At 40.5% G+C, this 72,089-nt stretch overlaps 1 protein-coding gene across 1 annotated transcript; it reads right to left on the reverse strand.

Annotated features, from left to right (window-relative positions):
* Positions 1-2,300: 2,300 nt before the first annotated feature.
* On the reverse strand, positions 2,301-53,530 carry ATP6V0D2 (ATPase H+ transporting V0 subunit d2; the record flags this gene model as incomplete). Its single annotated transcript, XM_080938548.1, has 8 exons — positions 2,301-2,462; positions 3,688-3,762; positions 4,969-5,145; positions 15,574-15,651; positions 16,990-17,069; positions 19,042-19,220; positions 40,540-40,711; positions 53,401-53,530. The coding sequence occupies 8 exons, from the start codon at positions 53,528-53,530 to the stop codon at positions 2,301-2,303; spliced, it is 1,053 nt and encodes a 350-aa protein (XP_080794674.1).
* Between the last annotated feature and the right edge of the window lie 18,559 nt (positions 53,531-72,089).

A 72,089-nucleotide genomic window follows, 5' to 3' on the forward strand; every position in this document is an offset into this window, starting at 1 on the left:
ACAGTTGTCTCACAGAACCTTGTTGTGAGGAATGTAGCCCTTCCTAGAACTGCTTAGTCTCAGCAGGTTTCTAGATTCAAGACTCCCCGAATCCATCACTCTTACATCTTCAATGCATACAAACTATTTTCTGCCAGCTGAAGAAGTGTCCTGTCTCCCAACCCCTCATCCATGGTTGCAACAGCCTCTCTCTACCTTTGAGGCCAAATATATTCCAGTTTTCCTTGAAATTGGTTTTCAGCATAAAGCTCCTTCAACTCTCCTGGCATTCTCAGATCAAACATGCTCTTTTTAAACTAACTTTCATTTTCATTTTGGATCTTTGAACAGTTGCGTCTTGCCCTAGGGGCAACCTTTCTAGTAGTCCCAGTGCTGAACAATTGGGTTGTCTTTGATCATACTAATCGTTTTTTTTTTTTTTTTTTTAGCAAATATAGCTGCTTTGTCTACACCTACCTTGTTTGCAATTTCAAACTTGTTTATTCTCTTTTTTTATTTCTAAATGCATATTTGAATGTTTTTATAGTCTTGTTGGGTGCTCTCATTGTGAACCTCGATAAAAGCAATGAGCAGTAACTATGGCACAGTCTGAATGCTATCCTGTCCTAAAATATCTTCTATCAAGCAGGCAGCCAATTTCCTTTGAATTCAGCTACTGTGAAGTTTTAATTTCACAGGCAGAATAGTGTGGTTCTTTGCCAGAATATCACATGAGTGGCCTCTCGCTGAGTGCTTACTAGAGTGCTTCAGAAACCTCAAGATGGGTTTCCACTGTCTGGACTTCTCTGCGCAGTCTGCTTTTCTCATATCAGAATGGCCTACTGATCATTGCTTACAACGTTCTAGCACCTTTTGAACCCATACCTCCAAATCTTCCATATTTCTCACACAAACCAACTCTCAAGGCCATCACATAATCAAGTTTATCATAGCTATTTCGGTATCAGTTTTCTCTATTAGTTACTTGGTTGTGTTGCTGCCTCAAAACACCTAATGCAACAGTTTTTAAAAAGGAAGAGTTTCTTTTGGCTCATGGTTTGAGAGGACAGTCAATCATGGTTGAGGTGTGTTGGTGTATGGGCAGGAGGCAGCTGGGTCCACTCCATCTGCAGTCAGGGAGTAGGCACTTGGCTTTCTTCGTAGTTCAACAAATCATTATTTTTCTTTATACTAATAAAGGATTATTCTACAAATGTACTCTGAAGTTTATTCTAGACAGTGTGTTTATATAGACAGCTTATAATAAAAATGTTCGAATTATTTCTGCATGTATCCTTAATATTGTTTACAAGTGTGTTTAAGTGGCAGGGTGCATAGGTAAAGGTTAAAGTGCTGAAGGCAATCTTGTAGTCCCTTGTAGTTTCCTCCTACTTGTGAACTCACAGGAATTGAACTCACAGATTTAGAGTTGACAGCAAGCTCTCTTACCTGCTGAGTCATCATGTGTTTAATTCTTGAAGCATAGCAAGTACAGACTATATTTAAGGACACTCTTTCTATTTAAAGACAAGATTGGAAATGTTTCTTGCTGTTTTCTTTTCCTGAGCAGGCTCTGCATTGGTTTCACCTTTATGAAGCAACCATTCTACCCCTAGGACTCTTCTTCTGAAGGAACAAAGTACAGATAGTGGGATTTTCTTCTTGAATGAATTGTGACAGAACCAGTGATATGAATATTTGTATAATTTGTTCATCTTTTTGTGTCTCTCTCGATCTGCATGTGTGTATGTGTGTGTGTGTGTGTGTGTGTTTTTGTGAGCATCTAATTTAGTAACAAATTTAATAATGCTTGCTTTTTGGGAATTTATCGTTCTCAGGATTACATATCACTTAGGGGAAGAGAAGGCAACATGTTTTCGGCAAACATGGTATTAGTTAGCTACCCACAGCTTGGCATTTTTTGTGAACACATGGAAGGACCAAGCACTTACAAGGCAAAACAGGCACTCTGTGTTTGAGCTCAAGGAGAATGGAAAAGGAGTGAAGTACCTGTTTAGGTATGATTTTAGCATGACTAAATAAAAAGTAAGAAAAATGCTACAGGGTGGATCAAAATGAATGTGTGAGGCCAGCAAGCAATAAGACACAAATGTGAAAAAGTGACTGAGGTTTGCTGAAAACAAGAAAGAAATACTTTTTCAACTTCTGTTTACTGGGCTTCCAGTGGACATGCAGTTCAGGGAAAGGTGATATGATTTACTTTTCTATAATCTACATACTGTAACACAATCCTCTTTCTTTTGCTCAATAACTTCCTGTCAACATGTATGGTCTTTTGCACTTGAGGCCCCCACATTGGCTTATAAAATTGGAATGTAGCTGTTGATTTTAGTTCGATGTCTCTGTGAGATGCATTCTGCTATCCACACGATATTTCTCATCTCTTGCTCCTTCAGCTTTACATATGCATAAAACACACCATAGTGGAATTGTCTGTTGAAGGCCAGCACATTCATTTGTACCTATGGGAGGAAAAAGATGACACGGACCATCAGTTTGTCTATAACATACTACAATTATGAAGTAATAAAACATGCTAGAAATCGTTTCTACTTCAGGAGTGCTTATTCTTAAGTAGTGGGCAAGCTGGACCAATAGTGAAATCAGAGGCAACTTAGCACATCTTAAGGGAGTGTCACATGAACAAATGTAGAAAGTATCAATGGACAAAGTAAGTTTATGGACTCACACTGTAGGCTTCCCATCCTAACGCTGCTAGCAGACAGGTGTGTTTGGGAAATATATGGTTAGCTTTGCAGTATTATTTATTTGGCTTTCAGTTGGTGGGCTAGCCTCATTTAGATAAAGTATTCCTTCTTAGCCACAACTTCGAAACAATTGAGGTATTTAAGGCTGTCTACAGTGTACTGGAATCCAGTCTGACATTGTGAGATTTTTATAGCGCTCCATAGCTACAGTCCATGCAGTTGTGTTGCTTTGTTTTTCAAAATTAAGTAAGCAAGAGAAAATTAAACTCCTTAAAACTAGAATAAAGTTGGGAAACTGAACAGGTCTTTCACTTTGTTTCATTTTGACTTTAGGACGGAAAAGACACTGGAAAAGACACACAAAGGGTATGCTGCCCACTATGCTGCGCAGAAGAGGTGCTCAGTTCACCATGCTGCGCAGAAGAGGTGCTCAGTTCACCATGCTGCGCAGAAGAGGTGCGCAGTTCACCATGCTGCGCAGAAGAGGTGCGCAGTTCCTCATGCGGGTCCGCACACCTTAAGCAATGCAGTCAGGAGTAAAGGCTGACTCTGTATAGACACTCATTTTTCTTGAAAAGAGCAGCTTCATTGACTGTTCCTTTGTTGTGGATACAGTTATACCTGCATTTTAACTATAGATAATCTGTTCTTGCAGATTCTGTGAATTAGGGAGTGAGGGGAACCAAACTGAGAAAAGCTGTGAGGACGCCCTCCGTGACTTTCCTTTCTACTTCACTAACTATGCAAAAGCCGCATCTATGGCTCCCACTACACATATACTCTTCCCAGGACAATTTCTGTGAAGCTGTAAAGGGGCTCTGACACTGAAAGGATGTGAAAAATACAATGTTTACACAAAAGCATCAATTGTTTTAATAAAATATAAAAAGAAACTCTAAGTGAGGAAATAGTTAATGTTCACGATAACAATGACCACAGCAACAGCACATATGTGATAACATTTCCACTTCCGCCATACCTCTCGCTCATAGAAAACGTCTTCCAGCGTCTTTCCCCCACTGCCTCCTACAGCCTCAAATAAAGGCCTGTAAACCTTAAAAACAAAGACCAGAGTTTAAATGTAAAGGATTTTTCAGTTTTTACAAATACATATGAATATATTTTCTTAGCAATATCGATATTGCTAGTGTGTATGTGTGTGTGTGTGTGTGTGTGTGTGTGTGTGTGTGTGCTTTAAAGAAAATTTGTAACTAAAGGCCGGAATGCTTTGGTCAGTCAGGCCCTTGACGTTCTGACATCCTTGAACCCTGCAAAATATCCAAACAACCAAAGTGATGGTTGAAATTTTCCCTTTCTCATGTTCTCACATATTCAAGGCTACAAGTACAGGCGAAAGCTACGTTTTTCTCATTGTACACTAACATTTCCCCACATAAATGCATCGGCCTCAGTGACCTCTTCCAGGTTGACCAGTATAGATTTTCAAGTTCCTTGAGACAGCAACTAATACACCTCAATGGATTTCAAGTGCAGAAGGTGTGGAAACCGGGGAGAAAGAAGCCCAAATTTTAATATTATAGAAAAGAGTTGTCCTCAGTTACTGATAGATTTATATATATGCTATTTCTTGCATTTGTCCTAGAAGAACTCAGACACCCACAAGGAAACACCAGTGTCGTTCTTAAGCTGAGGCTATACACTTCAGGTTATATGTGTGACTGCCCACAAGGCTGAGGAGGTGGGGCATGGGTGAGAGGCATAGCCATGTGTGGAGGGCTTCACACTGTCTGAGAGCACTGAACGCAGGAGAAGCGAGAGCGAGCAAAAGGTTCTGTTCCTCTCCCAGTTTCTGCCACTAAGCAAAGGGGATGGGAAAAGCCACACACATCCCATACGCTCCTGCATTCCCTACAGTTATTCCGTCCTGACTTGTTTCCCCAGTGGGTACTTGAAAAGGAACACGGGTCAGGCTCTTTTGTATAGTTCTGACATGAACTCCCACTTCCAGAAGCTTGCCTCGGCCTCTTGGGAAAGTTGCTTTAAAAGGTACTTGAAGAAGTGCTCAGATAACCACTCCTGGGACGTTTAAACAAGGGCTTTCTTGGCAGGGTTCTGAAAAGACACCAGCTTGGACGGGAAACTCGAAGTGTTTCTCTGGGAGGCATAATTACTGCGGGAGGCTATGCTTGCTGCCATCTGGGTAAAACTTTGGATGAGGTGTCTAAATGGATGTGTGAGCTTCTAAAGGGCCTGTGCTGAAGGAATACAAGGCACTCGGGGCGCTGGCGAAGCCACTTACCCCATAATTATCTGCCACTCTCTTCATCTGCTCGAAGTCTTGAGCTTGAGCTAACAGCCGCAGCCCCTCCGGGTAGAGCTTGCCACAGGTGGGGAAGAGGGTCTCCCTGTCTTCTTTGCTCAATTCAGTGCCAAACGAGTTCAGAGTGATGATCAAAGCACGTCTGTCAGCCTCAAACTGAATGCAAAAGACATAAGGCAGCAAATCTAATCTTCTCTCACACCACAAGCCACATGCAGAAATGTATTTCTGAAGTGATGGGCTGTCCATGTCTAACTACAAGGTAGGCACGTGTTACTTTAGTCTCCTCCTGGAAGGGAGACATGCCTTTGTTGGAGGAAGCTGTGCAGCCCGTGACAGCCCGTGGCTCTTGAAACCCTACTGAAGCTTTCTTCCCCAGGTTCCTTGAAATGGGTCACTCACATGTTGGTTTCATGTATGTTACCAGAGTCATCAATGCATTTTTCATACAGGTCAGAATAACGTCAGAATCATGCAACCATGGAGGGAGTAAGGCAATGTGAGTGAATATGTCTGCTGGGGTGTGGGAACAGCAATGCTCTCCACGGTACTAACTCCTTCTTGTTGTTCCTGCCACTCTGGGTGGTATTGTTCCTGTTTTGATGCTGATACTAAGACCTTATGCATGTCACACTGGACCCATTTGTTTACTTTATATAATTAAACTTTATGCTTTAAGCCATCTGTATTTTTATGATTTGGATTTTTAAAACGACCTTTCGTCTCTGATTCTGTAGCTCAGAATCATGTGTCTTGGGGTGATTTGTCTTCCTTGCAAGGCCAGATTCCTTAGGATCCTTAAGTAGGTCAGTGTGTACTCATGACCTGTGCTGTACACCGTAGGCCACTGAGATCCTTCCCCGCCGGTCCTGCTTCTTGTAATCACGCTGTCTTCCTTAAGATTTCATTCCTATTCTTTTCTTCACGTTTCTGCTTTCTTTCCATCTTCCCCATAGCCACATTAACTATTCCATCCCCCTCCTCTTTATTGTGAAAAAGTGGTAAATTTCATATTTATACTGTATATGTGTTATTTATATTATACTATATATTGTGCATGAATAGCTATCGTATACATATATTTACCTTTTAACCCACGGAGTCCAATCTGTTGTCCTATACACAAATGGGTGAGGTAAGGTATGGGGCCATCCACTGGGGTATGGGGAACCTACTCACAGCCACGCTACATCTTACAGAAAAATAACTCTCCTCCAGTAGCTGCGTGAACTGCCAATAGTTCCTAAGCTAGACTTTGGACCTCAGGTCCTCTTCTTTACTCCAGTCTGGCACTTAAACCTGAGATGATCTTATGCAGGTCTGTCCCGCTAACTAAAAAGGCCATAAGTTCATATGTGTAGCAGCTCTGTCATGTCCAGACGAAAGCATTTCTCAGGATCCTCCCCATCCTGTGGCTCTTATGACTTTTTTACCTAGGCCCCTTTCTACTCCCTCAAGGACTCTACTTTTCATGCTGGGTATTGGCCTTTGGACTTAAGAATTCTTCAAGTTGTTGAAACAGTTTGTACTTACTATGTCATTTGAAGTCTGTTCCTGTATTTTTCCACTACCTGCTCTTAACCTGGAGTATTCTAACTATCTACTGAATCTAACAGAACAGTCTGTTTGATTTCGTCACTATTGAATTTGCTACAATATTTTCTAACGTGATGCCATCTGAAGTCACGGCTCAGGGGCTTTGATGTCAATGGGAAAAATTTGGAATCTTAAGCCTTAGTCATAGTTAAATCAATGGAACTACATTCTGCCGGTTAACAAGAATTCACGGCTGTTCACCAGCACAAGAAAGCTGAAAAGACGGGTCCTTCATTACCTTCAACACTTACCAGCTAGTGACAACGCCAGGCTTGCAAAAGCTCTAATGGAGCGATTCTGTTAGAACAGGTGTTTCTTATCATCAGGGGAGTGAGTGTTCCCACTGGTCCTTTTGATTAGTCTCATAGAAATTATGGGTGGGTCAGAAGCAGGGGAGCCTTATTTGGAAGCAAAAGCAGTTACAGTCTGGCTCCTGTATAACCAGTCTTATAAATCAGTTTGGAATTCCCAGGGGTAAGAGAAGAAACAAAAGTGGGATTGTTCATGACTGTAAGAACTCTTAAAATAAACAACATGTGGGTAGCTGTCCCAGATACTCTTTCTAGTTGTGAGATGTTAAAATTTTAAGGAGGGAAGTATGACAGGCTAAGCAGCGTTGCAGGAATCAATCAACACAGCAGAAGTGCCCAGCAGAGGAGACTGCTGCTTGAGGAAGCAAGAGGCATTTGGAGGATGGTCCCAGCTTAAACTTAGGGATAAGTAAGCCCCTGGAAAATGGAATCAACAGGTAGATGAGGAGGAATTAGGAAGCCCTTCACATGCCAGGTTAAGGGAAAGACTTTGAACATAATAGGTTACCCAAACAATCCATTCATCCTATGCTTTGCCTTTGTTTTTAGTTTATTTCTTAGCCTTTAAGCACATGTTCCACTCCATACCCCTGCATGCTGAAATCCTACCTACACTGAGGAAGAAGGCATATTCCCATAAAGAGCCTTTTTTTTTCATTTTATTTGACATATTTTATTTACATTTCAAATGTTATCCCCTTTCCCATTATTCCTTCTATAAACCCCATTACAACCCATGTCCCCCTCTCTTCCTCCCCGCCCTGACTTTCTCCTACACTGGGGCATCAAGCCTTGACAGGACCAAGGGCTTCTCTTCCCACTGATGCCTGACAAGGCCATCCTCTGCCACATATGAAGCTAGATTCATGGGTCCGTCCGCTTACACTATTTGGATAGTGGTTTAGTACCTGGAAGCACTGGTTGGTTGGTATTGTTGTGCATATGGGGTTGCAAACCCCTTCAGCTCCTTCAATTTTTTTCTCTAACTCCTCCATTAGGGACCCCTTCTCAATCCACCGCTGTATTTGTCATGATCTGACAGCCTCTCAGGAGACAGCTATATCAGACTCCTGTCAGCATGTACTTCTTGGCCTCAGCAATATTGTCTGGGTTTGGTATATGGCCTGGATCTCCAGGTGGGGGGGCAATCTCTGGATGGCCTTTGCTTCAGTCTCTGTTTCAACCTTTGTCTCCATGTTTCCTCCTGTGAATGATTTTGTTCTCCCTTCTAGGAAGGACTGAAGCATCTGCACTTAGGTCTTTCTTCTTTTGGTCTGTGAATTATATCATGGGTAATCTGAGCTTTGGGACAAATATCCACTTATCAGTGAGTACATAACATGTGGTTTTGTGTGTGTGTGTGTGTGTGTGTGTGTGTGTGTGTGAGAGAGAGAGAGAGAGAGAGAGAGAGAGAGAGAGAGAGAGAGAGAGAGAGAGAGAGAGAGAGAGAGACTGGGTTACCTCACTCAGGATAGTATTTTCTAGTTCCATCCATTTGCTAAGAATTTCATGAAGTCATTGTTTTTAATACTCCATTGTGTAGTACTCCATTGTGTAATGTATCATATTTTCTGTATCCATTCCTCTGTCTAAGGACATCTGGGTTCTTTCCAGCTTCTGGATATTATAAATAAGGCTGCTATTAACATGGTGGAGCATGTGTCCTTGTCTTATGTTGGAGCATATTTTGGGTATATGAGCAGGAGTGTTATAGCTGGGTCCTCAGGTAGTACTATGTTCAATTTTCTATAGAACCTCCAAGATTGATTTCCAGAGTGATTGTACCAGCTTGCAATAACACCAATAATGAAAGACTGTTCCTCTTTCTGCATCCTTGCCAGCATCTGCTGTTACCTGAGTGTTTGATCTTAGCCATTCTGACTGGTGTGAGGTGGAATCTCAGGGTTGTTTTGATTTACATTTTCCTGATGACTAAGGATGTAGACATTTCTATCGGTGCTTCTCAACCACTTAATATTCCTCAGTTGAGAATCCTTTGTTTATCTCTGTAACCCATTTTTAATAGGGTTATTTGATTGTCTGGAGTCTAACTTTTTGGGTTCTTTGTATATATTAGTTATTAGCCCTCCATCAGGTGTAGGATTGGCAAAGATCTTTTCCCATTCTATTGGCTGCCATTTTGTCTTAATGATAGTGTCCTTTTCTTTACAGAAGCTTTGCAATTTTATGATGTCCCACTTGTTGATTCTTGATCTTAGAGCATAAGCCATTGGTGTTCTGTTCAGAAAATTTTCCCTTATGCCTATGTTTTCTAAGCTCTTCCCCACTTTCTCTTCTATTAGTTTCAGTGTACCTGGTTTTAGGTGGAGGCCTTTGATCCACTTGGAGTTGAGCTTTGTACAGGGCAATAAGCATGGACAGATTTTCATTCTTCTGCATGCTGACTGCCAGTTACATCGGCACCATTTGTTGACAATGCTGTCTTTTTTCCACTGGATAGCCTTTGCTCCTTTTTCAAAGATCAAGTGACCATAGGTGTGTGGGTTCATTTTTGGATCTTCAGTTCTATTCCATTGATCTACCTTCCTTTCTCTGTATCATTACCATACAGTTTTTAACACTATTGCTCTGTAACATAGCTTGAGGTCATGGATGTTGATTCCCTCAGAAATTCTTTTACTGTTGAGAGTAGTTTTTGATATCCTGGGAATTTTGTTATTCTAAATGAATTTGCAAATTGGTGTTTCTAATTCTACAAAAAATTGGGTTGAAATTTTTATAGGTATTGCTTGAATATGTAGATTGGTTTTGTCAAGATAGCCATTTTTACTACGTTGATCCTTCCAATCCATGAGTATGGAAGATCTGTCTATCTTCTCAGATCTTTTTTAATTTCTTTCTTCAAAGACTTGAAGTTCTTCTCATACAGGTCTTTCACTTGCTTGGTTAGAGTCATATCAAGGTATTTTTATATTACTTGGGACTATTATGAAGGGTGTCGTTTTCTTAATTTCTTTCTCAGCTTGTTTATCCTTTGAGTATAGGAAGGCTACTGATTTGTTTGAGTTAATATTGTATCCAGCCACTTTGCTGAAGTTGTTTATCAGCTGTAGGAGTTCTCTGGTGGAATTTTTGGGGTCACTTAAGTATACTATTATATCATCTGCAAATAGTGATATTTTTAACTTCTTCCTTTTCAATTTGTATTGATTTGACCTCCTTTGTTGTCTAATTGCTTTTCCTAAAACTATGAGTACTACATTGTATAGGTAGGGAGAAAGCTGGCAGTCTTGTCTAGTCTTGTTTAATGGGATTGCTTCAAGTTTCTTTCCATTTTGATGTTGGTTACTGGTTTTTTGTATATTGCTTTTACTATGTTTAGGTATGGGTCTTGAATCCCTGATCTTTCTAAGTCTTTACCATGAAGAGGTGTTGAATTTTGTCAAATGCTTTCTCAGTTTCTAGAGAGATAATCATGTGATTATTTTTCTTTGAGTTTGTTTATATAGTGGATTTTGTTGATGGATTTCCTTATATTGAACCATCCCTGCATCCCTGGGATGAAGCCTACTTGGTCAGGATGGATGATCATTGTGATGTGTTCTTATATTCAGTTTGCAAGAATTTTATTGAGTGTTTTTCCATCGATATTCATAAGGGAAATTGGTCTGAAGTTTTGTTTTATTTGCGGGTTCTTTGTGTGGTTTGTGTATAAGCGTAATTGTGGCTTCATAGAAGTAATTTGGTAGTATTCTATTTCAATTTTGTGTAGAGTTTGGAGAGTATTGGTATTAGGTCTTCTATTAAGGTCTGACAGAATTCTCCACTAAACCCATCAAGTTCTGGGCTTTTTTTGGTTGGAAGACTTTTGATGACTGCTTTTATTACTTGAGGGGTTGTGGGAATGTTTAGATAATTCATCTGATCTTGATTTAACTTTGGTACCTGGTATCTGTCTAGAAAATTGTCCATTTCATCTAGATGATCCAGTTTTGTTGAGTATAGGCTATTGAAGTAGGATCTGATAATTTTTTGAATTTCCTCAATTTTTGTTGTTATATCTCCCTTTTCATTTCTGATTTTGTTAATTTGGATACTGTCTCTGTGCCCTCTGGTTAGTCTGGATAAGAGTTTATCTATCTTGTTGATTCAAACAAAGAACCAGCTCCTGGTTTTGTTGATTCTTTGTATATTTCTTTTTGTTTCTACTTAGTTGATTTCAGCCCTGAGTTTGATTATTTCCCTGTCATCTCTCCTCCTGGGTGCATTTGTTTCTTTTTGTTCTAGAGCTTTTATGTGTGCTGTCAATCTGCTAGTGTATGCTCTCTCCAGTTTCTTTCTGGAGGCATTGGGAGCTATGAGATTACCTCTTAGCATTGCTGTCTTTGTGTCCCACAAATTTTGGTATGTTGGGCTTTCATTTTCATTAAATTCTAAAAAGTTTTAAATTTCTTTCTTTCTTCTTTTTCTTTCTTTCTTTCTTTTCATTTATTTATTTATTTATTTATTTATTTATTTATTTATTTAATTTTATTTTTTTTTTTACCAAGTTATCATTGAGTAGAACACCATTCTTCTTCTATGTGTATGTGGACTTTCTGTCGTTTTTGTTGTTGAAGGGCAGTCTTAGTCCATGGTGGTCTGATAGGATGCATGGAATTGTTTCAGTCTTCTTGTATTTGTTAACACCTGTCTTGTGACCAATTATATGGTCAAATTTGGAGAAGATACCATGAGGTGCTGAAAGCAAGGTATATACTTCTGTTTTAGGTAAAATGTTCTATAGATATCTGTTAAATCCATTTGGTTCATAACTTCTGTTAGTTTCAATGTGTCTCTGTTTGTTTTCTGTTTTCATGATATGTCCACTGATAAGAGTGGGGTGTTGAAGTCTTCCACTATTATTGTGTGAGGTGCAATTTGTGCTTTGAGCTTTGGTTACTTTTAATAATGTAGGTGTCCTTGAATTTGGAGCATAGACATTCTGAATTGAGATTTTTATATTGCTGGGTTTTTTTCTTTGAGGAGTATACAGTGTCAGTGTCCTTTCTTATCTTTTATGATAACTTTTAGTTGAAAGCTGATTATATTCGATATTAGAATGGTTACTCCAGCTTGTTTCTTGGGACCCTTTGCTTGGAAAATTGTTTTCCAGCCTTTTACTATAAAGGTAGTGTCTGTCTTTGTCACAGAGGTGTGTTTCCTGTATGCAGTAAAATGTCAGGTCCTCTTTATGTATCCAGTCTACTAATCTGTGTCTTTTTATTGGGGAATTGAGTCCGTTGTTGTTAAGGTATATACGGGACATATAATTGCTGTTTCCTATTATTTTTGTTGTTAGAAGTGGAATTATCTTTGTGTGGCTATCTTCTTTTGGATTATTTGAAAGACTACTTTCTTGCTTTTTCTAGTGTGCGGTTTCCCTCCTTGTGTTGGAGTTTTCCATCTATTATCATATGTGGGGCTGGGTTTGTGGAAAGATATTGTGTAAATTTGGTTTTGTCATGGAATATCTTGGTTTCTACATATATGTTAATTAAGAGTTTTGCTGGATATAGTAACCTGGGCTGGAATTTGTTTCCGCTTAGGGTCTGTATGATATCTGTCCAGAATCTTCTAAAGCTTTCATAGTCCTTATTGAGAAGTCTGGTGTGATTCTGAATTTATAGGTCTGCATTTATAGGGTGCTTAACCTTTTTCCTTTACTGCTTTTAATATTTCTTCTTTGTTGTGTGCATTTGGTGTTTTGACTATTATGTAACATGAGGAATTTTTTTTCTGGTCCAATCAATTTGGAGTTGTGTAAGCATCTTGTATGTTTATGAACATCTCTTTTGTTAGGTTAGGGAAGCTTTCATCTATAACTTTTTAAAAAGATATTTACTGACCCTTAAAGTTGGGAATCTTTGTTCTCTTCTATACCTATTATTTTCAGTTTTAATCTTCTAATTGTGTTCTGAATTTTCTGTATGGTCAGAGCTTTTTGCATTTTGACGTTTTATGACTGCTGTATAAATATTTTCTATGGTATCTTTTGCCCCTGATATTCTCTCTTCCATCTCTTGTAATCTGTTGGTGATATTGTGTCTATGACTTCTGATCTCTTTCCTAGGTTTTCTATCTCTAAGGTTGTCTCCCTTTGTGATTTCTTTATTGTTTCTATTTTCATTTTTAGATCCTGGATGGTTTTGTTCTATTCCTTTACCTGTTTGATTGATTTTTATGTTTCCTCTTTAAGAGCTTCTACCTGTTTACCTGTGTTGTCCCGTATTTCTTTAAGGGAGTTATTTCTGACCTTCTTAAAGTCCTCTAACATCATTATGAATTGTGATTTTAGATCTTGCTTTTCCGGTGTTGGGGGTAATCAGGACTTGCTGTGGTGGGAAAACTGGGTTGTGATGATGCCAAGTGGCCTTGTATTCTGTTGTTTAGGTTCTTGGACTTGATTCTGGCCTTCTGCTTATATCTGGTGTTAGCTTGTCTCACTGATTCTGAGAGTGGCTTGACCCTCCTGTCCTCTCAGGTGTGTTAGCACTTCTGGGGAACCAGCTGTCTCCTAGAGAGGTCTAGGTTCTCAGTAGAGAGTGCTCTGGAATGGAGTCAGGTCTGGATGTAGGTGGAAACCAGAACAATCTAGTTTCATACTGTTTCTCAGTTCCTGTTTCCTGAGGCCTTCTGGGTGGGATCCTCATTGGCCAGGAATTTGAGTAGAGGTAGTGGTCTCACCTGTGCTCTCAGGTGTGTCAGCACTTCTGGTGGACCAGCTCTCTCCCAGCGGGGTCTGGGTACAGAGTGCTCTGGCAGAAACCTGAAGGATCCTGTTCACACTCCCAAACTAAAATCTTAAATTTCATGAATTGTGTGTAAAATTGGCCACCTTACCAAAAGCAATCTACAGATTCAATGCAATCCCCATCAAAATTTCAACCCAATTCTTCATACAGTTGGAAAGAGCAATATGCAATTTCATCTGGAATAACAAAAGACCTAGAATAGTGAAATCCATCCTCAACAACAAGAAAACATCTGTGGGAATTGGAATCAAGCTATATTACAGGGCAATTGTGCTAAAAACTTCATGGTACTGGTACAGAGATAGGCACATGGGTCAATGGAATAGAATAGAAGATCCAGAAATGAGCCCTCATGTATATGGTCACTTGATTTTTGACAAAGGAGCTGTAAACTTTCAATGGAGAAAGGACAGCCTATTCAACAAATGGTGTTGGTCCAAGTGGCACTCTGCATGCAGAAGAATGAAAATAGACCCATTCCTATCTCCTTGTACAAAGCTCAAGTGCAAGTGGATCAAAGATCTCCACATTAAACCAGATAAACTGAAACTATTAGATGAGAAAGTAGGGAAAACCTTAGAACACATAGGCACAGGAGAAAATTTCTTGAACAGAACACCAATGGCTGATGCTCTAAGGTCAAGCACGAACAAATGGGACTTAATGAGACTGCAAAGTTTTTGTAAGGCTAAGGAAAGTGTCAAGAAAACAAAATGGCAGCCAACAGAATGGGAAAAGATCTTTACCAATCCCACATCAGATAGAGGCCTATTATCCAAGGTATACAAAGAACTCAAGAAGTTAGACACCAAAGACCCAAACAACCCTATTAAGAAATGGGTACAGAGCTAAACAAAACGTTCTCAATTGAGGAATATCGAATGGCTGAGAAAAATCTAAGGAAGTGCTCGACATTATTAGCAACCAGGGATATGCAAATCAAAACAACCCTGAGATTCCACCTCATACCAGACAGAATGGCTAAGATCAAAAATTCAGATGACAGCAGATGCTGGAGAGGATGCTGAGAAAGTGGAACACTTCTCCACTCTTGGTGGGGTTGTAAATTGGTACAACCACTCTGAAAATCAGTCTGGCTGTTCCTCAGAAAATTGGACATAATACTACCTGAAGACCCAGTTATTCCACTTCTGGGCATATACCCCAGTGAATCTCCAACATACAACAAAGACCCATGCACCACAACGTTCATAGCAGCCCTATTTATAATAGCCAGAAGGTGGAAAGAATCCAGATGTCCTTCAGTAGATGAATGGATACAAAAACTGTGGTATATTTACACAATGGAGTACTACTCAGCTATCAGAAACAATGACTTTATGAAATTCTTAAGAAAATGGATGCATCTAGAGGATATCATCCTGAGTAAGGTAACCCAGTCACAAAAGAACAGACATAATATGCAGTCACTGATAATTGGATACTAACCCCAGAAAACTCTGAACACCCCAGAAACAACTCACAGACTATATGAAGTTCAAGAAAAAACAAAGGTCAAAAAAAAAAAAAAAAGAAAAGAAAAGAAAATAAAATGAAAAACCATTATGCTTAATCTTTACACACCAAGAAAACTTTGACTATTTCCAGGTTACATCTTGTTTTACATGTACTTTATGCACACTGTAACTAGTAAGATTTTAATGCACACTATCAAACCTTAAAAAAAACCCAAGTACTGACAAAAATGTATTCATATACTTTCATGCACAAATGCTTAAAATATCTACATTTATCTTTGTTTTTTAAAATAAAGTTGTTTAGTTACAAAAAAGACATCATATGACATTGCTTATTGAATTTTAGGGCGACTTCTAAAGTAAAAACAATACATTATGGTCAAAGCAAGGGCAAGTATGTAAACTCACTATGTGGTAAATTCAGAGCCGATGGGTTCTTCTTACCTCAAGAATGGGACACATAACTTCTGCTGTGACATCACCATGATCCTTGCAGAATTTGTAGAATGCCTCAAGGTAAGACTTAGAAAGAAGTAAGATTGTTAACAATGAAATGAGTAATTTTCCTTCTGCAAACTTCTAGGTCATCTTTTCATAGCTTATAAAATGCTTTACTAGAAACTGAATTGTTTCTGCCATACAATATTCTGTACTGAATTTAATAGAGATTTAATATTCCCGTGGCCAGGCTGAAAAAGAACGTCATAAAAGAACAAAATTGCACTTATCACAGCATCTAATTACTTAACAATAATTTTTGTACTATTCTTGGATTATTGTGTGTAGTTCATTCCAGCTATTCTAACAAGATTGCCAAGTTCTTCTCTGAGCTCTGTAAATGATTTAGCAACACTGATATTAAATCTCGTAAGATACATTGGCTTTGGCTGTGGCAATACATTGGAAAAGCAGAGTCTAGTTTGTAAGGTTAGACTGCCTGTGTTTGCATTCCAGCTCCAACACTTAAATAACTCAATATTAAATTGTTTCTGGCCAAAAAAGCCTTATCTCTCCATATCTCTCAGGTTGATATGAGCAAGAGGAATTGCACAAATCTTGTAGCTTTGCTACTAGATCAGGTGAATTAAGGCTCAGGAACTGTTGAGAACACTCTGTTCTGTTGGGTTTGTCTCAGGAATGCCTCCTTACAGCTCAAGTGTCTCTTTAGGAAACAAAAGGCTGCATATAATAAAATACCATTGAAAGGACCATGTATGTGAGCTTAATGTACTACTTTCATAGTAGTACGTGTTAGTTTATGGCTGTGTACACTAGCAGATTTTGTCCGGCTTATAGTACACAGTCTACTCTAGTGGAGGCAACACTATTAGGATAATCAGATCATGTGTGGTTGCATATGATATAGACTCTACCAGTTGGGAATGCTGACATAGATTTCACTATCTGTACATCTGCATGTGCAGATAATTATAAGATCCAGAGTTCTGATACAAGATCTACAGCAGAGACAGACACTATAAACAGAATGCCTACTGTGTATGCCAGTTGCCTTTGATATAGGTTTTCTCACATATTTATCTACCTATTTGCCACGATCCAACCCACATATTTTGCATTCAAGGCACTGGACACAGAACAAAGGACACAGAAGAATAGAATATGCTATTTATTCTTAAAAATAGTAACTATCTCCTCCTACCTTGCTGAATAAGAGAATCTGACGTACATACATATAACTAAAAAAATTTTTTTTAAAGCCAAAAGATTACAGGTGACATTTCAGATAGGCATTATTTAATAATTGCAGAAGTTGGCCAGCACATAAAGTAACTTTGCTAATAATGAACTCCAACTCTATTATATTATACAATCAAAAAATACATTTGGGAAATCCATTACCTTGTACAGTTTATTGCGCAGTAATTCAATATTCAGTTCATCAAGAGTATTTTCAGACATACAATCTTGAAAGAAGGGAGCTGAAAGAAAGGGGATATAAATCACAAGGCAGAGTAAAAGTCTGTTCTCCATCAAGCATTTACCGTGTGTGAGCCCTAGACACTGCTTGCTATTCCAAACAGCAGATACGCATTAGCATATTTAATCTTCACAGCACCTTGGAAACAGTCATTGAAGGCTCTATTTGAAATTCCTTATATCCTAACATAACCTTCTAGCAATATTTACCATCTGCATCCTAGTTTATACCAGGCTCCTTGTTTCACTAAAACTGTGTTTAAATTCATTTTCAAAACTGGTATACTACAATGGAAAGTACAATGGAAAGTGAGGATGTTGGGGTAAACTCAATTACCCAAGTCATTGTACAGGGACCCCACAGAGCTTTGCTTCATCTTCACAGCGTACTCATTCCAGACTCACCTTGTTTCCACCAGGTTGTACTACCTGAGCCTCAGATCATAAAGGTGACCCAGACACAAAAAGGCTCTTTAATTTTAAATTTATCTCTTTGAGGCGTAACCATTTTGACTCGGAGCACGGGTTCGTGTGTACGGCATGTTCTTAGTTGCAAAATACCTTATGTTTTAACCCTGTTCGCCAAATTACTTTATTTTGGTTTTTATATTTTTGATGTGGATGGGTATTTTGGCTGTAAAATAGACATGTGTTGTTTTGGGTATGCCCAGTGCCTGAAGAGACCGGAAGAGGTTGTTGGCTCCCCTTTAACTGCGGTGACAGATAGTCTGAGCCACTGTGTGAGCACTAGGAATTGAACCCAGGTCCTGCAGAATAGCTCCTGGTGCTGAATAATGAGACATTTCTTTAGCCCTTGTCCTCCAGATTAAAAAACAAAAAAACAAAAAAACAAAAAAAAAAAACAAAAAAAAAAAGCTACTTTGCTGGTGATCAACAATGAATTGCTACCATTCTAGATTTCCTGACAGTAATCGATAATGCATGAAAATTTCCCCTTTAACATTTTTGAACAATGACATTATTATCAGCACCAAATTGTAATGAAATTAAGTCATCTCATAACTGATCTAGATAATTTCATAGAAAGTCCCAGGCGGCTCATAACAATGACATTTCTCAACTTCTTGAAACAAAATGCTCCCTAGATATGACCCAAATTAGATAAGAGTTTAATATGAAAGGATAAAGAACTAACTCTATGAAACATACAAAGGAGGCCAATAGTTTGAGAACTCACAAGTTCATTTCATTTCTATGACCTGGTAGAAAGCATAAGAATTTGGAAGCTGGGTTATGAGCCCCATCCCCTTCCCTAATCTGAATGGTTATCAATGACAAAGATCATATCGCCTCATTAGCCTTCATCTGAGAAATGAGAATGCAAGATTACCTAACCTTGTCTGTTTTCCTTCTGGTGTGTTTATGTATATATGTATGGAATGTGCACTCGTGCACGTGTGTGTGTGTGTGTGTGTGTGTGTGTGTGTGTGTGTGTGCATACAAGTGGAAGCCGGAGGAATCTTTATGTGTCATTCCTTAAGAGCCACCCACCTTGTTTTTGAGATAGAGTCTCTTACTGGCCTGAAGCCTGCCAAGTCCAAGTGGTCCAGTAAGCCCTATGGCTCTCTGCCTCTGCAGTGCTAGGATTGGTGGGAACACTTGTGTTTTTCACAAGGGTTCTGACCCTCAAATTCAAGTCCTTCTGCCTGTAGGACAAGTGCTTTAAGAACTGAGCAATCTTCCTAGGCCTAGATGCTTCTTTTTGCTGTGTTGTGTTCTTTGTTTTCATGAAGCAGGGTCTCTCTTTGTAACCAGACTGATCTCAGACTCCCAACTTCCTGCCTTAGCCTTCCACATACGTGTGTACGCGCCACCATGTCCAGTTCAGATCTCTGTACATAGCTATGAATCTGAATAGGATAAAACTCTATTCACAAAAATGTTGCATGTTGAAGGTGCATTTTCTAATGACTGCGCATGTGCACGGGCTATTCCAGAAATACCTATTCATACCCAATGGTGTTTCAACCAGCACAGCCTTGAAGAGATCCGAGGTGGTCTCGGCAATGTTGACAGCTTCCATCTCTGTGAAGCGGCCCAGTGGGTGACACTTGGCTAGAACTTCTTTCACGGATTTCTTTTGCAACGCCCCATTCATCAGTAGAATTACGTTGTCTATCATATAGCTGCATCTGGAATAGTACTCAAGTGTTAGCAAAACAGTGCTGAAGGATGTGACGATCGGTAGCTGAACATTGAAGGTCCACAGGTTACATTCCCTGGGATGACTGTCAGGCTGAACTGTAAAGGATGAGTGGATTTTGTGACATGAAAGGACTAAGACTTGGGGAAGTGCGTGTTTCAGGGCAGAAGGAAGAATATTTGAAAAAGGATCTCTCTCTCTCTCTCTCTCTCTCTCTCTCTCACACACACACACACACACACACACACACACACACACATCTTGGCCTGGACCACTGTGGCAGGCCCAAGACTGCCTATGATGGATTATGATGGATAAAGAGAGGGGCTTTGGTGCTAAGAACAGTGGTAGATGCTGAATGTTTTTCAACTATATGGCGGATTAGCATTATAGGCTCCATGTTTAATAGTAAAATGGTAGAAGAGGTAAATACCTACCTGTAGAATGTGATGCTTTTCAAAAGTTAGTTTACTTGATCTAGATCTGTCATTATCTCCATTTTATAATGCAGAGGCCCAGATACATGCAAATGTAGCCCATGATAGCAGCTGTAGCTAACTAATGGGAAGCTGAGATCCAAACGCATGCAGTCTGTTGTAGGACACTGCTTTTTAATCCTTGTATGCTACCTTTAGTGTTTAGGACCACAGTAGACTGGGTAGCTCTTGGATGAGAAGAGACAGTGTGGGAAGAGGAATGTTTCAGTGTGTGCACATATTTTGGACAGAATGAGTTATAGCCAAGAAGATGCTAGGAAGCTTCAGAAGTATAACCTAAGGATAGCTAGAGGCAGGAAGAGGGCAAGTTAAAGCTAGAAAGCAGAGCACTGACAGGGATTAAACTCACTCCCTAGAGAGTATGTATGCTTTCCGTCCACTTGATACAATCTAGAGTCATCTGAGAGGAAGGATCCTCAACTGCAAAAAATGCATCTGTAAGACTGGGCTATAGGCAAATCTGTAGGACATTCTGTTAATTAATGATATAGAAGGACTGTCCCCGGACTGGAGGTCTTGAGTTCTGTAAAAAAGCAGGCTAAGCAAACAAGTAAATAGCATCCCTCTATGGCCTCTGCATCAGCACCTGCCTCCAGGTTCCTGCTCAGTTTGAGTTCCTACCTTAGCTTTCCTCATGAACTAACATTCAGGGTGTGGAAGACAAATAAACCCTTTCCTATCTGCATTGGTTTTGATCATGATGTTTGTCACAGCAATAGAAACTCTGGGACAGTATGTAAAGTCGTTCACTCTGTACAACTATAGGAAGAACCTCACCATTCAAAGGCTGAAGAATATGGAACAGAATGGCCAGGTGGGAAGAGAGCCAGGGCAGTGAACTCCAGAGTTATAAGGAGATGTTACAGAGTATCAGTGAGCACAGGCACCTTACAGTAGCCATGGACATACACGCCCATAGGCTGTAGCAACTAAGAGTCCATCTGAGAGAGTAAAAGCACTCAGTAGGTATGCTTGTGAGAGAGTAAAAGAAGAAAGGCAGGCAGAGCCTGATTAGTGTATGTTTAAAGAAATGGGAAAAAAAAGAAGGTCTGCTGGGGAGAGGGAGAGAGGGAGGGAGAAGAGAGAAGAGAGAAGAAAGAGGAGAGAGGAGAGAAAAGAGAGAGTTCATATAGCAACAGGAGCCTTATGATTTAAGTTAGTATTTGTTTCAGCTGAGAGTGAGGATGTGTGGTCCAAGGGGGAAGAGGCGGTGGAAAGGGTGAGGTGGCAGGATGGAGGAGGGAAGGGACAGTCCCCCGATGAATGGACAGAGGCCCTCTAGTTCAACAGTGGTGGAAGACTGCATCATTGCCACAGGATAGGTTTGATAAGTGATACCTTGCTATGGATTGCAGGGAAGCTGAACACTCGCAAATGCTCTCGCTGGAACTCTGCTGGGCTATAGGCTTACCGAGCGCTGATTCATTTCGAGTTGGAAAGCACGTCTTCTTTGCTCTGGAAAGTCTACAGTCTACTCTACCGAGAATTCTAACTAGAATTCCTGAAGCAGACAATTATCCCATCATGGAAAGCACTTGACTATGAAGTTTCTCTACCTCCCAAACAGCAGCACCAAATTTAGACCTTGTGAAATTTTAGAATCCACTTTATCTGTTGAAAATGATCCTAACATGGTATTATTCATTCAGCTGTCCTTCTAGGCTCAAAAGAAATGACCTGATCAGAAAATTTGCTACCACTTAATAGTCCTTGGTAAGCTTTGGGCACTCGGTGTTCCCCGCAGCACCTCTGACGTGTAACAACATAGGCAGAGCGGGCATTCTCCAGCTTAAGTAAGTGGTATGAAGATTTGCCCACATGTAATGTCCAGAAGATGGTGCAGACTTAGGCATATATTGCATGTGCGTGTGTTTCTGCTACCACAGAATTTGGCTTCCTATAAAAAAAGAATAAGAGTAGCACCGATTGGACTGAATTTTATTTCAACGTACTTTTTGAGTGGACTTGTTTCTCAGAAGGGACAATAACGCCAGTTCCCCTAGTGTCCGTTAGGAAATGAGTGACCGGGAGACATCATCTTCCTGTCCCCTCCCTCAGTCCTTGTTCTCGTTACACGCAAATGCCAGGTTCATCAACACCATCAAACGTTGCACACACTGATCAGATGATAGATACTTTCTCCAGCCATGCTATCTGTCAACTTTCCTGCCTGTGAAAATGGTGGCTAGCTACAAGACATCTGGGTATCTACCTAGTTCAAATTCCTGCTTTGGATAATTTTGCTCCTAGGTATTGTAATAGCCAGGCTCAGTGCTATCACTCAGGTGAAGTAATTTTTACTTCTACTCATGGTGTATGGTGATATGTTCATTTTTAGCCCCTTTCTAAATATATACCTCTGGTATTAGCACCTGGGACAATCATGAAAACACCTAAAATCATGGTATAATCATTTAATTTCAAAACTACTTTAAGTTGTGAAAAGTAGGTTTTAGGTTGGGCATGGTGGAACACACCTCTAATGTGATCAGGGTCATGAAGTGAAGAGCCACAGGTTCGAAGCCAAGCTGAGCCATTTAGTGAGACCCTACTTCAAAACTGTAAGTAAATGTTAGTCGTTGTAGAGTTTGCAGTATGTGCAAGCATTTTTGCATATTCTCCCTCAGGCCTCCTTACAGTCTACCGCAGAGACTTCACAGCTCAGGACACTGAGGCTAGGGCTGTGGAATACGTGTGTGTGTGCAGGTCACCCTGCTGGAATCTGGCAGCAACTTGTTGGCAGTAATTCCAACTTTCCTCTCTGTGAAAGCTCTTTTCCATTCCAAGTATTCACCACTTCCTCAGGTTGTGTAAAAATGCTTCCCCAGAGCTGCCTCGGGTAAAGAAACAGCCACTCTGAAAGCCAAAGCTTCAATTCCTTTATCCGGTTTAGATAAGACAACACTTCAAGCCAGGCAACGCTTCCAGCATTGGTCTCAGATTTCTTCTCTCCTTTTGGACTTTAGCTTGTTCTCTAACTTGTTTAAGAGTCTTGAAAAACATATTTCTGTACAATAATGACCAGATTCTGAACTCGCAGGGCTGTTGCTGAGAGTCAGCTCAGAGTTATTATTTACTGAGTTAGAGAAACTTTAGTTTGCAGATAAAAATTTTAATATTTCCGTGTCCTTAACACCAACTGTGGAATGGCCGCCGTTTGCTAAGTACTGTGGGTGTGGGATAGAAAGAGATGAATGTTTTCAACAAGGACTGTGAGGGGATTGTGACCGGGTCCTTGATGTGAAACTCCCAGAGAATCAATAAAAATGTTATGTGGAGAGAAAAAATGAATGCTTTCTATGGAAGACACAGTGATGGCCTCTAGTGTCTCTGACCTTGATAATCTGTGCAGTACTGACCAGGTGTGGTATAGGATGCCTCGCTGCTCGAATTTGTTTCATAAGCAGGCTCAGAATATTGGTGACCAGGCAGAAGACCCATTGCATCCTAGCCAGGGTAGATGTTAACACCATTTTACACCTTTGATGTGGACTTGATTTCTGGGCTAAGGTAGGTTTTGCCAGGTTTCTCCAACGTAAAACTGCTCCATCTTCTCTCTTCATGTTGCATTTTTGAATGTCTCTACACGCATTGTCCCTGAGAAGTAAGTGGCGATGACATTTTCGCCCTTAGTACAGAGTGTCTGCAGTAGTTCCAGAAATTTTCCTACACGGGAGATTGATTGTTTCTCCTTCACTTACTAATTAATTTAATCATTTGTTTGAACTGATATTTACCCATGGTGTTTATTTTCTACTTGGGATGATAGTTCAATGCTACTTCCTTTATTTTGGGCACAGATTGTCCCAGCTTTGGCCACTCTGAGCTCTTTCATTTGGTCTGCTGTTTACATGCCTGTGTCATTGTGGTTTGGTTTTTAGCACTTCCTCCATTTCTGGCACTACAAAGTGGTCCAGGCTAATTCTGCACACTTCCTGTCCCAGCCCTAGAATCAGCTCTTTCTATGAGAAAACATTTTGATCCTAGTTTTGAGAAAATACTGCTAGAACCAACATCTGGGTACTAGTTGGGTTTGCTAAGAGGACACTATTTCTGCTAAATCTTCTCAGCTGAGAGAATGAAGTGCCTGTGTGTTCTAACCAAAGATCCACCCCACAGTGATTTTAATTCAGTACCTGCTACCCAACAATATTAACCACATTTTTCCTTCTATTGTGGAAGCTGAATGTTCACAAATTTTCAGTTCTAGAGAAATGTTGTTTCATGAGTTTCAAATCTATGGTGCTGTGAATATGGTCTTTGCTTCTTATAAACACACATAGTTTTATTATGGATGTATAACGTAAAATAAAATAGACATTTGTTTTAAATGTATACTTTATTGTTCTGAGGATGCTTCTGAGATGCCCTAACAGTCTCCTGTCACTGAGCTATGCCCCCAGCTGTGATCTGAACTCTGGTATTTCCTTTTGGCCATATGGCTGGCTGCTCCTTTTCCCACAGGCATAAAATCACATGACCCATAGCGACGCCCAAGTGCTTCTGATATGTTTCTCTTCCCTTTGCAATCTCTATTCTTTATCAGCACTGCTGCTTTCACTCTTAAGTGACAGTGACCTCCTTCTGCTTTCAAGGTCAGGCACGTATTTCCATTCCTTGTGCACAGGCATTTTTTGAAATTGGTCTATGATTACCTCTTCAGCAGAAGATAAGATAATGTAGAAGAAAGTATCTGCTTGCCTAGTGTGTACCAAGTCTGGAATGTGACTCACAGCCCTGAATGGGGATAAACGGAACATGTTTTAGAAGAGAGACTAAGGCAGATGTCTGAAGAATGTTCTTAGGGCTGAAATGAGACCTGGTGAAATACACTGAGAAAGGTAGGAGTGCTAAAAAGAAGGCTCATCAGACTGAGTGGGGTGAGGATGGCAACTGAGTGATTGGGTATTTCGGGGGGTGGAAGGGTTATGGTGGGAAGGGCTCAGCAATACACATGGTTTTAGAGGCACAGTGGAGTAGAATACCAGACAAAATGGGGTACGTAAACAAGTGTCAAAACAGAGGGAAATAGAGCATTCTTTTATACAAAGTTGGCACCACAGGACAAGAAGAGGAAGGCTTAATAGGGTCACTGGGTAAATTAAAGTAAACCATGCATATCAAAGTGGTTTGTAAATCATAACAAGGCTGTCACATTAGAAGGAACTGAGGCTTGGGAATAGATAAACATGATTCTATGGCCTGTTCTGCCACTTAAGAGCCAGTTCACAAGCACTCCATTTCTTCTGCCTGAGAACAGAAATATTTATTCAATTTCAATGGTTAGCCTCAGGATTAGAAATAATAAGAAAACACAGAAGAGCACCTTCCATAAAGTAAGGCTAGCACTCTGAGAAGAGCTTTCCCTGTAAGTTGATCTTGGCAGGCATAGAAGTAGAAAGTCAAAAACCATATCTTTAATATGAAAAAGTTTACAATGTTTATTATATCCTTTTATTAAGCTTGAGGTTTCCTCATATGTGGCTTCACATTTACTTCTCACTAAAGAAACACTTTCAAAATTCACCCTTCCTTCTTGGTAGATGGACAGTGGGATAAGAAGCTTAGCATTCTTGTAGATGTTTATCCAAAAGACCATGAGTAGAGAGTGGGGAGATTCCAGGGACTTTTAACTGAGTTTAATCCATTCTTGGAACCCACCATGGGAGGAGGAAGCAAACTCCCCAAAGTTATCCTTTGATATGTTCATGAATGTGCCTGTAGTCACACATACTAACAATAAAGAAAATTAAAATTCAAAAAGAACATGTAACTATTATGTTTTGGGGAGATTAGCTTCAAATGTTTGATTTATAAAATATTTTGAAATACCAGTTAACACACTTTTTCTTCTTTCTCTCTTTCCCTCCCTCCCTCCCTCCCCTCCCTACCCCCCTCTATGTGTGTGTGTGTGTGTGTGTGTGTGTGTGTGTGTGTGTGTGTGTGTGTACAGTTTTGCACCTTTGAATCCTACATCTCTTTGGGTAGTCATTGTTCTAGACAATTTTTTTAAAGTAATAAGTTCAATGTTATCTATGTCTTTGGCAATACAATTGTTAACTTTGAAAATTATTATTAAAGAACATTATATATGAAAAATGTTACAATGAGCTCATTATTTTGTGTAATTAAAATATGCTAACATAAAATGCCCAAAGCAAAAAGGACAACAGTGCTTGCTAGTGGCTGCCTTCAATGACAGTCCCTTTTGTACATAAACAGACTTGGACTTATTTTTGTAAATGGAAGCAATTCAAGACTCAGACTGAACTCCCCCTTTGATCTCAAAGGAACAGTGTATACTTTGCTAATGATACTAGATATATGGTCTATAGGCATGATGTGATTTGATCCTGGAAGTCACATCTTTATGACACAGATTTATTTTGTGGTTGGGAGTGTGCATGCTATGGTGTGTGGGGGTCAGAGGACACCCCAAGAGAGCCATTCTCTTCTTCCACTGTGCAGATCCTCGGGATGGCTCTCTGGTCATCATGCCTTGTGGACTTTGCTCACTAAGATCTTGCCAACTTGAAAGTCACATATTTACATCAAGCTTGATGGCTACAGTTCCTTTCTAGCAGGCAGGCCATATGAGAATCTTTCTATCCTATCTGGAAAGTACAATGCAGAGTTATGCTCAGTGACAATAATTGTATTAGGTCGTCAGGGTTCTTAGACATGTTGGCTTGGTCATGTTTGCACCTATGAGGAATAGAGAAAGAAACAACATGTATTTTCCAATGTAACTGTTTACTAACAAAGGTTTGTTGTCTGTGTTATGTTTGATACCTTTTAAAATGTATTTCACGCCCCCAGTAAAACTCCTCAGTGAAAGTTACTGGTTCACTTATAACAGCCTGCCCCATTGCTCAGTGTGACACAGACAGGAAGGACCATGTTGTATCTTTCCAACCTGATACATTTCAAGTGAAGATTTAACTTGACAAATGTTTAATCAAGTCACAGAACTGCGCAGTGCAGCACTCACCAAATGTGCTCCATAGGGAAGCCCTGACATTTTGTATAACTTGCAAATGTGCTGCTGAGGTTCAGCACACACACAAACATTCTGCCTCCTCTGCGCTTTCTGCAACATCTTTATTTCTCTTAAGCTTCTCCTTTTTAAAATAGAGGAAGTGAAAATTAATTTTTCAGAACGACTGAATTTTTTTGTTGTCACGTTTTATTTTTCTTCTAGAAAAATAAAATACTGAAAAATCACTCTGCCTTCAGCACTGACTGTAACAGTAAACATCAAGACAAAAAGGTTGCTTAACTGTGGGCTGCCCAAATTCTAGAACCGTTAAACTCTTTAGTATGTAAGCGAGTGCCCAGTCTTGCTGAAAATTCCTCAAACGTATTTGTGTTTCTCTACATCAGTGTTGTGCTCTTTGCCTTTTCTAGAAGCATAAAGATGCTAAAAGTTCCAGTGTATCTAATCCTTTCAGGATGTAGTCAGACACATTCTCATTTTAGCTTTTTAAACCTCTCAGGGCTGGAGAAATGTTCCAATGGTTAAGAGCATTTGCTGTTCATGAAAAGATTGCAATTCAGTTCCCAGCACCCATGCTAGGTGGCTCACAACTGTCTGCCGTCCCTGTTCTAGGGAGGTCTGGCACCCTCTTCTGGGATCCTCTGGAACTGGGCATGCACTGTGTATACATACGTACATGCAGGTACTCACACATTCACATAAAATAAAAATAAATCTTTAAGTGCCTTTACCTAGCAGGGGTCTCTATCTGGCTGGCTGTTCATTCTCTCTGTTTCTGTTAGTTGGTTTCTTTGCACGTACACTGGGAAAGCAGGGATGATTGTAACAAATACTCAGTACATTCGTTCAAAAAGACTCATTAAATGTTTAATGGATCATATGATCTGGAGTCGACTATTAATTCTGTCTCTTCTAACTGTGTGGTCTTAAGTCAGTTCATGTGTTCATGTGATATATAGTGAACCATAGTTCTAACCTCTCTGGGAAGACAGGGAGCTTACCTAGTAATTTTTCTTTTTTCTTTCCTCTTTCTTTCATTTCTGGTCTTAGAGAAGAACAGAGTGGCAATGATTTTTTTTTCTCTCTCTATGTTCACACACTGTGTGAACTGATACTGTTAACGAAAGTAAAGGAGGCCACCAGGATCAGCTGAGACCCAGGGATGCAGGCCTGGTGAGACTGCCAGGGCACAGAGAGTTCTGGGCCAAGCTCACTGAAAGCACGCCCCTGCCCCCACCCCTGATTGGTTCAGGGGAACAGGAACTCTGCCCTAGGGACTCAATTTCCACACAGAGGGCCATGCGTGCGGACCAAACACTCAGGCCATCTGCCACAGGGAACAGTGGGGATCCAGGGACACAGGCAAGGTACATGGGAGAGACAGGAACCAATCACTGACAACAAGACCATGTGTAATCACAGACAACAAGATGGCAAGAGGAAGTGAAAGAATGTACCCCAGGGAAACCAAGACAACCTGGCAACACCAGAACCCAGCTCTCCCATCACAGCAAACAGCGGAATGCCAAACACTCCAGAAAAAGAAGACTCAGACCCGAAATCCTACCTCAAGATGATGATAGAGATCCTTAAACAAGAACAGGAGAAAAAGCATAAACAAATAGAAGCTTTTAAAGAGGAAACAAGGAAAACACTCAAAGAAATCAAAGAATTAGAAGAAAACAGAACCAACGAGATGAAGGAATTGAAGAGGAATTTAAAATGGAAATGAAAACAATAAAGAAAACACTAAAAAAGACAACAACCCTGGAGGTAGAAAACCTAAAAAAGAAATCAGGAGTCACAGATGCAAGCATCCCCAACAGATTAAAGAGATGGAAGAGAGAATCTCAGGGGCTGAAGACAACATGGAAAACATAGAAAAAACAGTCAGAGAAGATGCAAAAGCCAAAAAGCTCCTAATCCAAAATGTCCAGGATATCCAGGACACAATGAGAAGACCAAACCTAAGGATAATAGGAATGGAGAGGAAGAAGAGTATCAACTAAGAGGTACAGTAAATATCTTCAAGGAAATCATAAAAGAAAACTTCCCTACCCTTAAGAGTGAGATGACCATGAACATAAAAGAAGCCCTCAGAACTCCAAAAAGAGTGGACCAGAAAAGAAATTCCTCCCGACACATAATAGTCAAAACATCAAGTGCACAAAGCAAAGAAAGAATACTAAAAGCAGTAAGGGAAAAAGGCCATGTAACATATAAAGGCAGACCAATCAGAATCATACCCAATTTCTCAACAGAGACTATGAAAGCTAAAAGATCCTGGACAGACATCATGCAGACCCTAAGAGAACACAAGTGTCAGCCCAAGCTGCTATACCCAGCAAAACTCTCAGTCACCACAGATGGAGAGACCAAGATAATCAGGGCAAAACTAAATTTACACAATATCTGATCACAAACTCAGCACTACAATGAATTATAGGTGGAAAACCCAATACAAAGAGGGAAACTACATCCTACTAAAAACAAGAAAATACCTAGACAAGAAAACCAAAAGAAGAAAGACACACAGGCACAATTCTACCTCAAAAAGCAAAAATAGCAGGAAACAGCAACCACTATTTCTTAGTATCTGTTAACATAAATAGACACAATTCCCCAATAAAAATACATAGGCTATCAGACTGGATACATAAACAGAATCCAGCATTTTGCTGCATACAGGAAACTCATCTCAGAGACAAAGACAGACACTATCTCAGAGTAAAAGGTTAGGAAAAAAAACCTTCCAAGCAAAGGGCCCTAAGACACAAGCTGGAGTGGCCATTCTAATATTAAATAAAGTAGATTTTCAAAGAAAAGTTTTCAAAAAAGATAAGGAAGGACACTTTTTACTCATTACAGGGAAAATTTGTCAGGAGGAACTATCAATCCTTAACATAGATGCTCCAAATATAAGAGCACCCATATTCATAAAAGAAACCCTACTAAAGCTCAATAAATACATTGCACCCCACACAATAATAGTGGGAGACCTCAACAACCCACTCTCATCAATGGACAGATCATGGCAACAGAAACTGAACAAGGACACAGTGAAACTAGCAGAGGTTATGAACCAATTGAAATTAATAGATATATACAGAACATTTCATCCTAAAACAAAAGAATACACCTTCTCAGCACCTCATGGCACCTTCTCCAAAATTGACCACATAATCGGTCACAAAACAAGCCTCAATAGATATAAGAAGATTGAAATACTCCCATGCATTCCATCAGATCACTATGGTCTAAGGCTGGTCTTTAATAAAAATAAAGACAGCAATAACCCCATATACACATGGAAACTAAACAATGCTTTATTAAACAATAGCATTGTCAAAAAAGAAATAAAGAAAGAAATTAAGAATTTTCTAGAATTGAATGAAAATGAAAACACAACATACCCAAACCTATAGGATGCAATGAAAGCAGCACTGAGAGGAAAACTCATAGCTCTCAGTGCTTCCAAAAAGAAACTGGAGAGAGCATACACTAGCAACTTGACAGCACAGTTGAAAGCTCTAGAACAAAAGGAAGCAGATACACCCAAGAGGAGTAGATGGCAGGAAATAATCAAACTTAGGGCAGAAATAGACCAAATAGAAACAAAAAGAACCATCGAAAGAATCAACAAAACCAAGAGCTGGTTCTTTAAGAAAATCAACAAGGTTGATAAACCCTTAGCCAGACTAACTAGAGGGTAAAGAGAGAGTATCCAAATTAACAAAATCAGAAAGGAAAGTGGAGACATAACATTTTTTGAGGCTACAATAACCCTCGTTCCTAAACCACACCAAGACCCTACAAGGAAAGAGAACTTCAGACCAATCTCACTTATGGACATTGATGCAAAAATACTCAACAAAATCACTGCAAACCGAATCCAAGAACACATCAAAATAATCATTCACCATGATCAAGTAAGCTTCATCCCTGGGATGCAGGGATGGTTTAATACACAGAAATCCATCAACGCAATCCACCATATAAACAAACTCAAAGAAAAAGCCTGGTGACAGAAGGGATGCCTCTGGAGGACCCATGTTGGGAATCCCTTCCCCCTGAGGGACCAGCCACATGACAGTATATACAGAATAGAATTTATTCAGGACATGGGGAGGGGAGTTAAGAAGGTAGTAGAGGCAGAGAGAGAGGAGAAGAGTAGAGGCTGGCCATGTGACCGTGGTGGGGGCGGGGGGAAGAGAATGGGGAGAAGAGGTATCTGGATACTTCGTATGCTCTCTTATTTCTAAAAACCTAATAACATTAGTGGCACACAATATGCTTATTGTGAAAATTAGGTGAACCCAATCCATTTAAAGTGTTTAGAGATGCTTTAAGTTGTAGTGATTGTGAAATTCTAATGAAAAACGAAATTTTAAAAGCACACTGTATCTCTGAAGGTAAAAAAAAAAAAAAAAGAAGATAAAATAAAACCAGGGCAAGAGATATCTGGATCATTAGTAAGGTAGATGTTAATCTGTGTCCTGGGAAGCAAAGTTATGAAACAGCCTCAAATCTCCTAAGCAATTGCTAGAAAGAGCAAATTAGAAATCAGGTTACCAGGAACCACTCTGCCCCCTGGTGGATATTTAATGGTTAGACAGCTGCTGTACAAAGCCCATAGGAAAGACTATGCCTTGGGCCCAGATTTGTATCTCACTTGAAGATCTGTTGTAGGGATGACCTAAACTTCTCCACATCCACTACCTTAATCCTCAGACTTTGGTTAATTTTTGGTTGGCATGTATGCAGGTCAGCAGCAGTATCTGTGTTTCTGTTTTCATTGCTGGATTCACCTGGGCCTAGCCACTTCAGCTAGGTCCAAATACAAGGTCTGCCTACAAACCTGGGCATGCGCATTTGCTTCCTTTGTGCATCCTTTCTCACTCTCCCAGGTGGCGTTTGCAAATAAAATTTGCTTTTTTGAAAGCACATTTGAACATTTTTTTAACATTAATATTTTTGTCGATTAGTTAGAAATTTCACATAACGCACCCAGATCACATCCACTTCCCAGTCATCCTGGGTCTGGTCCATCCTCACCCTTGTAACTTCATCCAAAACAAAAGAAGGAGAAGGAGGAGTATGAGGAGGAACAGTAAGAGGAGGAGGAGGAAGAGGAGGAAGAAGAGGAGGAGGAAGAAGAGGAGGAGGAGGAAGAGGAGGAGCAATAAGAGGAGGAGGAGGAGGAGGAGGAAGAGGAGGAGGAGGAAGAGGAGGAGGAAGAGGAGGAGGAGGAAGAGGAGGAGGAGGAAGAGGAGGAGGAGGAAGAGGAGGAGCAGTAAGAGGAGGAGGAGGAGGAGGAAGAGGAGGAGGAGGAAGAGGAGGAGGAGGAAGAGGAGGAGGAGCATGGTCATACTTCCAGCAGCCACTTGAAGAAATCTTTGAAAGAAAATTCCCCACCTGCCCCCCTGCCAGAAGCTCTCAACTGTGAAGAGCTACACTTCAGCATCCCTATTACGATTTTTAGGCGTTCTTTTTAATGACTTCCTGTCTAGATTATTTTGGGGGTGAGTGAAGTAGGGGGTGTGGTTGGAAGAACTTGTCACAAAAGCCTTCTGTGAATCTCATTCTCAACTGTAAACCTGCAGTCATCAATGCCGCTGCAAAAGAAGCCTCCTTGCCCTTTATAGTTGGTGGCAGAAGCTTCCGTCTGGTTTCTGGCTACAGCGTGGGCCACCGGCATCAATACAGAGTCAGTGGTCAGGGACCACGGGCGTTAACACAGCCCTAGATGCAGCACAGTTGAACATTTTTGAGTGAATACACAATGGTTGTGTTTATCTATTGCCTAATCACATATGTTTATGAGTGATCTTCACAAATCTGTGATTTATGTAACACGCCAGGGACCCACACTTAATTCAACCAGATCCCATTTTCTCTTGAAATTATTAAACATCCTTAAACTGAAGACCCTGTATAGTTGTTATCTCAAAATATAGGGCTGACCCTTTTTACAAAACTCACAGCTCTGTATTACACAAAATGGTATTTCTTTATCAGATGGAGACCAAGGTTTTGAGTGAGTAAAAGGTTTTTTTCTTGGGGTCCCAGAGTAGCATAGTGTAGAACCATGTCGTTAGAGTTTCTCACCGTGCAACAGGTTCACCCGCAAGGCTTAAAACACAACACAGATTCGTAGACATGCTCCAGGACCCACTAAACTTAATCTATACCTCCTTTTGGAAGTACAGTCTTGGAGTCTGCACCTTACCTTAAACAATTCTTCCACACTTAGAACACAGTTGTAATCTTAGAATCTTGTGCAAACCTCCACTGAATGCTTAATACATCTATTGTGATCATCCAACAAATACTGCCTAGTTTGGGTGGGGCAGATTTTTGACTCTGCAGAATAGCACTGTTAGTTTTCAGTTCTTGAATGGCTGAGAACTTTAAGTGATAAGGCCTTATCAGCATCTGCAGCTGACATGTTAGCCACATCCCTGCTGCCCACGGGATTTCTGGAGACAGAGAAACCTTTGAGGCAGAGGCTCTAAGACTTTGGGACGACTTTTCCAGCTATAGATTCAGAATCGGGGGTGAAGAATGCTGTTGAGGCAAGCGACCTTCCACCACTGGGTCTGAGTCTGACAACTCTGAGACTGACTAACCTTCCACTTTAGAGGCTTCCCTCCTCCACAGTGGGGAGGCAGTGACAGACTGGAGCTTTTCCACTCACACTAGCCTGGGAGCTGGGTCAGCTACAGTTGCTTGCATAGGTTCAACCCAAACCCTTTCTGAATTGAGAAAAGCTCCACAGAAGTAAACTTTGTCTACCTGTATCTGAATGACACTCATCTGATGAGTCCAGTGCACCTCTGACAGCTGACATTGTGAAGACAGGAAGGGGCCTGGAAAGAAAAGCACTTAGAGACATGCCTCCCACTTCCTTCAACTGGACAGATCTGTCATCTTCCAATACTTTATTCAAAGTATTAATCCATCCACGAATTGAACTGTTGATTAGATCAGAGCCTTAAGTTCTAGACACTGATAAAAAGAGTCTCTCACAGACACATCTACAGGTGTGCTTTACTTATCTCTTGGCATATTTTAATCCAGTCCAATAAACAGTCAAGATTGATTATCAATATTGTCAGTCAATGTCAAAATGTTATTGGAAGCTAGAATGTGAAAACAGGAGAATAGCATGTACTAAGCAGAGTTTGGAGAAAGGGAAACACAAAGCTTAATATATCTAACTTGCCTGCAACCAGACAGAAGGCTCTACAGGAACCTAAAAATATGTTAGAGCATTATTTATGCTGGGAAAAACCTGACAGTGCATGTAGGAAAGCTAATATTCTAAATTAACAGTGATTTTAGTTCTTTAAAAATAAATAGAAAGAAAACAGAAATATGTCAAATAATGGTGAGATAAATTGTAACTTCTTTACATTATATGCTTTAATTCACAATGAATTTTCAGGTTTTTTAATGGACAGATAAAAATTAAGTTCTTACAAATTATCCCTTCCTCTTGTTGAGACCACCTATGAGCCACTGCTGCCTGCTTTTCCTTAGTCATAAATCAAGTTACTAGATTCCAAGAAATTCAACTCCGGGAACACCTAACCACCATCCACTCTTTTCCATCTCAGCTGTAAAGATTTCCAGTACAAATTAAAAAAAAATTTTTTTCTCTACATTTTCTATGCTTTAATTCATATCCCCTGGACACATCTTTTACCGTATCTCCCTAAACACATCATTCAACTCTATGAGGTAGGAAGAATGGACAGGTAAAAGCAAACAAATAAAAACTCAGGAAAAAATGCAGCTTATGTTGAGTATGGCGACTTGGAGTACAGTACTTGGGTGCTCAGTTACCGGCCATGCAGACTTAGGCCCACCATTTGTCAATGCCACACTGAGTAAGTTTGGTAGCACCATTGGCAATTATTGAATGAGCTCTGTGTGCAGAAGTCCTAAGGACTCCCATCTGGCCAGATGTGGAAAGAGAATAAAGCCGTAGACATTCAACTGTTATCTCTTCAGCCAGCTGCAGTGGGAGTCTTATTAGACCATTCTGTCTTATGGTCTCACAGCAGGAAAGTTTTCCTTGTCATTTAGGGTGGTGGCCACCAAGGGAAGGGTACAGACTGGCACACCAGAAGGACACGGACATGAGCACCTCCTTCCTTGGCTTGTACTTGGATCAAAGCCCTGGACCCGGCCATGTTCTTTTCTCCTTTCAAGCCCCTCCTTTCTCCTTTTATGGCTAGGTCCAGACCATAAGAAATGAGTTCCTATTTCTAAGGCACACACTCTTTTCATGGCTCAGTTGTTCCCTAAATGCATGCGCATTTTAATTGTTGCTTATGTTCAGCCTTCTCTGCAGGTCCTTTCACGGCAGAGCTTCTGCTTGGAGCCCGTGGGTGCCCCTGACTCACTGAATGCTCTGACCTTTGACAGTTGTTGTCCAATCCTATCTTGGCTTTTCATCATTCAAGGACATTAGGCAAGCTTTATCCAAATAGGAGTTCTTAGTGGACCTGACACAAGGTATTTATTTACTTCCTGTCTAGACTGCTGAGGACTTGCCTGATTTTAGAGCTGCAAGGCTGGAGACTATAGGACCTGAACATAAAGCATAGGGCAAATCCTGCAGATGACTTGTAGGCCACTGCTGGGATAGTCCAGACTGGTTACCACATACAAATGAATCTTTAATGATTTCTCCAGATTAACCTGAAATTCTCAATAATTTTTCATCTAAAATCCAAGATTTCTCATTTCATTTATCCCTGTGTCCATGGTAAGGATCATTCCAGAACACCCCTCCCCCTCAAACACCCAAATTTCTAGATATTTAAGCAGGTAAAGGGGTGCAGTATTTATATGTAACCTGCATGAATTTTCTGGTATATTTAATGTAAATTCTAGATTACCTCTATCAACTGATATGATAAAATGCTATATGAATAGCTGGTCTTATTTAAAGCTGTAGTCATAACAAAAGTCTATACATATTTAGTACAGTAGGTCCAATGTTTATCAGAATATTTTTGATCTGCACTCAGTGGAGGTCAGGACTGTTGCGCAGGTCCTAAAGGATGTATTTTTCTGGTCACTGTATTAAATTTTTTTTTTATCGACTTGATAGCAGAATACTTTTAATTTTTGAGAGATTAGTTTTTTAAAAAGTGGTTCCAAGAGAGATGAGCAGTTGGAATGCTTCTGGAAAATAGTGGGTAGGAAGGGAGAAAAAGAAAACAATCTCGGCCTGTATTAAACAATCTTCAGTAATGCGCTGTTGGATCTGTTCCTTTGTTTCATAAACTGTATATAATTATGGTATAAAGAACCTTTAGATATTCTTGCTATGAAGGATTTAAAAATATCTGCTCCACATTTTCAAAATAAGTTTTTCATGTACAGTAATTATCTCATATGAAATGTGCAAAGCTTAAGATAATCAATTTAAATTTAGACTGTGCCTCTTAGGGTTGACTTTGACAGTGTTGCCTCAGAATAATTCCTGCTCGTAGAAGATAGAATTCCGATTGTTGGAGGCTCACGAAGGCTAGATGGGCACTTGAATTCGCAAAACATTTTGGAGGGAGTATAAAGGAAAAAAAAATATTTCAGAACTTCGGGACAGCATTTTCCATTGAAATTAATCTCTAAGCTCTGCAGGAAGTGACAAGCTTCTTCCAGAACTGACACGTCACACCACAGAATGACACTGTGGGGCAAGACACAGATGGCTCTGTAGGAGGCCATGGAGGGGTCACATCTGCAATGTTAGCACTCAGGAAGCTGAGGCAGGTGAATTAAGAGATTAGAGCCACCTTGGGCTGTATATTTAGTTAGTATAGTCTGAGCTGTATGGTTTGACCTAGTCCATATGTATATATATGGGTTGGGGATGTAGCTCAGTGGTAGGATTTTTGCCTAGTGTAGTGGTAAACCAGGTTAAATCCCCATGAGTTCAATACTCATAAGTCCTATTTCTACATTCCTGCAATCCCAGATCCTTGGGGGGTCTTTAAATTCTGAACCAGCCAGCAGCTTAGAGAAGCCTGGCGATTAATGGGCCTCTGTATAGAAAGAAAAAGTAAAATAGCAGAACAACATGCCTGGGATCTCTGTCATCTCTAGGATAGAGTTTTGCTTTTCATTTCACTTCCTTTTTTTTTCTGTAAAATCTTTTTTTATTGAATATTTTATTTATTTACATTTCAAATGTTATCTTCCTTCTCAGTTATCCCTCTGGAGACCCCCTGCTTCTATGAAGGTGCTCTCCCACCCACCCACTCCTACCTTTCTGCCCTGGCATTTTCTCACACTGGAGCATCTAGCCTTCCCAGGACCAAAGGCCTCTCCTCCCATTGATGTCCAACAAGGCCATCCTCTGCTACATATGCAATTAGAGCCATGGGTCCATCTATGTGTACTCTTTGGTTGGTGGTTTAGTTCCTGGGAGCTCTGGTTGGTTGATATTGTTGTTCTTATGGGGTTGCAAACCTTTTCAGTCCTTCAGTCCTTTCTCTAACTCTTCCATTGGAGACCCCGTGCATTGTCCTATGGCTGGGTGTGAGCCTCTACCTCTGTATTTGTCAGAATCTGGCAGAGCCTCTCAGATGATGACAGCTACATCAGGCTCCTGTCGGGGTACCTAGCTGTCCTTTCACTTCTTAGAGTCCTACACAGCCGGGTGTGAAGGCAGTGCCAAATGTCTATAATCCTACCATTAGGAGGTACATCAAGGAAGAACACAAATTCAAGGTCATCTTGAGTTATACAATGAGAACATCTCCAAAAAGCAAAAAACACAAACAACAACAACAAGCAAACAAACAAAAAACAAGGCAATGCATGATATATGTAATACATGCCAGTATTCCAAGCAATTGGAGACAGGAGGATAAGGAGTTCAGGGTTGTCTTTGGCTACATACTCAGTTCTACACTAGACTGGACTACATGAGACCTTGTTTCAAAAACCCAACCCAACCTACCAAACTCATAAAATATCCTACACATACACACACACACACACACACACACACACACACACACACACACACACACACATATACACATACACACACACACACACACACTGTAAATAAATATAAAATAAAGATCACTGGGTCTGGGGTATGTATCCTCAGTGGTAAAGCACTTATCTAGTGTGAGATCCCGAATTTGATATTCAGCACCAAAAGCATACAACACTGATAGTAAGCACTGTAATATTAAATTGCATCAAACCCAGAAAATAACTTTGCAACCTATTATTACTAAAAATGGGTGTTATATTACTTTACAAAGAATGTATATCAATTAAAGAGTTCTATAAACTCTAAGAAAATTGGTAAAGTCTAGTAACAAATATCAGCTAATCAGTTTTACTCATTAGTAGCTGAAAATCAAATAAAGAATCTATCTGAGTGGGAAATTTAAAAACAGGACAAACTGCCGACAATTGTGTAGGAATGCAAACCTCCTTGTGCTCCTTGTGTTTTGAAGGTTAAAGTTGGCGCTGTTTTTGTTGTGAACAGTTTGGCAATATTTACCAAAGTTAAACATGCACATTCTTAACCTGAAACAAGGGTATCATGAGTTAGGAAGCTTGAGCTACAAAGTGAGTCGGAGGCTGCCTAATAGAGATACAGTTAGCCTGTGTCAAAACACAACAAAGCAAGAAAAAAGCACATTTCCTTGACACATCACCTTCACTACCACAAGCTAAACTCAGATTATCAGTTCCAGATGTGCCTGTACCTCAATGGCCGGGGATATGGCTCATTAACTTGGCAATTATTTTTCTTTGTAAATAGAAGGCCTTGGGGTTTGATCCTGGAGATCACTGCAAAGAAAGGCCTTCACAGAAATTCACAACTTGCAGCATATTTTTGCAATGGAAAGAAATGAGAATAGTTTAACTGCTTCTTGAGAGATGACTGGTAAATGGGATCCTGGCAAATTTAAAACACAGAATTATTGGTTCTAGAAGGAGAATGATGGGGGGGGGGGCGCACAGAATGAGAGATGCTATCTGTAAACATCTGAAATATGATATAGAGTTTGATACAGTGGTGGTTAGGGCATATGTTATTAGACACACATGCATGTAAATATTTTTATGAAAAAAAATGAGGAATTAGAAAGTGGCCACACTGGGAGAAGAACTGGGTGGGATTAAAGGGATATGTACAATAGGGTAATGTTTATGTTTTTCTGAACTCTGGGAAGTTATAATTATGCCTCTTGATTTTTCTTTCATCTCTCCTTCTTATCTTTCTCCCTCTGTCCCTCCCTCCTTCTTTTTCTTCCTCCTTTTATGAAATGTGGGTCATAGAACTCAGGTTGTTCTTCAGGCTAGGAGGTACTCTCCTGCTGTAAAACCGACTCAGTCATATTTCTTTCCTTGACAATATTATTCATGAAGTTGATCCTCCAATATCACTATGCAGTAGAAAAATCTCAGAGCTGAGCCTTCCTTTATTTCTGGTCTTGTCCAGTACCAATGGCAGGAAGTTCACTTTGATGATTTGCTCTTTCTAAGCTTGGGATGTAGTTCCATTTCTGTGGAGCATTTTCTAGTTAGACAGTCTTGAGATCTGCGTATGCATCTAAGAAGTCTTTCTAGCTGACATATTTTTCCCCAGTTTAAAGTCAGGCACAGCATCCAGCGTCTATCCCATTTTGAGCACTCCAGCAGACATTTTGGATACCCCAGTTCCATTCGTTATTCAGTAGGCCACGGTCAAAGCTGATGATGTTCGCAGAATGAAGGAAGGGGTGATGGGGAGATGGAAGAAGAGAATGGTGCTACAACACAGCAGTACCGTTGTACTGACAGTCAGTCCTAACGGCAGAGGCTGAAACTGCCCCGTTAGAAGGTCACTCTGTCATCTGCTCATCGGCCCTCACCTTAACTCCAGTCCCTCACAACCTATCCCTAGCATCATAGTTTTCTCCCAGGCCCTTCTAACATGCACCCCAATGCTCATTCTATTTGATTCATTAACACTTTCCTTATCTCTGTCTATTGCTGAACACAGCATCACATACAAAACTCCTGCCCTTTCATTTCATTTTTCTACATTTAGACCCATACACTCCAGCACATACATTATCTTTCTATGAATGCATCACGTACTTGAGTCGAGGCTCTTGTACAGAACTTAGGTCTATTAGTTATAATGCTGTACTTTATAATTAAACCTGATCTGTATAATATACAGCACATCAATTTGTAAGTCTTCGTTTTTTGTTTTTACTTAGGATAACTAGAGTGGTACAAAGCTAGTTCAAATGGCTCCTGTGAGCACTGGTATAGTGTAAATGCCACCTATTACTATGTGAGCATTGTGATTTCCCTTAGAATCAGGACCACACACATTGAAAAGTTGAAACTACTGATAAGGGACTAAAACATGTACATCTATGCCAAGAGGCACTTGGACTTGGAGAATGGGACCAGGTAGTCACTTATACTATGAAAAAGGTAGACTTGACCTTTAGAGCAACTTGGGATGTCTTCCCCCACACTATGAGTGATATAAAAGAGTCACATAGATATACCTTAGCACTAACACTTCAAGGATGAACTCCACTGAGTTTTCATTAAAACAAAAACACTGTACATGGGGCTTTTCACCATCTGACATCAGCTTTATATTCATGATGTCTTCTCTATTAAAAAAACTAGGTTGTGAATTTACCAGTTGCTAAAATGTCTATGCATTCAAAATTACCAATTATATTAAGGTCTATCACACACACCCAGGCCCACTGTCCCACTTTATCTATCACCCTGGGATTTAGCAGAAGTTCACTTACGTCATGTAGGTGAAAAATGTGCTCAGGGGCTCCATGGAGTGATTCCGGAAATAGTCAAACTCTCTGCAGAGCTTCTTCCTCATCTCCGTGTCAATTTTGGAAACAGTGAGAGGGTTTGTTTCATTAGCCAGGAAGTTGCCATAGTCAGTGGTCTGCAGGTGAATTTTCAAATCTGAAAAGTAAAGAAGTTAAAGGTGGAGATGTGTTTGTGGTAACTTTAAGGTAGAGGCATATTTGTTATCTTCTTACACTTTAACAGAGGTAGACCCATTACTAGAGAAGAGTGCTGATCTTTAAAGAAATGAAATAGTCAATATAAATACTCATATTTTAGAACACCGTCAGAATACCTAAACTATTTAAGAAACTTAGTATTATTTCCCACAGCTAAAAACAAGCAAGTAAACAAACCAATCCTTAGGCCAGAGCGGTTACTACTATGTGAACATTGTAATTTCATCCAGAATAAGGAGCACTGTCTGAATGAGGACTGTCAATTGAACAGGATCTGGACTCAACTGAGAGACAGACCTCTGTGCTAACCCTTTCCAAGAAACGATAACTAAAGGAAGAAGGAGATCCCTCGGAGTACGTTGCACCTTCTGGTGGATGTCAGATACACAGAGGTGGGAGGAAAAGTGTCCTTTGCTTGACAGCTTTCACTTTATGCTGGTCAAGCATGTCTCTTCTATCAGTGCTGTTGACCACTCCAGTACTCCTGTCAATTCCGGACTAGGGGACTCTCTTGATCAATTATTTAGGACTTTGGCACTACATTGGGAATGTTTCATGAACCGATCACCAGTGACTTGTCAGCCCCTCCAGCATGCAGATGGTGGTCATTGTAGAACCATCCAGAGCCTGTGGGTTATAAGTCATTCTGGTGAAATTCCTATTGTGACCTACACTAATTCTCTCAGTTCTGTTTCTCTGTAGAATCCTCCCTCACTAAGGATGGCTTTATGTAGGCCAGATTTAATCTTTTGTAGGTAGTTTGGGAATTTGAAAATGCTAAAGCTCTGTCTACCTTGAGGCAAAGAGAGACTAGGAAAAGCTGACACACATACAGAGTGAGGTAGTGTGATGGTTTTGTATATGCTTGGCCCAGGGAGTGGCACTATTAGAAGGTGTGGCTCCTTTGTAGTAGGTGCGGGCTTGTTGGAGTACATGTGTCACTGTGGGTATGGGCTTTAAGAACCTCATCCTAGCTGCCTGGAAGTCAGTCTTCCACTAACAGCCTTCAGAAATCTGCCTGCACTAGGCCTGCCTAGATGCTGCCATGTTCTTGCCTTGTTGATAGTGGACTACATCTCTGAACCTGTAAGCCAGATCCAGTTAAATGTTGTCCTTTATCAGAGTTGCTTTGGTCACGGTGTCTGTTCACAGCAGCAAAACCCTAGCCAAGACAGGTAGACAGCCATCAGGGCTCAATTTCAGTGTTCTTTGATTACAGAGGAAGAAGCTGAAGTCCAGGGGTGCTGGGGAGAAGTGGGGAAAATGGTAAAGTCATACGGAGGTTGTACCAGAACTAAAAGCAAAGATATTGTGTTCTAAGACTCAAGCACCATTTCTGCACCCTTATTCCTTAAATGTCAATGGCTTCTGTTGGTAGAGAATTAGACTCAACTCCAGCTTCATTTTATTTTTTGTCCTTCCTCAAAATGCTATGTGTCATATTTTGTTACTGTTGATCCCACTCTTCTCTCCAGAATAAAATAAGCAAACTGGGATTCAAGGCTTGAAACTCTTTCAAATCCTATATTTTGCTGTCAATCAGTGAAATCGTTATCACATACTCTGTAAAGTCACATTTCTGTGACAAAATGCTTTACGTTCATTGATCTGAATTTGAAAACACATTGCTAATACTTCTGGAATACCACCTGCTGCGTTTTGAATGATCCCTCTAGATTCATCTCTCTGAACAGTGGGTTCTCTGCTGCTAGTGCTACTTTGGGAGGCTGGGACTGTGGCCTATTTAACAGAATGGGATTATTGGGAGTAGGCTTTGAAGTTGATATCTGGTTCTGTTTAATCTCTGATTCCTGACCCTCCAAGATGTGAACAAATCATGATACAAGTTCCATGGGTTCCTTCTAAACTGTCTTCTTCATTGTACTTTGCGGAAGAGTTAAATGGGAGGTGTGGTAATTAAAAATATACCTACTATATGATCCAATAATCTCACTACTAGGAACTGAAATTAGTTCATTGATGAGATATTTGCACATATATGCTATTGCAGTATTAATCACAACAAAGGGTACAGAAATCACGCAGATGTCCATTGGCATATGCAGAAAGAAAAGGTTCACTAAACTCAAGTGAAGTATTATTCAGCCTTAAAAATGAAGGGGATCCTGTCATGTATGATGATGCAGAGGACATAATGGTTAGAAAAATAAACCAGACACAGATAAGCAGGCTTGGTATTATCTCACTAAGATGTGAAGCCAGTGAATGGAGATTATAGAAGTAGAGAAGAGGTTGGTGGTTACCAGGGATAGGGCTGGAAGGTGTTGGTGTTGAGCAGGTCTTGGTTAAAAGATACAGCATATCTTGTAGAGAAATACATCAATACACTTAATTGAATCCATAACCTTTTTTGCTCCATTTTGGCTCTCACTTTGGCGGTGCAGATTTTTATGTAAGTTTGCAGTTTGTTTCTTCACTACTGAGGATTATTTGCCAACAGAAGCTACAGAAGTGATGGTATTTCTTTCAAAGCCATGATATTTTGCTCAGTGACATATGTTTCTTTTAAGCTAAATAACTTTCAAAGCTTTTCTCTGCCAACGAGAAGTTGCAGTGAAACATCTCTTCTGTTCCAGACCCTGGAGGAATCTTGGGATATCAAAATCCTGGAAAATGGAGTAACGGACCCCTATCCTTCACTAACACCAACATGATCCAACAGACATTGCAGAAGTGCTCAGGGTTGTATAGTTTTCAAAAGGAGTTCACTAATTTTTTTTTCTTTTTTGTCTCCCTAAATGCTCACCTAAGTAGGTGCATCAGCAACAGGCTTTAATCAAGTGCATCCTGATAAACAGGCATCTTTAGTGTACGAACTAAAAGGCTTTGATTATTTCTTTGTAAAGAGCAAGACACGGGTCTTCTAAGACACTAAGAAGCAAGAGAGCTGCCCTCTGAGCATGTGGGGGGAGTCACGGTGCCGTTTTATTAACAGAGATAGTGTAGTGAGTAGTCTGTTCCTCATGAAATGAGAAAATGTGATGTTTTGCAGAATGTGGTGTCCTTTCATATTACATTAATGTAATGGTTTCTAAGCAACAACAGAATAAAAAGAAACCTGTTAGGTTGTTTGAACACATGGTAGAGTACCTCACAGAGCGGACTGTATCTATGTATACCTGAATGCATGTTTGTGGTCAGAGTGTAAAACATTTCTGTTGAGGTTGAAGGGGTTGATCCAAAGGAAGGTGGCTATTAAGTGAGTCAGTACCTTGGCTGCTACCTTCTGTTCTGATTGGCAGATATCTTTTAAAAATTGTTTTATTTTATGACACTTGGTGTTTGGAGCTGCTTCTTAAGTTTAAAATCGAGAGCTAGGTGTGCTGTTGCATGTCTGCAATCCTAGTCTTCTGAATGCCAAGGAAGGAAGATCAAGAGTTTGACGATGTGGGCTGCCTAGGGAGATTCTGGGAAAACAAATCCAAATAAAGCAAACAGCAAAATCAAAACAAAATAAAAAGCTGACCACCAAACAAAGTAAAAGGAAGAGCTCTTCTCTCTTGGAGATTATGTCACAGAGGTTCCTTTAGGCACGCCCGTCATCCAGGGCACTGCTGCGGCAACTGAGCCTTTTCTATTTTCCAGCTCTGTAGTGCAAGTTAAGGAGGCCTGTTATTCTTCTCAGCTCTGTTTCCTGATCCAGAAAATATTAGAAAGCTTGCATGACATGAGTACCATCTCCAGCACCAGCACACTTGTGTGCACGCGCACACACAACACACACAACACACACACACACACACACACACACACACAGTAGGGGGTGAGGAAAGGAGGGAAAGAGAGATATAAAGACAGGTATAGAGTCTATACATTCAGGCTATAGCAAGGGATAAATGATAATTCATTTAATCCTCAAATCTAAATGCAGTATATGAAGAGGTAGTACATACAAACTGCTTCTGTGTATTCATCTAGTTCCTAAACAACTTCATTTTCCTCTTCTTCTTTTTTTTTTGAGGTAGATACTATTTATTATTTCTTGTTTTTTCTCTCATTGACATCAACTATCTTTTCTAAATTTTGGATTGGATTTAATGTCAAAAAATACAGAAATGCAGACAACACTATTCAGTAACAAAGCCAGCATTCTGAACCCAGTACAAAAATTAGTCACTGATACATAGCTCAAACATAAACAGTATACTTTATTAAAAATAAAATTGTAACGCAATAACTTAGTAACGAAGAGTCAAATAACATAACAGAGGTACAAGATACAGACAAAATACTGAAGAGGCATTGCCACAGCTTACATTAGTGAGCTCCTTTAAACAGGAAATGCTGTTAGTCTAGTGGTTCTGGCCCCATCTGCACAATACAGGAATACAGAATTGGTGCAAACAATAAAACAAATAGAACAAAAACCTATGTGCCAAGTCACCTTCAGATAATTGGATGAGATTTCTCTAGGACCAGGGCTCAAGCAGACCTGGTTAAAGTGCTATCAGTGTTGAGAACTGCGGGTCTGAAGTAATCAACAATATAAAAAAAAAAAAATGTCCTCAGAACCAAAATCAGCAAACTGATCTCAGAAAAGGGGAAGAAAGGCAGGCAGGTATCTGCTTCCTCCTGTTCCTTTATCCATTGCTCGGCTGTATTCATTGACTGCTGTTTTAATAAACAGCAAATGGTGAAAGTTAAAACAAGCTACCCCAATGGAAGTTTTCACTAGTCTTACACTCTTTTAAAACCAGGTTAGCTTTCAGAAACAGTTTCACATTTTAATTTTGCATAGTCTCCTATTAGTTCAACCAAGGGGAGCTAAGAAGACATACTAGAAAGTATTTATTAGCGTCAGCTATCTAAATGTTTTTATTCCACAAGTAAGCTTTCTGGTTCAGAGGAACATTTCACAGAACAAGTGTGGAAGACCTGAATGCTTCCTCTAAAACTGTCAAAACTTCTTTTTCCAAGATAAGCATCTTCAATGTCAGGTGCATGAACAAAAACTTTTTTCTTTAAAAATGCAGACACAAAGTATTTTGACTGCAGCTGTGCCACGTCCTCTTCAACTCTCCATTAGGAGATTCAGCAGTAATTAATTATTTATCCCAAAACTCTTCCTCATTTTTCAGGTTTGAAGGAAGTATCATTGTCAAGTATGGAACTGAACTTTTCCCGTAGGTCTCTTCAGATTCAGTGAATCCCATTCCTTCGGGTCCTTCTGTCAGGACTCATTCATTCTCTCACATGTTTGAATACTTGATGTACAGCTGATGGTGCTGTTTTGGAGACTGTAGAACCTTTGGGTCACAGAGTCTACAAAGTAAGTCCAGCTAGGAAGCCCATATGGAGAAGACCTGGAAGATTATAGCCCTTTCTCAGCACCAGTCTTTGCTTTGCTTCTAATCCATAAAGATGGGAACAGACCACAGCCAAGCTCCCACAAGAAGGACTGACCCATTGTGTCTTCTATTCCAAGGTAGACTGGTGGTCCCTGAAGCTGGAGATTGACTAAGACTTTCTTTAGGTAGTACATATCAGACATTTTGTTACAAATGAGATTACAACCATGACGTTACAACAATGAGATAAGTGGTTAGTAGGTATGAAATCAGGTACTTCTTCCTCTGTTTTGCTAGCTTGATATTACTCACACGGTATTAAAACTTTGTAATTCTTTTTGGTGCTTTAGCCTGTTGGATCTTCCCTCTCTTCCTCTCTCCATTCCTTCTCTCCTTTCTCTCCCAGGTCCTCCTGTCTCCCCCTCCCTCTCCCTTACCCCTTTCCCACGTCTCTCTCCCACCCTTCCCATTTTACTTCCTCCTAACTCTCTTTCTAGGGTCTTAGGATTTTGCATATGTAAGTCAGGCTTAAACCCAAGACCCTTCTACCTCAGCCTCCCAACTGCTGGAACCATAGGCATCTCCCAGATTTCTTCATTGACTTCCACTTTTACCTTTTCCTGTTTAGAAGGATCATCTGACACACAGACTCTTGTGTTGATCTGTTAACTTAACTTCTTAGCCTCTTTGCTATTAAGGAACATGTACCATAACATTTACTCCTTGTTATGAACTGTTTCGATCTTGTCATCCTCTTACAAGTGGCTTACAAGAGCCACTGGGTATTCTAAAGAATTTAAAATAAGATTTGTAAAAATGCGTAGAGTGTTTTACCATTAATAAGTTGATTTTAATGTTTGTCATCTCTTTACTTTTCATTGACCCCCATTTTATAAATCCAAAAAAAAAAAAAAAAATTGAGACCTGGAGGGGTGGTGTGTTCATGTTTTCTATGACAGCAAGTCTGTTGCTGGACTCAGGTATGGCTCTTGTCCTCATCCAGTGTTACATTCAGCATTCTGATCCTGACCTTCGTAATCTGACCTCCAAGGCACCTCAACATTTCTTCAACCCAAACTTCACACTCATCTCCAGTTAATGCAATGCTGCTGCCAGACTGCTTCACTTGCTTTTCGCTTTTCTGTAAGTCATTAGCTTCCTCAACTGCCCAGAATATTATGTGTCTTAAGCTTTCCTCCAAAGCCATCTTAATAAGTAGTCCTCAAGTGCTATTTTTCAAGTCTGGTTCCCTTTCATGTGTAAGTTTAAATCACTTTTGTATTTTTAATTTTTAGTGATTTTCTTTTCTTACTAGTAATATCTGTAGCTAGATAGGAACAGATGTTTTCCAGGAAAATCAGATGAAGGGAATTTGTGAATGAAGGAAAATGTATAAAATAGTGAAAATGTATTGGACTTGAAGCTTGAAAGGACAGGCAGAGATCAGCTTATGTTGTGGCCTAATGGAAGCCAATGGTGTGCTTTGGAAGAATGGCAAGTGTGGTGTATACACAAAATCAAAACAAATGTTAAGTGCTAGAATTTGAGGTGCAAATCATGTGTGATGGTTCAGAGAAAAGTCTGTGGAATAGCAGCCTATCTAACTCCTATCTCTTCTTTGGCACAGAATTTGTTCTTTAATTTGAGTGTGTGTGTGTGTGTGTGTGTGTGTGTGTGTGTGTGTACAAGGAAAAAATTCAATATTTCTTATCTACCAGATTCACATACCTCCAACACTTATTTTTTTTTCTTCCAGTAATTATTATAATTGTATTTAGTTTCCTTTAAATCCTTACACATTCTTTACATCTACATAATCATATAAAGACATTTTAAAAAAGATCTATCACATTTTAAGAGGCCAAGACATACCATACTCTACACGGCCCTCTCTTTACTTAGGTTACTGCATGTGCCTTGGTGATCTTTCACTTCCACTACCTTGGACTTTCTACTTTTGGCTTTCATTTTTTCCAGTTGTAGAATATTCAATTATAAGAATGTCCCCAGACTTAATTAACGTAGTTCCCCTACAGATGGACATTTGAGTGACAACTACGGAGATTTGGATGAGAATATTCCTTATAAGCTTTCGCATTTAAATACCTGGTCCCCAAGCTGGTGGGTGGAATTGTTAGAGGAAGCTAAGGACATGTGTCCTTGCTGGAGGAAGTATGTCACTAGGGGGTGGGCGTTGAGGTTTCAAAGCCTCAGTGGTTTTTGCTATTCTCTTTCTCTGCTTCCGGTTTGGTGTTCAAAATGCACGTTCTCAGCTCCAGCTTTAGGTAGCATGCCTCTGCTATCATGAACTCATCAGGGTCAAATAAACACGTCCTTATTTGCCATGGTCATGGTATTTTATCATAGCAGTAGGAAAGTAACCAACACAGCATCCATCTTTTGCTGTGCCAAAAAGTATCCCAATAAGGAGTATTTGTACACATGTCCTCACCCATGTGTGCAAGTCTGATGGGATGTGAAATTTCCATGCACCATTTTTATGTACTTGGAATTTTGATGAGATCTTCTCAACTGCCCTTCTTATGAGATTATTGATTTTAGCCATTCCATTTTCTAGAATGAAAGACATTTTAAAGGCGAAAACTGTATCTTATTCATGTTTACTTCTTTGGCTCTACCTAGAAAGTGTCTAGTGCATGATGGCTGAATTAGTTCCTACTTGAAGGTATAGTTGGAGAAGAACCAGAGATCAATCTCTTTAAAGAGACCTAATTGTTAAGAATATAAGGAGGGTTGATTGCAATATAGTCTGTGGCAAGGTGAGCAATGGGAAAATCCTACCTAGAGTCTTGTCCACACCCAGAGCCAGTACACACTTTCATCACGTCCAGAAAAACATTATTCATTGCTAAGCTTCAGGTATTACTGTCTCCATTGTCTTCTCACAGCTAAGACTGTTTGCCCAAGTGTTTGCAATCGAGATTCTGAACCTAATGTGTTAGCTTTAAAAATGGTAATAGCTTCCTTCTTCTGTCCCCAGGGCAGACTGACTCATTGGCTCCCATGACTAGTTCGTGCTTGCCTTAGTCAGGGTCAGGCTTGGAATGAGTGAATGTTCCTGAGCATATTCGCTCCGTTCTCCTCACAGGCCAGCACAGTCCTGAACATGAAGACTTCCTAAAGTTTTCAAAATTTTGTTTTCTGCCTTCTAAACTTACGTGGTGTTCACTGTATGTGATTCTAGAACAGCCCGTTGCCATCACATCAGAAGATGTTTAAAGATGACAGGCTTTAAAAAGAATGAAACAAAATTTCGTTTCTGCCAAGTTAGCTTTTCTTTTGCACAGTGCACCTGCTTCAGTATTGTGCTGTGAGGACGGTGCTGCCTTCTCTTCTTCAGCCACAGTTTATACAGTGCATACGCCACAGAAGGAAACAGAAACCCTCCTGTCCTTACATCTCTGCAAGTGCCCTTGACTGATTCTTAACCCTGAATTAGCTCAGGAGGTACCTTCCTGTTCACAGAAACAGCACATATATTGCTTTTTGGAGCTATTTAATTTCTATCATTTTAGAAATGAACTAAGTAGGCAGTCTATATATTGTTTCTATTAGCAAAAGAGTTAACATCAAAACATCATGGCTGTATTCATGGATCTCTGCATGTGTGTTGCTGGAATGTTACCCAGAGCTTTATCCATGATTGGCCAAGTGGCAAGCCCTCTACCGCTGAGCCATGACTCCTGGTATATATTATGTACCTTTGAGTGCACAAAGAGACACTGATATCTTTATTTTCTGTTGATGCTGGCCTGTAGGTGGCTCACAGTCATCCTAAGCCTCAGTGTTCTCAGCTATATGAAGACAAAACTTTTTAATTAAGAAACTTGAGGTATGGTTCAGAGGTTAAGAGTACTTGATACTCTTGCAGAAGGCTATGTGTTGTTTCTCACCATATATGGTGGTGCTTAACCTTCTGCTTGGAGAGATTCAAGGCATACAATGTTCTTTTTAGACCTCTGTGGACACCTACATACATGTGGCATAGACATACATTCATGTGTACAAATGTATATACACACACACACATGAACGCACATGTACACATTTTTAAAATTCTTTAAAAGTTTTCTTATTTTAGCAGAGAAAGGGAGATATAACCTGTAGATACCACCTTCAATATATAGGCACGGCCCCTGGACCCAACCATCTCAAAGTTTTTAACCCAGAACTGTTCCTGTCCAGAGGAAGAACAGGGACAACAAAATGGAGCAGAGACTGAAGAAAGGCCATCTGGGGACTGCCCCACCCGGGCATCCATTCTGTCTGCAGACACCAAACCCAACACTGTTGCCCTTGTCAAGAGGCACCTGCTGACAGGAGCCCTGTCTGACTGCTCCTTGGGAGATTCAGCCAGCAATTGATCAATGCAGATGTGGATGGTTGGAACTAACCATCAGACTGAGCTCAGGGATCCTGGTTCGGGGGCTGGCAGGACTGGAAGAGCTGAAGGAGATTGCAACCCCATAGGAAGAACGACATTAGCTGGCTGGATCACCCAGAGCTCCCAGGGACTAGACTAGCAATTAAGGACTGTAGAGAAAGGGATCCACTGCTCCAGATGCATAGGTACAGACACAGAGAATGGCCTTGTCTGCAATCACTGGGAGGGGAGGCCTTTGGTCCTATGGAGATTTGATGCCCCAGTGTAGGGTTGATGCTGGAGGGGTGGGGTGGGAGAGAGTGGTTGAGGGAGCATCCTCATAGAGGCAAAGGGGAGGAAGAAAAGGGAGGTTGTAGGATGGGGGGCTTGTGGAGGGGTAACTGGGAAGTGAGATATTATTTGAGATGTAAATGAATGGAATGATTAATAAAATAATAATTATAATCATAATCATAAAAAATTGAGTAAAAATTTTTCCTATTTGAATTTTTCAGCATCTATGGTAACTCAAATGTGGTTTACTCAGTTTTGATTGTCAGTATATCTGGGTATGTCCAAATAGTAGTCATACACACTGGCCCACAGAATCATGTGTGTTTAGAGGCCATCTGTATGAGCTATCATGAGATTCTGTTGGGTCAGCCTGCCCTTCTAAGTACTGAGTCTATAGACAGATATCTGGAAATTTGATAATTGAAAAAATACATATTAAAAAAAGATGGAAAAATCATGAGGTGTAATTATTATATAGCAATGATTCTGTGGCAGGGTTTCTTAACTTGGATACAGAGATACTATCAGGTGGACCTCTGCCTCTTAGCACTGTTTGGGGAGTTATGTGTGTGGGTACATGTGTAGAAGCATCATGCAGTCTCCAAGATGGTCTGAAAATTTTTCTTGACAATAAAGATACTAAATCCAGCTAGGTGACACTTCTGAGCCAGATATATGCTATATATACATATATCTTCTTCTCTTTTGCATATTTCCTTCTTCTCTTCCCTTTTACCTTCAGTGGAGATTTTTGGTTGAAATTCTTCATGGCAAAAAGTCTTGTGACTTAAAAAAAAAACAAACAGATTGATTTTCTTCTCAATTATGTGTATGAGTATGTAAGGGGTGGGTGTCTGCATGTGAATGCGGGTGCTTTTGGAGGCCTAAGGCATCAGATGGCCCTGGAGCTGGCAATGCTAGCTGGCTGTGAGCTGTGTGTCCAGTGAGCGTGCTGTGAACTGAATTCAGGGCCCCTGTAAGAACAGACCTTACCAGCCATCTTGCTGGTCCTGGTGGTAACTTTTAACTCTTGATTTGAATCCTCTCTACTTTTTATGTCCTAGAACGATTTCTTTGACTTTGATACAACTTCTCTGATTTCTCTCTGAATTCTTTTGCGAGCAGTATGTGTTCAGTGTCAAAAGGCATCTTAATTGTTGCGTGGATTTAAATTAGCATATTTTTATGCCTGTGGAGGCTTCACTCAAAACTATATACAATTTACCCAAATGGCTGATTTCTCTCTGACTAAGTATTCTGCCCTGTGTTGCGGTTCCTGCCTTTCCCTTTTTTAATTTATACATGCATTTCTGTAAGTAATTAACATTTTCTAGTCACCCAACTCCCAGCTGAATATGCCAGATTTGGAATTATGAATCATTGTTTATAGTCAATAAGATTATCATCTGAAAGATCTATTTATACAAAAAAAAAAAAAAAAAAAAAAATCAAGGGCAGAGCAAGGCTGATCTGACCTTGGGCATTAACTCTGGCTGTAACCAGTTACAACTATGCAAGAGTGATCTCAGCTCTCTGAACCTTACAAGGAAGCCAGCAAAGTCACCATCGGATTTTATTTTTTAAATATGGTTTGTTCCACCACACACACCTAATTAATTAATTAATTAATTCCTTTTCTAAAAGATTTTTTTTTCTTGGTGCTTACTTACATCTTCTGGAATAATCTAGAGGTCTCTTAAAATGAATTGGCAAAGCTGTTTTTATTTAAAAAATGGCTACTGATGTACATTCTTTGTTAAGATTTGAGAAAAATGTGATCTAAGGGAAATTATAATTTACTGAGGGCTTAGCTATTCCTTTGGTAACCAAATAGGAATTATTTCCTGGTATGAATGGGAGGGCTTCCAAGGCTCAGAGTCTTAGAAAATCCAGGTCACCAACTTAGACGTACCAGAAGTCAAAATATTAGTAAGGATTTAAACCCCTGTTAGATCCACTACACTTCTGTCTTTTCTTTCTTTCTTTTTCTTCTCGCCCTTCAGCTAAAGGCAAATCTCAAACAAACTGTATGATCAATACTGAAATACTGGAGATTGATATAAATCTCTCCAAGCCAAATATATGACCTGTTTCCTTTTTTCTACATAGACTCTAGGCAGACTGGTGAAGATTCTTACTAAAGAGTGTTGGTAACTATGTGGATAAAAATACATAGGATGACAAAGGAAATACGGAACTTTAAAGTATAATTATCTCAATATCTTAAAAATGCTCTTTATTGACACGTTGCAGATCAAGTTAAAAGATGAATGTACCATCTACTCTAATTGCAAACACTAGAAAATTTAATATATTGAAAAAAATATGCAACAACTTCAGAGAACGCTGTGGGTTTCTGGGTATGAAGAGCCTCGGGTGATGATTATACCAGCCACATGGTTTATCCCTACTGATTTCATAAAGGAAAGAAACGTTACATTTCATCTAAAGTATGGGAAATAGATCTTTTTCTTCTCACAACCAAGGTCCCTAAACCGCAGGCCTCTGAGGATCTAAACTCCAGGACCAAGAACCTCTTCAGGACTTCTGCCCAAGGAGATCACAGCCCCCTTCCCTTCCTTCCAGAGAGCAGCATCATGTTTGCTCGTTTGTTTTAATGGGAATAGAAGAATGGCTTACCTTCCAAGGTCTCACACTGCACAAGGTTGACATAGTCCTGCTGAGTTAGGAGACTGGCTTTGCATCCTCGCACCAGGCCCTCCAGGTAGCCATGGTCCACATTGAAGTACAGCTCTGCTGTCTCAAGCATGTTGCTGAGGCTGATCTGAGTCCCGGATAGCCACTGAACACTGGCCTCGCTCTGGGAAAGTGTGGGTGTCGTGGTCGCTCAGCTGATAGTCAGGGTGCTGCTGACTAGTTTGCTCCAGTTTCAGAGGCAGTCAACCCAGTGCCTCTGTCTTGTTTTTACAGCAACAGTGAGTCAGTCGGGCGGTCTAAGAGCATCCGGAGAGAATTCGTTTTCAGGAGGAGAGGTGAGAGGGGGGGTCCTGGCATTTCTTCCCTAACCCAGTTCAAGGTCATGCCCAGCGTTGCCAATGACAACAGGATGTTGTTGTAAATATACCTTTTCCACGCCTGAACGATAGTTATGCTACATTTATTTTGTTTGGGGGGATTGTTAATATGAACAAAAGTTTCTTATTTGTCGAGACAGGGTTTCTCTGTGTAGCAGCCCTGGCTGTCTGGGAACTCACTTTATAGATCAAGCTGGCCTTGAACTCTCAGAGATCCACTTGCCTCAGCTTCTGAATGGTGGGATTAAAGGCACGAGCCACAACGCCTGGCTCAAAAGTTTCCTTTCTTAAAACACTGAAAAATGCTAATGGTTCATGCCTTTAGGACACTGCACTTGTGGGACTGTGCTAGGAGTTTTGCCATGAGTTTGAGGGCAGCTTGGGTTATAGAGTGAAACTCTTGTTTCAAAAATTAAAAATAAGCCAAAGGCATTTAAAAAGAGAGCAACAACAACAAATATTTGTAGACAGAGGAGATAATTCTGTAATACGGTGTATTTGTCAAATAAATTAGCAATGTCTTGGAATTGCCAAGGGCCTCTATGTTTTTCTTAACCAGTCTATATTCAGAACCTTACAATTTAATAATAATAAACTACTCCCTATGCACAACTCGACAGGTGATTATGCACTCCTTTTTTCTCTTTTTCTCCCCTTGTGGTTACTTTGAGACAGATGCTATACTCCCCAAGTCATAGATAACAAGTTCGGTTTCCAAAGCTGTGCAGCAGCTCAGAAAGCACAGCTGGCCACGCAGATGTTAATGCAGTGGGCACTTAATTGTTGAGTTCGCTGCTCTAAAAGGGTCACTTGTTCTTCCCATATACTCAGCTCACAAGCTACCAAGTGTCTTCTGCGTGACTTTCTGGTGCAGGGTTTCCCATGTATTCTGCCAAATGCTCAGAGTTAAAGTATCAGAACTTATTCTGGCCTCCCTCTGTACTTCCAAACTGACACGGAGTAGAAAAGTTCTAATCCATGTAAATTTTACTGTAGTCTTTTGTTGTTAAACTACAAAGAATCAAACTCTTAGCTTTGCTCACTGCCCATGTCTGAATATCTGCAATTGACAGGAGACCAAGGTTCTCGTTACTTTGCCACAGTCGGCTCTCCCACAATTCCACCATCTGCAAACATGCTGAACATGTTCTATCATGAATCATTCATATGATCTTATTTGTCATTTTTTATAGGTCTAATTTGGCTGTATGTTAGCATTTCAACTATTTATATAGTTAAAAAGGATAGATATTTACACACAATGTATAGATTTATGTTAAGGAAATACATAATTGGCCAGGGAGAGGAGGTGGGAAAAAGGAGAGGAAATGGAAGAGGAGGAGTCAGGGAGTAAAACAGAAGAGGAGGAGTCAGAGGAGAAGGAGGAGAGGACTGAAAGGGAACAAGAGAACTGTTCACAGCAAGCGAGAGGGATTTCTTAGGAGGGGAATAGAGAGTGTAGTGGTAAATCTGCCCAAAATAGACTCACAGCTTGTTTTTCTTATTACTGAGTTGTGTTTTCCTTGAATAGGCTTATTTGAGTTGAAGAGGAAAATGCAACAAATTGGCTATCGGGTTGAAAAGGATATTGCAACAATAATGTATGACTACAAAGTTTTATCACTATGTTTCCCTATTATTTCTTTCCTTGATGTTATATCTATTTTATTTGAATGGTAATTTTTCTCCTTTCATTCTTGTTTTGTGTGTGTGTGTGTGTGTGTGTGTGTGTGTGTGTGTGTGTGCTCTAAACATTGAATCAGGCCCTGGAATATTCTGAGCAGGCTACAGCAATGAACTACTCGTCACCCAACCAGGAAACTTTCCACCTATCGATATGTTCCCGTGCAGTTCTTCTTGGTCCACCAAGATAGTAGTACTTATCCCATGAAAACAAGCAAAGTAAATCTTTTCTTTCAGTATTTAAAAAACTTAAAGAAAAGGATTTATATATGTATATAGTGATGGTTTGTATATGCTTGGCTCAGGGAGTGACACTATCAGGAGGTGTGGCCTTGTTGGAGTAGGTGTGTCACTGTGGGGGTGGACTTTAAGACCCTCATTCTAGCTGTCTGGAAGTGAGTCTTCTACTAGCATCGTTCAGATGAAGATGTTGAACTGTCAGTTCTGCCTGCACCATGCCTGCTGGATGCTGCCAAGTTCTTGCCTTGACAATAATGGACTGAACCTCTGAACCTGTAAACCAGCCCCAATTAAATATTGTCCTTATAAGAGCTGCCATGATCATGGTGTCTGTTCGCAGCAGTAAAATCCTAACTAAGACATATATTCATATGAGTACCTACCTATACGTGTATGTATGAATGTCTGTTGAGTATGTGTAGGTGTCTGAGTAGGACAGGAGAGACATCAGATGCTAGAGCTAGAATTGCAGGCAGCTGTAAGCCACCTGATGTGGATGCAGAGAACTTAAACCCAGTCTTCTGCGAGAGCAGGAAAAGTTCTTTGCTTCTGAGCCGGAGTATTTCAAAGCTTTTTATCTGAATTGGCAAACAAAGCAAAACAAAACAAAATGTTCACTTTCTGCAGAACGAAGTTCAGCCACGCACTGTTATTGTTCCACTCTTATGTCACATATACACTGTCACTAACTGTAATCATCACATTAATCCCATTATACATGAGCAGCTGAGAACTTATTTGCCTTATGACCAAACATGTGCCCCCCATGACTACCATCTCTACAGCCCCCAAATTTCCCATCCCTGGTTGTTCTACTCCTTCTTTCTAAAAATTTAGCTTTCGAGAGGCTACATGTAAGTGAGATCAAACAGTATTTGTGTTCTCAGTTCCACAGCTGGATATATGCAGCTAAAGGAGTTTGACATAGGTATTTCAGAAGAATAGTTTCACCGCTAGGTTTATTGTGGCACTATTGAGAATAGCCAAGACTTGGAGACACCTGAGGCACCCATCAACAAATGAGTGCAGAAAAAAAGTGACACGTGTTTGTTGTTATTATTATTACAAAACTAAGAAACACCTGTCAATGTCAACAACACAGATGAACCGTGAACCATCAATAATACATGTTTGAGAAAAGGCCCCTGAGCTGTGCTGTGCTATGCTGTGCTGAGCAAAGTTGTGCTGTGTGCAGTGTGAACATGGGCACTCCTTTCCCGAAGCTGAGGTCAGTTTCTCGGTGGCAGACTTCTGAGCTGATGTGCTCAGTTCGTTTAGGGTTGACTGTACAGCTGCCTTTCCTGAATTCCCTCCCTGTTTTAAATTGAACCTAAGAAAACCAGAACAACATCCTCTCTCAGTCTAAGAAAAATGTTCCACTGACATATTGACTTCTATAGAGTTATAAACTTTACTTTTATATATTTTCTTCTTCATTGACCTCAACTTGATAAAGTGGATTCCAGTAAGACAACCGGTGCTTGTCCTCAATACCAAAATAGCAGGCAAACTAAACTTGCTCCCAGGCCTTTGGTTTCAAAGTTGTCATACCACCAGGAGAGCACTCCTGGCTCCGTAGACCTTTTGATCTGTCACCAGATCACTGGCTTTCCAGGGCCACCTCAGAAATACACTCACCTTTCTGAGGTTGGAAGCAAGATCAATTAATCCAACATAGTCAATTTTGGATCATTTTAAGAGTTAAAAGAAATTTTATATTAATTAATTTCTTTTTATTCTAAGAGAATTTTACATATTTATACAAAGTATTTTGATCATATCAGCCCCTTAGTAAGCTGAAGTTCTGAGTGTTTTAATGATTTCTTCTGAAGAGAAGATTAAAGACTTTCATGTGGGTTGGTTGTTAAACCTGCCCTGTTGGTGACTACAGAAATGCCTGACCCAAGGTTCACCTTTTGTACTTGAACAAACACTAGATTTTGTTTATATACTAATTGAACCTGGGCCTGATTTCGTTCATGCCTCCTCCCTGGTCACTCTGTGCTCTTCAGTGAGACCATTGTATTTATGACTTGTTAGAAGACATTTCAATCTACTAAGAAGAGAAACAAATCCCCCTGTATTAATAGACTGAATATTCATATAGGTCCAAATACAAAACAAAGGCAAATGTTCCAGCACCCTCATAAAAGCAGGAAAAGAGAAGATGGAAAACCAGAAAAGGAGATAACATTTGAAATGTAAATAAATCCAATAAAAGAAAAAGTATCAAAAAATACAAGGCGATAGCATAAGTCTATTTCAGATATCAAATCAATTTATTTATGAAAATAAATTGTATCTCTCAAAATAATGAAAAAATCCTTAACTCTCTGTTTACTTCCAATACCTAAAGACATTTCTTCTTAATCTAATTCAGAGTCTATCTTCTTAGAGTAGGAGTCGCAGAGAAACAAATGAGTTAACTGAGAAAAAATTTCAAAGAAGTTCACCTTTTAGTATAGTTTTCTTTACTCTGGTTTATTTATTTATTCCATGACAGAGTCTTCTAGGTAACCCAGCTGGGCTTCGAACTGATGCATTTGCTGCCTGTGAATCCTGAGAGCTGGGACTAAGCCACCACAGTCAGCTCCTCCTTCCCTCCCTCCCTCTCTTCCTTCCTCCTTCCCTTTCTCCCTCCCCATCTTTCTCTCTCTCTTATGTTGAATTTTATTGGCTATTTTATTTATTTACATTTCCAATGTTATTCCCCTTTGCAGCGCGCTCCTTGGCCAGCGAGGAAAGACGAGCACCACCAGAGGGTTCTTCTCAGATCACGCTTTATTGTGGGAGCCTCTTGATTGAAGGGGAGAGCAGGAAGCGAGGGGCCCCGAACTACCCTAGCTGTCCGCTTATATAGGGAGAAGCGCATACTGGCTTGCCATGATTGGTTGTCACCAGTCTGCTGACACCAGAGGCCTCGGGATTGGCTGGAGATAGGTTATGTACTGCACATGAGCAGGGTGCAGTGCCTTAGCTGACAAGAGCATTACTATATATGGAGTTGTTTACCTCAAACCGTGAGGGAGCCAGCGCCATCTTGTAATGGCGTACACATTCGGCTCCCCACACCCCTTCCCATTTTCCCCTCCACAAACTCCCTATCCTCTCCCCTTGCTTCTATGAGGGTGCTCCTCCATCCTCCTGCCCATGCCTACCTTAAAGCCCTAGCATTTCCCTACTATGAGGCATTGAGCCTCCACACGGCCAAGGGGCTTCCCTCCCATTGATGCCATAAGACAATACTCTGCTACATATGCAGCTGGAGCCATGGGTCCCCCCATGTGTACTCTTTCGTTGATGGTTTAGTCCCTGGGAGCTCTGGTGGGGGTGGCGCTTTCTTTGGTTAATATTGTTGTTCTTCCTATGGGGTTGCAAACCCCTTCAGTTCCTTCAGTTCTAGCCCTAACTTTTCAGTCCTAATGTTCAGTCTGATGTTTGACTGCCTGTATCTGCATCTATATTGTTCAGGTTCTAGCAGAGCCTCTCAGAAGACAGCTATACCAGGCTTCTGTCATCAAGTGCTTTTTGGCATCAGCAATAGTTCCTGGGTTTGGTGTCTGCAGATGGATCCCTAGGTGGGACAGTCTCTGGATGGTGTTTCCTTCAGTCTCTGCTCCACTCTGTCCGTGAATTTTCTTTTGACAGAAGAAATTCTGGGTTGATATTTTTGAGGTGGGTGGATGGGCCCATCCCTCAACTGGGGGCCATGCCTACTAGGGCAATGGATCCTTTTTCTGCAAAAACTGAACCTCTACAGAAAAATGTGGGGTATGGGCTTCATAACAAACACCCTCATAAATAGACTCCTAAGGATAGGTTAGGAGACATGGAATATTGTCACTGAAGTACCAAAATATTTCTTTCTGTTCAGGGTGTCAGAAGTGATTTCCCAAGGGGCCATTTTGCTTTTGAGCCACAGGACGTCATCAGAATGTTAGAGCAAGTAAGTCCTTTCAGTTGGTTCACCCAATCTCTAAACTTTTATTTTGAGAGGTATCAGATAAAAATGTTCACAGTGACTATTGCTAAAAATCTTTCTTAAGAGATTCCACACACATTTGGTTCTTCGATTTTTTCACTGTTTCCCCTAAAGACCATAACTGTCTTTGCAGATCTGAGCCTTGTTCACAACAGCACATGGCTTTTTACCCCTTTGTCTGTCATTTTAACGTCTGACTTCCATGGCTCTGTTACAGTGACAAATTTGCTTTGAGGAACTCAAAGAGTTGGGCAGTCATTGAGCTCTCAGGAACTACTCTTTAATCAAAACCTCCCAACTCTAACCCAATATTTCCCCAAACATTAGACTGACACAGTCCCTTTCTATGGGTGATTAACACCTTGAAAATCTGAGAGAGTACTAGTCTTTGGAAAATTATTTTAAAATTCTAATATGTGACACTTATTTTTAAAGTGTTAAAAATGCATGGTATTTTATTTAACTTGTTTTGAAGTTTAGGTTAACCCACAAACAAATAGATTTCAATATACCATATATATATATATATATATATATATATATATATATATATATATATATATACATGTGTGTGTGTGTGAGAGAGAGAGAGAGAGAGAGAGAGAGAGAGAGAGAGAGAGAGGGAGAGAGAGAGGGAGAGAGAGAGAGAGAGAGAGAGAGAGAGAGGGAGAGAGAGGGAGAGAGAGAGAGAGAGGGAGAGAGAGAGAGAGAGAGAGAGAGAGAGAGAGAGAGAGAGAGAGAGATTATTTTGTTTTCTTAATCTCCCAATAACCCTCTCTCATCCCTCTTCTCTCTGCCTTGATGGTCAGTTCCCTGGTTCCAGTCTACCCCTCTGTTCCCGTGGCTCCAATGTTTCACAATCTCGTCACTGGTTGCATTTTGCTTAGAGCTCTTTTTCCCTTCTCATGGTTTTCTTTTAACTTTCCTATCATGCTATTTCATAAATATTCAATTAATCTTTATCTTAAATTATGTTTTTAATTTACTTGTGCTTTAAAATTTAATAACCTAAAAATGTTTTCTTTTCTCGTCTGCTGCCTTGTTGGTCGTGATCCCAGGACCTGTCTTGCTACAGGATTAAGTGGTATGGTGAACTATTGCTTAAAAGAAGCTTACGGGTGGGAAAATTAATGACATTATTATGGCAAGAGTATTATTTATAAAGAAATAGGAACTAAAATGATTTATACTTGTTATTTTATACTATAAGGCTAGAAAAAGTGCTACAAAGGAAAGATTTGTAGGGACAGGTGTAGATTTTCCTGAAGCTGTTTGTATTTTAATATTAATTCTACTTCCCCAAGAAGGGTTGCCTAGTCATATAGCTCCAACTAAACCTTCTCATTTTAATTAGTAAAATAAAGGAAAGCCAGTGACTGGGCCGGGTGAGGGAGGTGGAGAGGGCTGAGAGGTCAGAGGAGGTCAGAGGACAGAGGGTGAAGGTCGTGGCAACATGGAGTTTCCCTAGGACCAGCTAGACCCAGGTGATATTGATTGGCATTAAATAGCTATAAACATTAAGGATTTTATAGGTCTAGTATCTCATATAGAAGGGCAGTTTGTATCTTTGTCTATTTAATGTAATCTTGTTGTTTAGAGGGTTTGTGGATTGAGAGTTGAACATATAAACCTGTATGAAAAGCTATGGAGCTGTAGAGTTGTATTTATGTGGGGTTTTGGGGTAGAGAAACACCCCGAGACGGAGGCAGAAAACATTCAGTGGAAAACCACCAGGGAAGGGAGTTGCACAAACAAGTTGGGTCGTGGGGGCTCAGACTGGGTTCCAGAGGTGTGTGTGGCTCTGTATCAGGGTCGGGCCTGAGGAGTGAGACCTCAGGGTCAGTAAAGAGATAAACTGATTTTTAATTTTTAATATTTACTGCAATAGAGAAGGTTTTATCTTAACAGTGTTTGCATAGAATGAGACCTTGGGAGTCATGTGATATCATACTGACTAAAGGAGTGGGATGGGATGTGGGTCCTTTGAAGTTGGTCATTATGTCATTTTCAGATACTTCAAGCATAATGTGTGTGTGTGTGTGTGTGTGTGTGTGTGTGTGTGTGTGTGTGTGTGTGTGTGTTTTGGCAAAATAAGACAATTTCCCAGGGAACTTAGGGTCTCCTGTCTCTATTCTTCAGGGTATGGATTATTTATTTAAGATGCAGAAAATCAAATTCTCTTAAGAATCATTTTAAGATAGCTTTAAGATAGTCGAAATGACTTTTGTTCCTCCTTAGAAAAAAATTCTCTGGTTTATGAGTATTCTAAATCATGTAAACTGGCCATCTTAAACATACAGAAAATGATGAATGTATGATAGCATAATAAAAACCAGTCTTATTATCTTAAAAGAAGAAGCCCATACTTGAAGAAACAAGAAAAACATTAAATATGACCACAGCTTGATACGTGGCAGAAATGTGAACAAAACAAAGTTGTTTTTATCCCAAGTTTATGACTCATCCCATTACCTAAAAGTGATTTATAAAGTTTATTTTATGAATTTTTAAAGAATGAATATTACTCAGCTTCACTGAGAACTGTGTTTATTGTTTTCTGGAATGGAGTTACTCTTGTTGGTGGAGGCTATATTTCACCATTTTGAACAATAGTAAATACTGCCCCTGTGGGACTTCATACAGTGGCCAATAGATTTGCTGGTAAGATGCAAAGTAATAGGAGCAGACTATAAAGATTAGGGTGAATGAACTTTTTAGGAGACAGTGAGGTCACTGCTTTTGCATTGTGTATTATTAAAAGCACTGCCAACGACTGTAATGATGTTTGAGCCCTGTTATGAAATTCGTGAAATTTCACACCTGTGAGGGAACACAACATGAGAAAGTGTTTTGTCAAAAGAGCTCACATATCACACAGTGCATCTGAGCATCAGAAAGTCATCTGGAGCACTATAGGAAAGGAAGAAACAATGGAGGAGAAGATGGGATGATTGTTACATGAAGTTAAGATGCCTGTGTTCAGTAAATGTAAACCAAGTAGAAAGATAAAACTAAATAATATTAGTTTTAATCCCATAAACTACTTCATCTGTAGAGAGAGAAATATAGTAGTGAGTGAGTCAGAACATGTCAGGCAAAAATGGAATATTTTTATAAAAAGCAAACTAGGGCCTGGAATTGGAGCTAGTTAGGAGAATGTTTGCCTGGCTTGCAGGAAGCCCTAGATTTGCATAGACCAGGTATGGTTTCACACTCCTTGTAAGTCCAATGTTCAGGAAGGAAAGTCAGGAAGATTAGAAGTTCAGGATCACTATTAGGTCCTAGGCCAGCCAGCCTATGGTATCCAAGACCCTGTCCCAAGAACAAGGTAGCTGGGAGGGATGGTTCATCTTGTAATTCTAGTACTTAGGAGGCTGAGGTAAGAGGGTCACTAAAAGTTCAAGGTCAATGTGATCTACAAAGAGAGATTCAGAACAGGCTGGGCTGTATAATAAGATCTTGTTTTAAACTTAACTTAAAAAATTAAATAAGAACTATTAAAGGAACAAATAGCAAGTTATGAAGGAAAAATAGTCATAGAACAAAGAGTTGTCATGAAGCGGGGAAAGGAAAATCAGACTCTCCTCTCCCAAATGTCTAGCATAATTTACCGACAATGTTCAAACAGCCACATTTTAAGTTAGGGTCTCTGTATGCCGCCCAGGCTATCCTCAAACTCAGGATCTTCTCACTTCAGCTTAAGCATCCCAGTATATTAATGTACATATTCCTGTTTATGCTGAGGGGATAAACACCATGACCAGATGTTGGAGGGGAAAGGGTTACAGTCAAGTAGGAAGGTCAAAGCCAAGACAAGACACTAGAGGGGTGGCAGAGCCTAAATTGGCATTGATGGCCCAAGAGTCCTTTAGGATGTAGGTTTGATTATGGAACCAAGTTGGACTTCCAGGTCCTTGTTAGGTAAAGTGCTATGTGTAGACTGGGACTTAAGAAAGATAAACCCGTGTCAAAGACAGCTTCAACATCCCTTTCAACTTGCCTAAATACCAAGCAGCTTTCTTTGAGACCATAGACCTTAGATGTGTCTAAATTCTGTCTTGTCTTTTCCCTTAATTCTCTGTCTTGTCTTTTTCCTTACTGAACGCAAACTTTCTAAATCATCAAGAAAGGTTTGATCCTACTTCCAGCATCAGTGGGAGGGGAGGAGTCAAGCTTTTGGAAGGTTGATTAGCAAGCATGTATGGCATAGCTGAGAGGACATCCTTTCCCATGTGACCTCCAGGGTACTTGACTTGGCTTATTTCAGCATCCAAACTGACTTTTGCCTTTTGTCTGGATGGAGTTGATTTGTTCTTTTTCTTACTGGAATAATCTTAATGGTATTGGGATAATACGAATATAGGCTTATTCTATGTTTTTAATATTTCCAGAATAGTCATCATTGATGTATTTAAGCAAGCAGTACAGGGATAAAAGGAGAGCAAGGGAGGAAGAAATTCTTATCCTTGGAGTTGAAAGGAGGAAAGCCTTTTGAGGCTTTTGCTGTTTATTGTAATGCTAAATACCATCCTAAAACCTGGTTGCCTCCAGGGATGGGAGAATCTTTACGTACACAAGAGATGCTATTTAACCTCACCCCTCAAGTTATCTTTGTTTAGTGGATAAAGATGTCTACAAGCTATAGTTAGGTAGTAGAGAGATAGGCAGGGTTTGGGTTGGAGTCTGAGCAAAGAGAATGAGGAGAGGAGAGTATAAGGTGGAAAGAGGAGAAGCCATGGAGTGAGTCATGAAAACATGGCCATGAGGCCTGGCCAATTGGAGTTAAGAGCATCCCATACGGAACACCCCAAGTTATAACTTGGGGTTATTGATATAGCATAGAGGATAGATTTCTGCCCTGCCGTAGGCCTATTATAAAGAAAAATTTTATGTCTTTTACCTGGGAAATGAATGATTGAAGGCAGGGTTGGAACTCCACTTTGAGACAATCAATATAACAAAAGGCTTCCAACTTCTACAAGCTCCATATTGATAAGGGGAACTACCACTCATATACAAGTCTGGGCCCAGTCAGACCTTTCCTGGAAAATTTCCTCCACTGAATTCTAGGTTTGTGTTATTGTTTGTATATGCTCAGCCCAGGGAATGGCTCTATTTGAAAGTTTGGCCTGTTGGGGTAGGTGTGGCCTTGTTGGAGTAGGTGTGGCCTTACTGGAGTAGGTGTGTTCTACTGTGGGTGTGGGTTTTAAAGCCCTCCTCCTAGTTGCCTGAAAGTCAGTCCTTTGCTAGCAGCCTTCAGATGAAGATATAGAACTCTCAGCCCTGCCTGCACCATGTCTGTCTTGATGATACTGGAGTGAACCTTTGAACCTGTAAAAGCCACCTCAATTAGATGTTGTCCTCATAAGACTTGCCTTGGCCATGCATGGTGTCTGTTCACAGCAGTAAAACCCTAACTAAGACAGTTTTTGTTACAACTTCACTACTTGAACAGACATTGGCCTTCAGTTTGGGCATCCAGCCTATGTCCTTTCCATGTCTTCTATCTTGTGCCACTTGCAACGTTCCTTAGCCCTTCTTCTTTTCATACCTTCTGTCTCTATAAGGTAACAACCACAGTGTCTAATTGGCCATAACTGAAACAACACATGTAAGTTGTCCTGCACGGAGCATGTCCCAAGTTCTCACTTAGTTATCAGTGCAATGCTTGTCATTGCCTTAGTCAGACCAGGTTTGCCCGAAGTAGGATGATAGGCCAATGAGCACAAGAATCCATCAGCATGTACCATGCTGGGCATGTTGACAAGGGAAGTGAAATTCCATTCCTTTCCTTAGTTTTTGATGGGATACAGTCAAAGGCAGCCTAGTTAGGTCCTCAGGCCATTCTAGGTCTAGCACTGTGTGTTCCTGCCATCACAGTCCTCTTCCTAAAGTCTACTCAGAGCCATCTTCGTTCTTTCTGGAGTATTTTAGGTACAATGATAACGAAGGGGACAGTAAGGCTAGTAACAGCTAAGCTTAGAGAAAGTGATGCTGAGAGATAGGACTGGAATTGAATCACCAGACAGAGTCTCTAAAGAGGGAGTTAGCAAGATGGCCCCTGTGCTCATCAGTAAGCAGGGAGGGATTCCACTCTGGGGACATCCACCCTGTTGATGCCAACCCTTCATATTGTAAATGGATTTCAACAGATTAAATGCTTCAGAAAGTAACTAGAGCTGGTGTTTTAACCTATGTAGAGTTGAGCCCTCAAAGCCTAGGCAACTTGCCAAGTCTGTGGCTAAATTGCATCTTAGAACACACCCATCTTTTCTGTTGTGATTCCATTTATAGTGTTTGTATAATAGAGATGATAAAGTCTCTCTCTCTCTCTCTCTCTCTCTCTCTCTCTCTCTCTCTCTCTCTCTCTCTCTCTCTCTCTCTCGCTGTGTGTGTGTGTGTGTGTTTTGAGATCAAACTCAGAGCCTCACACATACTAATGCATCATCAGCCTGAAGATGGAATTTTAAATATGACTTATTCACTTTTATTCTAAGGAACTTATCTTAATTGCTTCTGTCAAACAGGAAGGGATATTATAATAGTTGCTCATCTCAATTTAAAAGTCATGTTGAGGAAGTCCCTTCTTACAGCAGCTGAAGTGGTAACATTTTCAATTGCGTGCAAACTCAGAGATGATGTGAAATTGTTCCACTTAAGAAACTGGCTTTGAGGCTGTTACCTGGGAGATGGGGGTGGAGAAAAGATGGAGGAACAGGAAAGATGTTCTCCCTTGCTGGATTCCATTCCCACTTGTTGACTTTAAAACACACATGAAGGCTCAGGAAATGTATGCATTCAGAAAATTATTTTCTTATTAAACGTTTGATGTTGCTTCTTGCATAGGCTGTGTTACACACAAGGTCCTGGTTCCAGGTATCAACACCTCATCTGGCAGGAGGCAGGATCATGACTATATCCACAGAAATTTCTTATGAGAAAGAGCTTAGGCTTGTTTATCAGTATGAGAGTGTTTATTTCTCCTACTTTAAATCCTGTCTTGAAGCCTACTATCTACTCCACTGTCAAATTACTAAAAAATGTTTGCAGTTGTTCAGCACAGAAGCTCCACTTAACTGCCTTGAATAAAGTTCCTATTATCTGAGTAAAACAGTGTGTTTCTCAGAGTGCTGGTTTCTTTGATATTTGATGATTAATCCCATGAACCAAGTGGCTTGTTTGCTGTTTTAGGGGGAGAGCAACAAAGTACTGGCAAGTGCTTTCATGCACATTAAAGATAATAGAAACTTGGTGTGAAAAGCGAGATTTAAGCTGCTCGTGACTGTTTTCAGTACCACCCTGGGACAACCGGTGAATAGGAGGCAGGGTTGGATAGTGGAGAAGGGACTCATAACATTACTAAATTGCTGTCTGTTTTGATAAGGTAATTAGCCAGAAAACTCCACGCACTGTATAGAGCAAAGGTATTTCTTTGTAAACTGTCAGAGGCAAACTTCAAGTTTTATCCTCAGAGGAGAGAAATGAGGAACGAATAAACAAGTCCAAAGCTTTAATCATAAGCTGTGTTTATGCGATATTTGCATTAGAAACATCAGTGTTTGACATTTGACCTTTGACTCTTTGTTATACTTCCCTAACTAAGGTTTTCTTTTCTGAGGGAGCGGGTGGGGTAGATTAAGACATTTTTTTATTTTTTTTGCAACTGTTCACACACTGGCCTTGAACTCACAATGTTCTCTAAATTAGCCTTCTGTCTAAGCTCTGCCCCACAGTTACCTGGCAACAGGCAGGTATGCCGAACACTATAAAAAGGGCTTCTCGCTCTCCCCTCTCTTGCTCTCCTGCTCCTCTCTTGCTCTTGCCTTCCTGCCCCCACATTTTCCCCATTCCCTCCCCCCTCACCATGTGCTCATGGCCAGCCTCAACTCCTTTACTTCCCTACTTCTCTCCTCTCCTCTCCTCTCCTCTCCCCTCCCCTCCCCTCCCCTCCCCTCCCCTCCCCTCCCCTCCTCTCCCCTTCCCTCCCCTCCCCTCCCCTCCTCTCCCCTCCCCTCCCCTCCCCTCCTCTCCTCTCCCCTCCCCTCCCCTCCCCTCCCCTCCCCTCCCCTCCCCTCCTCTCCCCTCCCCTCCCCTCCCCTCCCCTCCCCTCCCCTCCCCTCCCCTCCTCTCTCTCTCTGCCTCTACTACCCTCTTAACTCCTCTCCCCATGCTCTGAATAAGCTCTATTCTATACTATACCATCATGTGGCTGGTCCCTCACGGGGAAGGAGTGACTCAACATGGGCCTGCTGAGGGAGGCACCCACTTTCCCCGTACCTCACCCACCTCTTCCCTCTCTTTATCTTTTTATAGAAACATCAGTCTAGACTGGCCTCAGAATGACTCTGCCTCAGTCTCCATAGTAATACGTTTATATCATGTTCAGTTCATTGGAGAGATTTTTAATAAAGCCTACAAATATTAAATTATACAGCAAATAAGGAAATTTAAGGTCTAACCCCAATTGTATAGTTTAAACAGTAAATTGTCCAACCAATTAAAATTTCCTCCTCTGTATATTGAAGGATTGGCTTGAAAGGTTTCCCCAGTATCATAATGGTGAATCTTCATTGTCAACTTGATTTGATTTAGAATCATCATGGTAACATACCTCTGGGTGTTTATGAGGGTGTTTCCAAAAAGGTTTATCTGACGAAGTACTCATGAATATGGGGAGCAAATCCCACGGCTTGTCAGTCTGGATTGAGTAAAAGGGAAGGCAAACTGAGTACTTATTTCCCTCTGCTTTCTGACTGTGGACAGTGTGGACAGCTGCCTAGAAGTTACATTGTAGCAGGATGGGCTGGAGGAGTGCGTGCTACAGCTGCAGTCTGCGTGCTCTCTCTTTTGTGGTCCGCCCTGCTGTGAATGCTTTGTGCCTGGGGCTGACCTCACAGTCATGTGACAAAACACACATACCAGGCCCGCCCTTGGCACCCTTCTTTTCTGGAGTGACAGGCTGAGGTAAGATTCTTTTGTACTTCTCTCTCCCTCTGGCTGGTAGAAGAATGATAAAAAAAAAAAAAATCAAGTGCTGGGGAAAAGGAAGACAACAGTGGAGAGCCTGCAGTCTTGTTTCTGTGCCAATGATTAAGTTCAGTGGAGGACAGAGAAACACTGCCAGGCTTGAGTGTACCATGTCCTTGTTGCCAAGCAAGGAATTTACACTAAGGATTATGTAACATTTTTTAAACACTGATTTTTTTAAATTGCAGTTAAAATCTTGGCAGGTAAAGGTTGTAGGTTAAACCTTTGAGCTTCACCAATAGTGATTTATGAGTATCTTTCCGGTAGCCATCCTCCTTTAAATAGTTACAGCTTCTTTGTTCATGTCATGTGGTTTCTTATCACATCTTCAAGCCCTCTTCGAACCTCCTTCTTTCTCCTGTCTTATCTTCTAATATTTTCCTCTCTTACGTGTGTGTGTGTGTGTGTGTGTGTGTGTGTGTGTGAAGTTCGACAATAAATATGCAAGTGATTCTGTGGTAGGAGGAGAGATGGAAAAACCATTCCTTTTAAATTGGTCCAGTAGTAGAAATACAGAAATCAACAGCTTATAAGGAAAGGACTAAGCATTCCTAAGTGTGGAAGCAGGCTAGGGAGCCAAGGAACGAGCTCGAAGGCTTCTGGCCACTTTGGAACATCTCAGGCTTTGTTTTACACTGACTGTTAGGTGATGTAGAGTGAGGATGAATAGCCTTCCTCCACTAACTGGCTCCTTTCTCGTGGTAATCTCAATGTAAGTTCTTATTGTTGTTTTTGTAGCTGCTCCTACTCTTCTAAGATTACCAAGAAATACTTTCCAGTTTGCAAGATGCATTGGTTGGTAAAGTGCCTGCTGCACAAGTATGATGTTCTGAGTTTGTATCCTAGCATCCACCTGGTAACCCCATATAGGGAGGGGTATGGATCAGAGACAGTCATGTCTCTGAAGCTCATTGGTCAGCAAGTCTAGTTAAATCCACCAGTTTCTCGTTCATTGCAAAAAAATACAAAATGAAACTATAATAGAAAGAAACCTCCAACACACACACCGCAAGCCAACCTCTGGCCTCCATGTGCATATATGAATAGCTACATGTACCTTCACATACAAATAATAAAGAACTATAAAATGAAATAGATTATGATAGAAACAAGAATGAGAGGAAGCTGAGAAGTCTGTAAGGCAGAGGACAACATTCTGAGGTGGGCGAACAATTGTTACATGGCCTACCTCTTGGTGATGATAGCCAAGTCTTTGAGGTTCAAGAGTTTGTGTGGTGATTGAGTTGGCTGTAGGAAAAAAAAAAACAAAAAACTTATTTTAACAATTCACTGTTTAGGATTCTTTACTGATGGGGACAGCATCAGAATCTTCTGGATGTTTGGTTTGGTAATAACTAATATGAACCTAAAAATTGTTAAGCCAAGTCAGAAGCACTGAGCGTTTTCAGTGGAAGGAATGGCAGTGGCGTACTTTGCTTTGATGATGAAGATATTATCCTGGATGGTTATGGTGGAAGCAGAGAAGCAGCTACATTGGCAGCTCTTCCTGTTTCTGTCAGGGGAGTGCACTGAGGGCAGGACTGTTGGCAGAACATCTTTAGAGGCACACAAGCATCTGGATTGAGTAATATGTCTATTGCACTAAAAACATTTATGGCTTCTGAGGCTTCTGTTATAGGAACTAATTTTCAATGCATGGTGCATATCGAGGAGTGAATGAACCATTGAATTTGGTTTTCAAATGCTAGCATGATGTTTTGGTTACTTTTTGAACCTGAAGAAAATGGAGCACTCCTATTAAATCTCTGGTGTTTCTATAAATGGTAGGTACTCAAAAAACATAAACGCTACTGGGTCTTCTTTATATTACAGCATATTGTCAGGTGGGGTAACATGTAGATTCAGATTCAGAAGCTGCCAGATCTCTGTGAGTTCCAGACAGTCCAGGACTCCATAATGAGATAAGAAGAGAAGTAACTAACCCCATTTTGCTTGTTGATAGAGAAATGGGAGACCCTGCAGAGAACTAAGTTAGGTTTCCAGATCCACACTGTCACAGTAAGAACTACAGCTCCAGGGGATATGACACCCTCCCAAGACCTTCTCAGGTACCTTGCCTCCTTCGTAGACACATCATTAAAAATGCGGAATAATAATAATAATGAAAAAAAAATAGAAGCACCTTATTCCTGATGGCAGACACTTTCATGCCCCAAAATGTCCCCTTTAGGAGGCTGCCATAAAATTATTGACTTATATGTTGAAATGGTTTGTATCTACAGCTTGTCAGTGTGGCTTCACTCTTCCTCTCCAGCCTTTACAAACTCCAAATAGTTTTGTCTTGGAAAAATGGCCATTTGAACAAGGTACACAACAATTTAAAGTTTGCTTTGTCCCTTGGGAACGAGGATAAAAGAAAGTATTCATGACATAGGATGATGGACACAATCTCCGACTGTGTGACCTGAGAAAGAACACTGTTTGCATTCAGTTGTAAGGCTTTATGTTAAACTGTGTAATGACTATGCACATAAATTTAAGAGGGTGGAAGGAAAATTCAAGCCTGAGTGCCATCCCCAGGAAAAATATTTACATTTCAAGAAAAAGTCTAACTACATATCTCAGAGTGATCTCAAATTTGTGATCCTCCTGCCTCAGTGTTGGGATGACTAGTAGAAACTCTTTTTTTTTTAAATTTTAAACTATTTCATTTACTTACATTACAGACATTTTCCCTTTCAATCTCCCCTCTTACAGCTCCTCATATCATTATTTCTCCCCCTTGCCTCTGAGATGGTGTTTCCCCCCCACCAGACCTCCCCCTTCCCAAGGGCCTCAAGTCTCTCAAGGACTGAGCATTTCTTCTCCCTCCAAGGACAGACCAGGTAAAACTCTGCTACATATGTGCCCGGGCCCTCAAACCAGCGCATGTATGCTCCTGGTTGTAGCTCCCTGGGGTCTGGGTGAGTGGAGACTGCTGGTTTTCTTATGGGGGTCGCTCTCCCTTTCAAATTCTTCCATCCTTCCCCTAGTTCATGCATATGGGTCCCTGACTTCAGTCCAATGGTTGGCTGTAAGCATCTGCTTCTGTCTCAGTAAGGTAGGGCCTCTGTGATGGTTTGCATATGCTTGGCCCAGGGAGTGGCACTAGTAGAAGGTGTGGCCTTGTTGTAGGAAGTGTGTCACTCTGGGGATGGGCTTGGAGATACTCCTCCTAGCTGCCTGAGGATGCTCAGCCTGTTTCTGGCTTCCATTGGATGAAGATGGATAACTCTCACCTCCTCCTGCACCATGCCTACCTGGATGCTGCCATGCTTCTGCCTTGATACTGGACTGAATCTCTGAACCTATAAGCCAGCCTCAATCAAATGTTTTTATAAGACTTACCTTGGTCACGGTGT

This window comes from Micromys minutus (genome assembly GCF_963924665.1).
Source record: "Micromys minutus genome assembly, chromosome: 26".
In the NCBI taxonomy this organism is placed as follows: Eukaryota; Metazoa; Chordata; class Mammalia; order Rodentia; family Muridae; genus Micromys; species Micromys minutus.